At 47.4% G+C, this 71372-nt stretch overlaps 3 protein-coding genes and 1 pseudogene across 4 annotated transcripts; 1 reads left to right on the top strand and 3 right to left on the bottom strand.

The window, feature by feature from the left end:
• Positions 1-35985: 35985 nt before the first annotated feature.
• Positions 35986-41156, bottom strand: LOC123066552 (LEAF RUST 10 DISEASE-RESISTANCE LOCUS RECEPTOR-LIKE PROTEIN KINASE-like 1.2). The gene is made up of 3 exons (XM_044489609.1): positions 40226-41156; positions 38036-38074; positions 35986-37921 (listed from the first exon to the last, which is right to left on the bottom strand). Exons 1-3 carry the CDS (start codon positions 41064-41066, stop codon positions 36786-36788), a joined length of 2016 nt encoding a protein of 671 aa, XP_044345544.1. The 5' UTR covers positions 41067-41156; the 3' UTR covers positions 35986-36785.
• Positions 41157-41963: 807 nt separating this feature from the next.
• Positions 41964-43691, top strand: LOC123047279 (AAA-ATPase At2g46620-like; annotated as a pseudogene).
• A 931-nt stretch (positions 43692-44622) lies between these two features.
• On the bottom strand, positions 44623-47599 carry LOC123180646 (ATP-dependent DNA helicase DDM1). 2 transcript variants are annotated; one of them, XM_044592736.1, is made up of 5 exons: positions 47440-47599; positions 46736-47070; positions 46479-46665; positions 46215-46390; positions 44623-45516 (listed from the first exon to the last, which is right to left on the bottom strand). In XM_044592736.1, exons 2-5 carry the CDS (start codon positions 47068-47070, stop codon positions 44904-44906), a joined length of 1311 nt encoding a protein of 436 aa, XP_044448671.1. In that variant the 5' UTR covers positions 47440-47599; the 3' UTR covers positions 44623-44903. The 2 variants fall into 2 exon arrangements, with proteins under 2 accessions (XP_044448671.1, XP_044448675.1); XM_044592740.1 differs by lacking the exon at positions 47440-47599 and adding an exon at positions 47161-47428.
• Positions 47600-53534: 5935 nt separating this feature from the next.
• On the bottom strand, positions 53535-54238 carry LOC123180638 (non-specific lipid-transfer protein 2-like). Its single transcript, XM_044592726.1, has one exon. It carries the CDS (start codon positions 54148-54150, stop codon positions 53857-53859), a length of 294 nt encoding a protein of 97 aa, XP_044448661.1. The 5' UTR covers positions 54151-54238; the 3' UTR covers positions 53535-53856.
• Positions 54239-71372: the final 17134 nt, after the last annotated feature.

Raw genomic sequence — 71372 nt, 5'->3', positions numbered from 1 at the left:
TGGCTCAAGACCTTTGAAGTGAAGCCGAAGCTGGTCGAGGGGCAACATGCAGCGTGTGGAGGTGCCGCAATACGCAAGATGACGGGAGCTCCGTGGCCCAAAGGTTCCATCCCAGAGGTGACTGAATTGTGGCAACAGGAGTGGTTCTACATCACGGCTCCTAGAAGTGCCAAGTGGGTGGCCCCCCTGTTTTCCGCTCCGCCCCCCCCCCTCACCACAACTGATGTCATGGACCAGCAGAGGTCTGAGCTGGGGGCCAGCCAAGGATGTGCCTATACTGCAAGGCCGCATTCGAGATCTCTTCAATGGAGATTTCAGTTTGGTTGCGGTGATACAGGTCATGCTGGTTCGTCAAGTCCAGCCTTGCAAACGCCGGCCTCTTCGCCTGTGGGAGTTCAACCCCGAGGGACCGCGTGCCATTCAAAATTTTCTCAGTCTGACGCACGAGGAGATGTACAAGTCATTCTTCGGACCTCAGACGGAGTGTCCGAAAATCACCGAGGATGTGGGCGTGAGTAGTAACCGCACCGCCGAACAGGTAAGGCATCTTCCGGCCGAACATACTTTCTCTACTTTGTTACGAAGTTATTTACGAGAGTTTGCTTTTTGACCAGGACTGGCTAACAAGGGCAAAGTTGATTCGGTGTTCGGCCCCCTCCCTGAGGGTTTGGAAAATCCGGTATTGGAAAAAATGCTCCAGACCGCACCTTGCCCGGAGCCTTGAAGGAAGATACCGTGGAGGATAATGCGGGCGGACGCGGGCCCCCAACGTTGCCCATCCTAGCCGAGGGAGCGAGCGTCTCCATGAGGGAAGGCGACCAGAAGAGGAAAAGGACTGCGCCCGGGGATTCGGAAGCCGAAGCTTCCAAACGGGAGAAGAAGTCTCCCTCGGAGGGTCCTACCTCGGGGGGCGATGTTGCCGCACAAAGTCCGCGAGGGGATCAATTCTCCCACGACTCGTAAGTGACCCGAAATACCTTTAATAGTACATATATGCCATTTTTCGTCTGAGAAAATAACCACCACATATATTTTGCAGTTCGGGCCTTAGCCCCTCTCAAATGAGCTCATCTTCGGGGGATCTTCTTCCAGAGATGATGGAGAGCGAAACGCCTCCTCCGGACTCCTCCGCTCCAAAAGTGGGCGACCCTGAAGTGTCGTCGCGGAGGGCCTCTGCGAGCCCGGTGAGGCCAGAAGATAATCCCATTGACCCCCGAAGCTCCCAATGTCCGGCTCCCGAAGAGAGCAGACTAAAGAGTCCGGCACCGTCTAGTGTGCGATCGGATGTTCTGAGGGAGTTGGTGGGGCGAGCGGCCATCTCAGATAACCACTGTGTGCTGATGAACACGGTGATGGAGAGAATATCGTCTGCCGAAAGCGGATTGCATGAAGCTTTTATGAGTCTACTGACAGGCTTTGAGGTATGTAAAAGAATGCATGATAACCCTGCACATGTTAGGTGTGCCCTGTGTAGATAGTAGCCCCTAAGACTCTAGTTGTCGTCGGAAACGACGACGAACAGAGGATCATATTCCCAAGAAATAACCATATTGCCTTTATGTGCAGGTGATGGAAGCTCCGGTGGCTAGCCGGACTAGCGAGTTTGCCCATTTAGAACGGCAGTTGGATGCGGCAGACGCCGACATCGAACTTGTTAACAAAAGGCTTGACGAGGCATAGGGTAAGTACCAATATCTGGTAAACGCCACATAGGAAGAGCAGCATGATGCCAGTATCTTAAATATGTTGTGACTGCAGATGGAGCTGCCACTGTTGAAGCCTTGCGGGCAGAACTTGCCCGAGCCAAGGAACAAGCGAGGTTAGGTAATGCAGCTGCTGTGAAGGCGGCCGAAGAGTTGAAAGCCGAGAAGGCAGCGCATGGAGAGACCCGAGACAAGATGGCCAAGATGGCCGTGGAATTAAAAGCCGCCGCCGACCGGTGCCGGGTTCTTGAAAAGGAAAACCAAGCGAAGGCATCGGACCTTGATAAGGCTGCTGCGACGAAAAAGGATCTCCGCTCTGCTATGAGGGCAAAGAAGGAGGAGCTGCAAGAAGCCGAGGATATTGTAGCTGGGAAATCCTTTATGTTGCAGAGGAAATTCGGAGATCCACGGTATGCTCCTCTGGATCGGCTGTGGAGTTCAGAGGATGTGTATATGGATTTGGCGGCGAGCGCTGCCGATGCGGCCAAGTACTTCTAGGGTCAGACAGACCATGGAGTAGACCAGCTGTTTTGGAGACAATTCCATTCTCCTGAGCGTCCACTTTCATTGACTGACCAATTAGCCGAATGGGCCGAACTAAACAGGTTGTCCGGACTCTCTATGAGGTCTGTTGTGGATCAGCTGTGGCCAGGAAGGTCAAAACCGAACAACTATTTCAGCTTGGTGTAGCAGGTCCTTGATGTGGTGCCGCGCATTAGTGCGATGAGGAGGTCGGCGTGCATAGAGGGCACACGGATGACATTTGCCCGTGTTAAAGCATACTGGGCGGAGATGGATGCTACCACTGTTGCAGCGCGGGATTCGGCCATAGGTCGAAGGGCTGCTGAGCACTACTTTGAAGAAGTTCTTGAGGGTGCTCGTTTGATAGAGACCCAGTGCTCAAAAAATATTATGTTTGAGTGATATGTAATCTCATTGTAAGCGAAATGCTTTTATAAAATTTTTATAAGGCTATTTTTATACTTTTGCCTGAAAGTAATATGATGCCTCCTGGGCAGCCGTTTATGTATACGTGTGTATAACCTGAAAGATTGCAGCCGTCGGCTTCAACCCTCACGCATATAATGCGGAGGTGCTCGCAAAAGAACACATTCACACTTAACCCAACGTCTTGGTCCTATTAAGGAGGTGATAGAGGAGCGAGCGAGGCAACCGGACTATAATGCTTTAGCACTTTCACTTAGCCATAGGAGTTTGACAGTGGGGCTACTAGATAGCCCCTGGTGGCTCCACACTCTCCCGGTTCCGGGGTGCGTACATGCCTGGCCGGAAAACGGCCGTTCGTTAAGGCGGAGGAATTCTAACATTCCCACAGGTCATCGAGTGGTTGACCAGTCTCACGCTATATCATGACAGTCAGTTTTCGGCTTTCTCTACTGAGGTGCTCGTCCGGATGAACCAGGGCACGATCGCAGTAGTTCTCCTGGTGCTTCCTTAGCCGGTGTGACGCCCCCAATTCAATCGTACACAAATCATGCACGCAAACGTGTACGATCAAGATCAGGGACTCACGGGAAGATATCACAACACAACTCTAAAACATAAATAAGTCATGCAAGCATCATAATACAAGCCAGGGGCCTCGAGGGCTCGAATACAAGTGCTCGATCATAGACGAGTCAGCGGAAGCAACAATATCTGAGTACAGACATAAGTTAAACAAGTTTGCCTTAAGAAGGCTAGCACAAACTGGGATACAGATCGAAAGAGGCGCAGGCCTCCTGCCTGGGATCCTCCTAATCTACTCCAGGTCGTCGCCAGCGGCCTGCACGTAGTAGTAGGCACCTCCAGTGTAGTAGGAATCATCGTCGACGGTGGCGTCTGGCTCCAGGGCTCCAGCATCTGGTTGCGACAACCAGGTAGAAGGGAAAGGGGAAAAGAGGGAGAAAAGCAACCGTGAGTACTCATCCAAAGTACTCGCAAGCAAGGAGCTACACTACATATGCATGGGTATATGTGTAAAGGGCCATATCGGTGGACTGAACTGCAGAATGCCAGAATAAGAGGGGGATAGCTAATCCTGTCGAAGACTACGCTTCTGCCAGCCTCCGTCTTGCAGCATATAGAAGAGAGTAGATTGTAGTCCCCCAAGTAGCATCCTCAAGTAGCATCTCCAAGTAGCATCTCCAAGCAGCATTGCATAGCATAAACCTACCCGGCGATCCTCCCCTCGTCGCCCTGTGGAAAAGCGATCACCGGGTTGTCTGTGGAACTTGGAAGGGTGTGTTTTATTAAGTATCCGGTTCTAGTTGTCATAAGGTCAAGGTACAACTCCAAGTCGTCCTGTTACCGAAGATCACGGCTATTCGAATAGATTAACTTCCCTGCAGGGGTGCACCAACTTACCCAACACGCTTGATCCCATTTGGCCGGACACACTTTCCTGGGTCATGCCCGGCCGCGGAAGATCAACACGTCGCAGCCCCACCTAGGCTCAACAGAGAGGCCAGCACGCCGGTCTAAACCTAAGCGCACAGGGGTTTGGGCCCATCGCCCATAGCACACCTGCACGTTGCGTACGCGGCCGAAAGCAGACCTAGCCTAGTGGCGTTCCAGTCCAATTCGGCGCGCGCCGCTCCGTCGCTGACGTCTGAAGTGCTTCGGCTGATACCACGATGTCGGGATACCCATAACTACTCCCACGTAGATGGTTAGTGCGTATAGGCTCGTAGCCAACTCAGATCAAATACCAAGATCTCGTTAAGCGTGTTAAGTGTCCGCGAACGCCGAACAGGGCCAGGCCCACCTGTCTCCTAGGTGGTCTCAACCTGCCCTGCCGCTCCGCCACAAAGTAACAGTCGGGGGCCGTCGGGAACCCAGGCCCACCTCTACCGGGATGGAGCCACCTGCCCCTTCAGCCCCCAACTCCGAACAGTATCACAGGTAATGTAACAGTGTAAAGTATATAGTATATGCCCGTGATCACCTCCCGAAGTGATCACAGCCCAGTAGTATAGCATGGCAGACGGACAAGAGTGTAGGGTCACTGATGGAACACTAGCATCCTATACTAAGCATTTAGGATTGCGGGTAAGGTATCAATGACTGTAGCAGCAATGACAGGCTATGCATCAGAATAGGATTAACGGAAAGCAGTAACATGCTACACTACTCTAATGCAAGCAGTATAGAGAAGAGTAGGCGATATCTGGTGATCAAAGGGGGGGCTTGCCTGGTTGCTCTGGCAAGAGAGAGGAGTCGTCAACTCCGTAGTCGAACTGGTCAACAGCAGCGTCGGTCTCGTAGTCTACCGGAGAGAAGAGGGGGGAGAAACAGTAAATACATAGCAAGCAAGTGCACAACAGGATAACAGGCAGAGCTAGACGTGTTCTACGCGGTAGGAGGTGATACCGGTGAAGGGGGGAAGCATCCGGGAAGTATTCCCGGGGTTCCGTGTTTTCGGGCAGAGGAGCCAAAGGGGGGGAAAGTTGTGAGTTCGATAGGTTAGGGGGTGTGGCGGACGAACGGGTTGCGTATCCGGAATCGTCTCGTCGTTCTGAGCAACTTTCGTGTTGAAAATATTTTAATCCGAGTTACGGATTAAAAGATATGATTTTCTAAAGATTTTATTAATTTCTGGAATTTAATTAATTATTTAATTAATTCGAAAAACAGATTAATGACATCAGCATGATGTCATGCTGACATCAGCAGTCAACAGGGTTGACGTGGTCAACCTGACATGTGGGTCCAGTGGGACCCACCTGTCATTCTCTGTTTAGGTTAATTACAGATTAGTTAATTTAATTACTATTTAATTAACCTAACTAGTTAACTAAATTAATTAAACCGGATTAATTAACTTAATTAATTCATTAGATAATTAATTAATTAATAATTAATTTTATTAAATCATTTTATTTTTATTAATTTTATTAATTTTAATTTATTTTTATTATTATTATTATTATTATTATTATTATTTTTAATCCCTCTTTTTTTTTGTTCTGGGGCGTGGGCCCATGTGTCTGTGGCCCAGAGGGGCTAGCGGGCATGGGTGCGGGCGCTCACCCGAACGGCGTGGGCGCTGGGCGCGGGCGCACCCGAGCGGGCACTCGCCCGCAGGGTGGGACGAGGCCGCCGGGGCATCGACGATGGGGCACGCCGGCGCGGCCAGCCGGGGCCACGGCGGGCGGAGGCGAGGGGGGGTGGCGCCGGCGCGGACAGTGGCGCGCGGGGCTGGGGTGGACACGACCAGCGAGGAGGAGCGCCGACGGGTGCTGCGGGCGCCGTGGGGAGCAGCACAGGGCGAGGGGCAGGGGGCTCGCGGTGGCCGACGGCGATGCCAACAGTGGCGGTGGTCGCGAGCGCGTGCATACGGGGACAGAGGAAGAGAAGAGGCCGGGGGCCTCACCGGCGATCGTGGGGACTAGGCAGTGGGCTCGGGGAGGGTTGGGGACGACGTCGACGGAGTCGAGGCGGAGGAGCTCCGGGAGGAGGACGAGGACGCGAGGTGGTGACTCCGGCGACGGTGACGTGGTTCCGGCGAGGAGGCGGTCGAGGCGGCGAGGTGTGGTCCGGCGGGGGAGGTTCCTGGCGGCGGGACGGCGTCGAGCGGCGACGGCGGGCCATCCACGGGCGCTGGGGACGGCGGGTACGAGGCGCACGGCGTGCGGTTGAGGTGGCCGACGCGGTCCAGGCGGCATGGGGCGCAGGGGAGTGCGGGAGGGGCGGCGTCGGCGTCGGGCCCGATCCCGATTGGATCGGGGGGAGAGGGAGAAAGCGAGTGGGGGGGCGAGTGGGTGGCTGTCGGTTAGGGTTTGGGGGAGGGAGTGGATAAGGAGGGGGGTAGCGGGGTGGGCCGGCCGGCCGGGCCTGGGGGTGTTGGCCCAGTTGGGCCACGGCCCGGGGGGGTTTGCTCTTATTTTTGTTTTCTGTTTTCTCTTTTGTATTTTCTTTATTTTCCTCTTTTCTTTTCTGTTTTATTTTTGTTTCCTATTATTTTAGGTTCTGTAAAAATATATACTTTGCATCTAATTTGAACATTTCGATTTAGTCCACCGCCACAAAAGTCTAGACCCCAATTAATTTGGTTTGATACTTTATCAATCTATAAAGGCATTTAAATAACCAGGTTTGCTAATATTTAAATCATTTTAGGGCATTAAAACACATAATAAAAGTGTGGTTCCTTCACAAATATTTAGTAAGGATTATTTGCCACAAACCGAACATTTTGGTTTTAATGTTTCAAAAGTTTTGTTGTTTGCCTTTCTTTCAAATTTGAATTTGGATCGGTTCTGAACTAACGCGAGATTGACGACAGTAACTTTGATGGCTTGGCATCATTAACACGTGATTACTATAGCCTAATTATCCGGGCGTCACAGCCGGTAAAGCGGAACATAAGGCACCAAAACACAGGAGCCAGAAAAACCCAACATTTGACCAAAGACAATGATTCGGAGCTGATGCATATAGGGCCAAACTCGCGACGCCGAACACTCCCTAAGGTATTCGGTCTTTGTGGTATAAACCGGGCCTGAATAATGGCCTTTGTAAGAAGCCCCTTGTGTCCGGGTACGTGCATTGTTCTGGCGTGGCCACATGCCAAGACATCAGCATCCTTCTCAACGGTGGATATGTATCAACAAGAGACAGTAAAAAAGGTTTACGCAGGGTCTTAATCTAAAAAGAATCCTTGGAGCGGGTCGCTGCTACACGTCTGCGCCTGTGTCTCCGTTGTGCCGTATCCTGGACGGGTGTAGCATGATGATCGTTTGTAAAAGAGAGGAAGTTAAGTGAAAAAGTTGTCGTGCAAAAAGGATAGTTTATAAAGAAACCATGTGTAATTCAAGATGATAAGAAATTGCCACTTGTCTGCGCGCGTTGAGCCCCTTGTATTGAAAAATAGGGGTGTGACCACTTATTTCTGTATAAATAGCGGCGCCGGACTTGATTAGTTGTAGCTGAGGTCTTGACAACCTATTGGATGCTTTCGTTTGTCCGGGCGCCTTTAGTGTGCGGCGGCCAAGGCAGCCTCACTCTCTTCGGCGCGCAGAGATTGCTTGATATTTCCGTGCACTGTAATGATGCCACGTGGACCGGGCATCTTGAGTGTGAGGGAGGCGTAGTGCGGTATTGCATTAAAGCGAGCGAAAGCTTCGCGTCCGAGCAGTTCTTGATAGCCACTTTGAAACGGAGCGATGTGGAAAGTTAAATGCTCGCGATGGAAGTTATTGGGGGAGCCTAATATAACTTGTAGTAAGAGGGGGCCCGTACAAACGGGCTCCTGGGCCTAGCGTTACTCCTTTAAAGGTAGTATTGCTATGTCGAATTTGTGTTGGGTCTACCCCCATCCTGCGGATTGTATCCTGATATATTAGGTTTAGGCTACTGCCACCGTCCATCAAGACCCTTGTGAAGTGATATCCGCCAATTACTGGGTCTAATACCAGGGCAGCCCATCCTGCGTGTCGGATATTTGCTGAGTAATCGCGATGGTCGAAAGTGAACGGTTGAGATGACCAGTGGCAGGACTTCGTAGTGATAGGCACTTGGGTATACTTTCCTGGGAGTGTCGTATTGTTTTTCCCTTAATTATGTGTAACAGGCGTTTACTGTTTTGACTTCGGTGGAAATTTCTTTTGTTCCGCCGTGTCTTGCTTGGGAGGCTCATCCTCGTCTTCACTTGGTGTATCCTCCCCCTTATGTACGGCGTTGAGCTTGCCGGACTGCTTGAAGACCCAACATTCTCTGTGGGTATGATTAGCAGGTTTACCAGGGGTACTATGGATCTGACATATTTGGTCCAGAATTTTGTTGAGGCTGGACAGTTCATCCCTGATGCCTTTAGGCGGCTTTTGACCTGGCTGAGAGATTTTGAATCCGGCGTTTACTGTCGTGCCCTTCGTGCCGTCTTCTTTATTCCGGCGTTTGTTATTGCTGTTGCGCCGTGATTTCCCATTTCCATCTCTAACTTCAGATGTACTAGGGTCACTGGTGTTGCATCTGGCTAGCCAGCTGTCCTCCCCCGCGCAAAAGCGGGTCATGAGGTTTGTTAATGCGGCCATCGTTCGCGGCTTATTTTGGCCGAGGTGTCTGGTGAGCCATTCGTCACAGACGCTATGCTTGAAAGCTGCTAAGGCTTCGGCGTCCGGACAGTCGACAATCTGGTTCTTTTTAGTAAGAAACCTGTTCCAAAGCTTTCGGGCTGACTCTCCGGGCTGTTGAGTTATATGACACTAATCGTCCGCATCCGGAGGTCGGACATAAGTCCCTTGAAAATTTGCCCGAAAGGCGTCTTCGAGCTCTTCCCAGCTTCTGATGGAGCTTTTGGGGAGGCCTTTGAGCCAGTGACGAGCTGGCCCTTTGAGCTTGAGGGGTAGGTACTTGATGGCGTGGAGATCATCTCCTCGAGCCATATGGATATGAAGGATGTAGTCCTCAATCCAGACCCCAGGGTCTGTTGTTCCGTCGTGTGCCTCTATGTTTACGGGCTTGAATCCTTCTAGAAATTCGTGGTCCAGTACCTCATCGGTGAAACATAGGGGGTGTGCGGCACCCCTGTAGCTGGGTGTACTGTGTTGTTCGGATGTTTGTTGTATTGCATTGTATGCTGGGGCGCGCTTGCGTGGTCCATAGATGGATCTTGTTACACCGTCCTTTGGGTGCGAGCCCTCGCATTGGTTGCGTGTTGTATGGTGAGCGGCGTTGTATGCCGCTCTGTATTGGTAGAGGGGTCGTCTATCCGACCAGGTGGCTGCTTCGATATTTGGTTGTCGGGGTTCTAAGGCCTCCTCATCGAATTCGGGTAGGAGCTTCTGCTTTGGGTAGCTCTTGGAGGGGCGATTGTCGCCGTACCTTGCTGCAGTGCTGAGTATTTTACTCCATGTGAATTGGAGTGTGTCTTGCGCGGCCTTGAGCCTTTTCTTCTGCTTTTTTAGGCTCCTCGCGGTGGCAACAAGCCTTTTACGGGCAGTCTGCTGTTCCGGGTGCCTGTCCGGCGTTATGTCGTCCGGACCATGATCCTTGATAGGATTTGTTTGTTCGGTTTGATTATCCGGATTGCCGTTGTTCGGCAGCGGTTCGCCCTGTTCCAGCGCTAGGTCTGTGTGATCGCTATTTTTGTCGGGGCGGGGTTTGGGGCGGCGCTTGCGTTGCCGCTTTGACTGCTTTCCGAGGGAACAAGCCTTCGGTGCGTCCTTCCGCTCCCCGTCGTCATCTTTTGGTGCATCCACCATGTATACGTCATGTGACGAGGTGGCGTTCCAGGGCCCAATAGGCGCTGGTTCTTCATCGTCTCCTTCATCGGCATCCATACCATCGATGTCTTCGGAGTCGAGGTCGAGCATGTCGGTTAAGTCGTCGACAGTTGCTACAAAGTGGGTGGTGGGTGGGCTTTGAATTTCTTCATCGTCCGTACCCCAACCTTGCTGACCGTAGTCCGGCCAGGGCTCTCCTGATAAAGAGAGAAACTTCAGTGACTTCAAGATATCGCTGAAAGGCGAGTGCTGAAAGATGTCTGCGACAGTGAACTCCATGATCGGCGCCCAATCAGATTCGATCGGCAGGGGCGCGGAGGGTTCAGAGTCCGACTCCTTGGAGTCACAAGTCTTGCAGAGTACGGGGCTGGTGCTTGGCTCAATCGCCGTTGGGGTCGCAGCCCCTGAGGTGGCGTCCAACCGCCCATCCTCGATTGGCGCAGTTGGCTCCGAATTAAGGGTCGGAGCCGATGCGGGTGCGGCCTCCAGGGCACTGTTCAGCGGTAGATCTAGATCATGCTCGTCGTGACAGTGCGGCGTGCTCGGCAGTGGCTCGAATCCGTCGAAGATCAAGTCCCCGCGGATGTCAGCCGTGTAGTTAAAACTTCCAAATCTGACCTGACGGCCAGGGGCGTAGCTTTCGATCTGCTCCAGACGGCCAAGCGAATTGGCCCGCAGTGCGAAGCCGCCGAAGACGAAGATCTGTCCGGGAAGGAAGGTCTCACCCTGGACTGCATCGCTATCAATGATCGTAGGAGCCATCGAGACTGATGGCGACGACATAGAGGAACTCCCAATGAAATCACCAATGTCAGTGTCAAAACCGGCGGATCTCGGGTAGGGGATCCCAAACTGTGCGTCTAGGCCAGATGGTAACAGGAGGCAAGGGACATGAAGTTTTACCCAGGTTCGGGCCCTCTCGATGGAGGTAAAACCCTACGTCCTGCTTGATTAATATTGATGATATGGGTAGTACAAGAGTAGATCTACCACGAGATCGAGGAGGCTAAACCCTAGAAGCTAACCTATGGTATGATTGTTGATGTGTACGTTGTCCTACGGACTAAAACCCTCCGGTTTATATAGACACTGGGTAGGGTTAGGGTTACATAGAGTCGGTTACAATGGTAGGAGATCTGTATATCCTTATCGCCAAGCTTGCCTTCCACGCCAAGGAAAGTCCCTTCCGGACACGGGACGGAATCTTCAATCTTGTATCTTCATAGTCCAGGAGTCCGGCTGAAGGTATAGTCCGGCCATCCGGACACCCCCTAATCCAGGACTCCCTCAGGGAGAACATTGTATTGAGATCCAAAAAGAGAGAAGAAGCCATCTAGCTAATAACTATGGACCCGTAGGTCTGAGGTGAACTACTCATACTTCATCGGAGGGGCTATGGTGATGATGTAGAAGCTCTCCGTGATCGATGCCCCCTCCGGCGGAGCTCCGGAACAGGCCCTAAGATGGGATCTCGTGGATGCAGAAAGTTGCAGCGGTGGAATTAGGGTTTTGGCTCCATATCTTATCGTTTGGGGGTACGTAGGTATATATAGGAGAAAGGAGTACGTCAGTGGAGCAACAGGGGCCCCACGAGGGTGGAGGGCGCGCCTGGGGGGTAGGCGCGCCCCCTGCCTCGTGGCCTCCTGTCTTGTTTCTTGACGTAGGGTCCAAGTCTCCCGGGTCTTGTTCGTTGAGAAAATCACATTCCCGAAGGTTTCATTCCGTTTGGACTCTGTTTGATATTCCTTTTCTTCGAAACCCTAAAATAGGAAAAAAAACAGAAATTCTGGGCTGGGCCTTCTGTCAATACGTTAGTCCCAAAAATAATATAAAAGTGGATAATAAAGCCGAATAATGTCCAAAACAGTAGATAATATAGCATGGAGCAATCAAAAATTATAGATACGTTGGAGATGTATCAAGCATCCCCAAGCTTAATTCCTGCTCGTCCTCGAGTAGGTAAATGATAAAAACAGGATTTTTGATGCGGAGTGCTACTTTGCATAATTTTAATGTAATTCTTCTTAATTGTTGTATGAATATTCAGATCCGAAAGATTCAAGACAAAAGTTCATATTGACATAAAATAATAATACTTCAAGCATACTAACAAAGCAATCATGTCTTCTCAAAATAGCATGGCCAAAGAAAGTTATCCCTACAAAATCATATAGTCTGGCTATGCTCTATCTTCACCACACAAATATTTAAATCATGCACAACCCCGATGACAAGCCAAGCAATTGTTTCATACTTTTGGTGTTCTCAAACTTTTTCAATCTTCATGCAATACATGAGCGTGAGCCATGGATATAGCACTATAAGTGGAATAGAATGGTGGTTGTGGGGAAGACAAAAAAATGGAGAAGATAGTCTCACATCAACTAGGCGTATCAACGGGCTATGGAGATGCCCATCAATAGATATCAATGTGAGTGAGTAGGGATTGCCATGCAATGGATGCACTAGAGCTATAAGTATATGAAAGCTCAACAAAAGAAACTAAGTGGGTGTGCATCCAACTTGCTTGCTCATGAAGACCTAGGGCATTTTGAGGAAGCCCATCATTGGAATATACAAGCCAAGTTCTATAATGAAAAATTCCCACTAGTATATGAAAGTGATAACATAGGAGACTTTCTATCATGAATATCATGGTGCTACTTTGAAGCACAAGTGTGGTAAAAGGATAGTAACATTGTCCCTTCTCTCTATTTCTCTCATTTTTTTATTTGGGTCTTTTCTCTTTTTTATGGCCTATTTTCCCCTTTTTTTTTATTTTTCGTCCGGAGTCTCATCCCGACTTGTGGGGGAATCATAGTCTCCATCATCCTTTCCTCATCGGGACAATGCTCTAATAATGATGATTGTCGGTGTCAAAACCGACGGATCTCGGATAGGGGGTCCCGAACTGTGCGTCTAGGCCGAATGGTAACAGGAAGCAAGGGACATGAAGTTTTACCCAGGTTCGGGCCCTCTCGATGGAGGTAAAACCCTACGTCCTGCTTGATTAATATTGATGATATGGGTAGTACAAGAGTAGATCTACCACGAGATCGGAGAGGCTAAACCCTAGAAGCTAGCCTATGGTATGATTGTTGTTCGGTATGTTGTCCTATGGACTAAAACCCTCCGGTTTATATAGACACCGGAGAGGGTTAGGGTTACACAAAGTCGGTTAAAATGGTAGGAGATCTGCATATCCGTATCGCCAAGCTTGTCTTCCACGCTAAGAAAAGTCCCTTCTGGACACGGGACGAAGTCTTCAATCTTGTATCTTCATAGTCCAGGAGTCCGACTGAAGGTATAGTCCGGCCATCCGGACACCCCCTAATCCAGGACTCCCTCAGTAGCCCCTGAACCAGGCTTCAATGACGATGAGTCCGGCGCGCAGATTGTCTTCGGCACTGCAAGGCGGGTTCCTCCTCCAAGTACTTCATAGAAGATTTTGAACACAAAGATAGTGTCCGGCTATGCAAAATAAGTTTCCACATATTGCCATAGAGAGAATAACATTTACACAAATCTAATCTGCTGATGTATTCCGTAGTTTGACACACCACGGCCAAGCCTTTATCCGAGTCGTTTCATTATCCCATCTCAGCGCGTCATGCGAGGCGGTTTCCTTGGCACGTCTTGTTAAAGCAGAGATCGTGTCCCCTTATTCCGGGATTCTCATCAATACGGGCGTGGGTAACCCAACCGCTTCTAGGACTCCTAGATTATAGGCAAGTCCAAACGGACACGGAGAGGACGCTTGATATTCACCCTCTTTATAAAGGGACAAGGCTTTTATTTTTCCCTCCCGTGCTCAATCGAATCCTTCCCCCACCTCAAGCTCAAGCACCCAAAGTTCAGGTCAGGTGCTCCGAACCTTCAGTCATGTCTGGATCTAGCCTTCAAGGCCGATGGGTGCCTTCCTCCGTCACGGAAGAAGACATCAAAAAGTTGAGGGAGGCCAGATATCTGACCGCCGAGATTTTGCATCGGTTGCCTCCCCGAGGGCAGGCCGTCCCCACCCTCGAACCCAACGAGAGCGTCGTGTTCGTCTCCCACTTCCTCCGAGGTCTAGGCCTTGCTCTAGATCCTTTCGTCAGGGGTTTGATGTTTTACTACGGGCTAGACTTCCATGATCTAGCTCCGGACTCCTTTCTTCATATCACGACATTTATTGTCGTGTGTGAGGCCTTCCTCTGGGTTACCCCTCACTTTGGCCTATGGCTCAAGACCTTTGAAGTGAAGCCGAAGATGATCGATGGGCAACATGCAGCATGTGGAGGTGCCTCAATACGCAAGATGAAGGGAGCTCCGTGGCCCAAAGGTTCCATCCCAGAGGTGTCTGAATTGTGGCAACAGGAGTGGTTCTACGTCAAGGCTCCTAGAAGTGCCAAGTGGGCGGCCCCCCTGTTTTCCGCTCGGGCCCTCCACCACAGCTGATGTCATGGATCAGCAGAGGTCTGAGCTGGGGTCCAGCCAAGGACGTGCCTATACTGCAAAGCCGCATTCGAGATCTCTTCAATGGAGATTTCAGTTTGGTTGCGGTAATACAAGTTATGCTGGTTCGTCAAGTCCAGCCTTGCAAACGCCGGCCTCTTCGCCTGTGGGAGTTCAATCCCGAGGGACCGCGTGTCATTCAAAATTTTCTTGGCCTGACGCACAAGGAGATGTACAAGTCATTCTTCGGAACTCAGGTGGAGTGTCCGGAAATCACCGAGGACGTGGGCCTGAGTAGTAACCGCGTCGCCGAACAGGTAAGGCATCTTCCGGCCGAACATACTATCTCTCCTTTGTTACGAAGTTATTTCTCAGAGTTCACTTTTTGACCAGGACTGGCTAACAAAGGCGAAGTTGATTCGGTGTTCGGCCCCCCTCCCTGAGGGTTTGGAAAATTTGGTATTGGAAAAGATGCTCCAGACCGCACCTTTCCCGGAGCCCTTGAAGGAAGATACTGTGGAGGATAATGCGGGCGGACGCGGGCCCCCAACGCTGCCCATTCTAGCCGAGGGAGCGAGCGTCTCCATGAAGGAAGATGACCAGAAGAGGAAAAGGACTGCGCCCGGGGATTCGGAAGCCGAAGCTTCCAAACGGGAGAAGAAGTCTCCCACAGAGGGTCCTACCTTGGGGGCGCTGTTGCCGCACAAAGTCCGCGGGGGGATCAATTCTCCCGCGAGTCGTAAGTGACCCGAAATACTTTAATAGTACAAATATGTGAGAAAATAACCACCACATATATTTTTGCAGTTCGGGCCTTAGCCCCTCTCAAATGAGCTCGTCTTCAGGGGATCTTCTTCCAGAGTTGATAGAGAGCGAAACGCCTCCTCCAGACTCCTCCGCTCCGGAAGCGGGCGACCCTGAAGTGTCGTCGCGGAGGGCCTCTCCGAGTCCGGTGAGACCAGAAGATAATCCCATTGACCCCCGAAGCTCCCAGTGTCCGGCTCCCGAAGAGAGCAGACAAAAGAGTCCGGCACCGTATAGTGTGTGATCAGATGTTCTGAGGGAGTTGGTGGGGCGAGCGGCCATCTCAGATGAACACCGTGTGCTGATGAACACGGTGATGGAGAGAATATCGTCCGCCGAAAGCGGATTGCATGAAGCTTTTATGAGTCTACTAACAGGCTTTGAGGTACGTAAAAGAATGTATGATAGTCCTGCATATGCTAGGTGTGCCCTGTGTAGATAGTAGCCCCTGAGACTCTGGTTGTCGTCAGAAACGACGGCGAATAGCGGATCATATTCCCAGGTAATAACCATACTGCCTCTATGTGCAGGTGATGGAAGCTCCGGTGGCTAGCCGGACTAGCGAATTTTCCCATTTAGAATGGCAGTTGGATGCGGCAGACGCCGACATCGAGCTTGTTAACAAAAGGCTTGACGAGGCACAGGGTAAGTGTCATTATCTGGTAAAGGCCACATAGGAAGAGCAGCATGATGCCAGTATCTTTAATATGTTGTGACTGCAGATGGAGCTGCCACTGTTGAAGCCTTGCGGGCAGAACTTGCCCGAGCCAAGGAACAAGTGAGGTTGGGTAATGCGGCTGCTTTGAAGGCGCCCGAAGAGTTGCAAGCCGTGAAGGCCGCGCATGGCGAGAGCCGAGACAAGATGGCCAAGATGGCCATAGAATTAAAGGCCGCCGCTGACCGTTGCCGGGTTCTTGAAAAGGAAAACCAAGCGAAGGCATCGGACCTTGAGAAGGCTGCTGCGACGAAAAAGGACCTCCGCTCTGCTATGAGGGCAAAGAAGGAGGAGCTGCGAGAACCCGGGGATATTGTAGCTGGGAAATCCTTTATGTTGCGGAGGAAGTTCGGAGATCCACGGTATGCCCCTCTGGATCGGCTGTGGAGTTCAGAGGATGTATATATGGATTTGGCGGCGAGCGCTGCTGATGCGGCCAAGTATTTCCAGGGTCAGACGGACCGTGAAGTAGACAAGCTGTTTTGGAGACAATTCCATTCTCCCGAGCGTCCGCTTTCATTTACTGACCAATTAGCCGAATGGGCCAAACTAAATAGGTTGTCCGGACTTTCCATGAGGTCTGTTGTGGATCAGCTATGGTCGGAAAGGTCAAAACCGAACAGCTATTTCAGCTTGGTGCAGCAGTTCCTTAACATGGTGCCGCGCATTAATGCGATGAAGAGGTCGGCGTGCATAGAGGGCGCACGGATGGCATTTGCCCGTGTTAAAGCATACTGGGCGGAGATGGATGCTACCACTGTTGCAGCGCGGGATTCGGCCATAGGTCGAAGGGCTGCTGAGCACTACTTTGAAGAAGTTCTTGAGGGTGCTCGTTTGATAGAGACCCAGTGCTCAAAAAATATTATGTTTGAGTGATATGTAATCTCATTGTAAGCGAAATGCTTTTATAAATTTTTATAAGGCTATTTTTATACTTTTGCCTGAAAGTAATATGATGCCTCCTGGGCGGCCGTTTATGTATACACGTGTATAACCTGAAAGATTGCAGCCGTCGGCTTCAACCCTCACGCATATAATGCGGAGGTGCTCACAAAAACACGAATTCAGACTTAAGCCAACGTCTTGGTCCTATTAAGGAGGTGATAGCGGAGCGAGCGAGGCAACCGGACTATAATGCTTTAGCACTTTCACTTAGCCATAGGAGTTTGACAGTGGGGCTACTAGATAGCCCCTGGTGGCTCCGCACTCTCTCGATCTCAGGGTGCGTACATGCCTGGCCAAAAAATGGCCCTTCGTTAAGATGGAGGAATTCTAACATTCCCACAGGTCATCGAGTGGTTGACCAGTCTCACGCTATATCATGACAGTCAGTTTCTGGCTTTCTCTACTGAGGTGCTCGTCTAGATGAACCAGGGCACAATCGCAGTAGTTCTCCTGGTGCTACCTTAGCCGGTAAAGCGGAACGTAAGGCACCAAAACACAGGAGCCGGGCAAACCCAACATTTGACCAAAGACAATGATTCGAAGTTGATGCATATAGGGCCAAACTCGCGACGCCGAACACTCCTTAAGGAATTCGGTCTTTGTGGTATAAACTGGGCCTAAATAATGGCCTTTGTAAGAAGCCCCTTGTGTCCAGGTACGTGCATTGTTCTGGCGTGGCCACATGCCAAGACGTCAGCATCCTTCTCAACGGTGGATATGTATCAACAAGAGACAGTAAAAAAGGTTTACGTAGGGTCTTAATCTAAAAAGAATCCTTGGAGCGGGTCCCTGCTGCACGTCTGCGCCTGTGTCTCTGTTGTGCCGTATACTGGACGGGTGTAGCACGATGATCGTCTGTAAAAGAGAGGAATTTAGGTGAAAAAAGTTATCGTGCAAAAAGATAGTTTGTTAAAGAAACCATATATAATTCAAGGTGAGAAGAAATTGCCACTTGTCTGCGCGTTTTGAGCCCCTTGTATTGACAAATAGGGGTGTGACCGTTTATTCGGTACAAGTAGCGGCGCCAGACTCGATTAGTTGTGTCTGAGGTCTTGACGACCTATTGGATGCTTTCGCTGGTCCAGGCGCCTTTAGTGTGTGGCTGCCAAGGCAGCCTCACTCTCTTCGGCGCGCAGAGATCGCTTGATATTTCCGTGCACTGTAATGATGCCACGTGGACCGGGCATCTTGAGTGTGAGGGAGGCGTAGTGTGGTATTGCATTAAAGCGAGCGAAAGCTTCTCGTCCGAGCAGTGCTTGATAGCCGTTTTGAAACGGAGCGATGTGGAAAGTTAAATGCTCGCAACGGAAGTTGTCGGGGGAGCCGAATATAACTTGTAGTAGGAGGGAGCCTGTACAACGAGCCCCTGGGCCTGGCGTTAGTCCTTCAAAGGTAGTATTGCTATGGCGAATTTGTGTTGGGTTTAACCCCATCCCGCGGATTGTATCCTGATATATTAGGTTTAGGCTACTCCCGCCGTCCATCAAGACTCGTGTGAAGTGATATCCGCCAATTACTGGGTCTAATACTAGGGCAGCCCAACCTGCGTGTCGGATACTTGCTGAGTAATCGCGATGGTCAAAAGTGATCGGTTGAGACGACCAGTGGCAGGACTTCGCGGTGACAGGCACTTGGGTATATTTTCCTGGGGGTGCCGCGTTGTTTTTTCCCTTGATCACGTGTAACACGTTTACTGTTTTGACTTCTGGTGGAAATTTCTTTTGTTCCCCCGTGTCTTGCTTGGGGGCTCGTCCTTGTCTTCACTTGGTGTATCCTCCCCTTTGTGTACGGCGTTGAGCTTGCCGGACTGCTTGAAGACCCAACATTCTCTGTGGGTATGATTAGCAGGTTTACCAGGGGTACTATGGATCTGACATACTTGGTACAGAATTTTGTTGAGGCTGGACAGTTCATCCCTGGTGCCTTTAGGGGGCGGCTTTTGACCTGGCCGAGAGCTTTTGAATCCGGCGTTTACTGTCGTGCCCTTCGTGCTGTCTTCTTTATTCCGGCATTTGTTATTGCTGTTGCGCTGTGATTTCCCGTTTCCATCTCTAACTTCAGATGTACTGGGGTCGCTGGTGCTACATCTGACTAGCCAGTTGTCCTCATCCGCGCAAAATAGGGTCATGAGGTTTGTTAATGCGGCCATCATTCGTGGCTTATTTTGGCCGAGGTGTCTGGCGAGCCATTCGTCACGGACGCTATGCTTGAAAGCTGCCAAGGCTTCGGCGTCTGGACAGTCGACAATCTGGTTCTTTTTAGTAAGAAACCTATTCCAAAGCTTTCGGGCTGACTCTCCGGACTGTTGAGTTATATGACTCAAATCGTCCGCATCTGGAGGTCGAACATAAGTCCCTTGAAAATTTGCCCGAAAGGCGTCTTCGAGCTCTTGCCAGCTTCCGATGGAGCTTTCGGGGAGGCCTTTGAGCCAGTGACGAGCTGGCCCTTTGAGCTTGAGGGGTAAGTACTTGATGGTGTGGAGATCATCTCCTCGAGCCATATGGATGTGAAGGATGTACTCCTCAATCCAGACCCCAGGGTCTGTTATTCCGTCGTATGCCTCTATGTTTACGGGCTTGAATCCCTCTGGAAATTCATGGTCCAGCACCTCATCGGTGAAACATAGGGGGTGTGTGGCACCCCTGTAGCTGGGTGTACCGCGTTGTTCGGATGTTTGTTGTGTTGCATTGTATGCTGGGGCGCGCTTGCGTGGTCCATAGATGGATCTTGTTGCGCCGTCCTTTGGGTGCGAGCCCTCGCATGGGTCGCGTATTGTATTGTGAGCGGCGTTGTGTGCCGCTCTGTGTTGGTAGAGGGGTCGTCTATCCGACCAGGTGGCTGCTTTGATATTTGGTTGTGGGGGGTCTGAGGCCTCCTCATCGAATTCGGGTAGCAGCTTCTGCTTTGGGTAGCTCTTGGAGGGGCGATTGTCGGCGTACCTTGCTGCAGTGTTGAGTATTTTACTCCATCTGATTTGGAGTATGTCTTGCGCGGCCTTGAGCCTTTGCTTCTTCTTTTTAAGACTCCTCGTGGTGGCGACAAGCCTTTAACGGGCATTCTGCTGCTCCGGGTGCCTGTCCGGCGTTATGTCGTCCGTACCATTATCCTTCATAGAATATGTTTGTTCGGTTTGATTATCCGGATTGCCGTTGTCCGGCAGCGGTTCGCCCTGCTCCAGCGCTGGGTCTATGTGATCGCTATTTCTGTCGAGGCAGGATTTGGGGCGGCGCTTGCATTGCCGCTTTGACTGCCTTTTGAGGGAACAAGCCTTCGGTGCGTCCTTTCGCTCCTCGTCGTCATCTTTTGGTGCGTCCACAATGTATACGTCATATGACGAGGTGGCGTTCCAGGGCCCGATAGGCGCTGGTTCTTTATCGTCTCCTTCATCGGTGTCCATACCGTCGATGTCTTTGGAGTCGAAGTCGAGCATGTCGGTTAAATCATCGACAGTGGCTACAAAGTGGGTGGTGAGTGGGCTTTGAATTTCTTCATCTTCCGAATCCCAACCTTGCTGACCGTAGTCCGGCCAGGGCTCTCCTGATAAAGAGAGAGACTTCAGTGTCTTCAGAATATCGCCGAAAGGCGAGTGCTGAAAGATGTCCGCGGCAGTAAACTCCATAATCGGTGCCCAATCAGATTCGATCGGCAGGGGAGCGGAGGGTTTGGAGTCTGGAGAGGAGTCCGGCTCCTTGGAGTCACGAGTCTCGCACAGTGCGGGGCTGGTGTTCGGCTCGAGCGCCGTTGGGATCGCAGCCCCTGAGGCGGCGTCCAACCACCCATCCTCGATCGGCGTAGTTGGCTCCGAATTAAGGGTCGAAGCCGATGAGGGTGCGGCCTCCAAGGCACTGTTCGGCGGCAGAGCTAGATCATGCTCGTCGTGACAGTGCGGCACGCTCGGCAGTGGCTCGAATCTGTCGAAGATCAAGTCCCCGCGGATGTCAGCCATGTAGTTTAAGCTTCCAAATCTGACCTGACGGCCAGGGGCATAGCTTTCGATCTGCTCCAGATGGCCAAGTGAATTGGCCTGCAGTGCGAAGCCGCCGAAGACGAAGATTTGTCCGGGGAGGAAGGTCTCACCCTGGACTGCATCGCTGTTGATGATCGTAGGAGCCATCAAGCCTGACAGCAACGACACAGAGGAACTCTCAATGAAAGCACCAATGTCGGTGTCAAAACCGGCGGATCTCGGGTAGGGGGTCCCGAACTGTGCGTCTAGGCCGGATGGTAACAAGAGGCAAGGGACACGAAGTTTTACCCAGGTTCGGGCCCTCTCGATGGAGGTAAAACCCTACGTCCTGCTTGATTAATATTGATGATATGGGTAGTACAAGAGTAGATCTACCATGAGATCGGAGAGGCTAAACCCTAGAAGCGAGCCTATGGTATGATTGTTGTTCTGTATGTTGTCCTACGGACTAAAACCCTCCGGTTTATATAGACACCGGAGAGGGTTAGGGTTACACAAAGTCGGTTACAATGGTAGGAGATCTGCATATCCGTATCGCCAAGCTTGCCTTCCACGCCAAGAAAAGTCCCTTCCGGACATGGGACGAAGTCTTCAATCTTGTATCTTCATAGTCCAGGAGTCCGGCTGAAGGTATAGTCCGGCCATCCGGACACCCCCTAATCTAGGACTCCCTCAATGATCATCACACTTTTATTTTTCTTACAACTCAACAATTACAACTCGATACTTAGAACAAAATATGACTCTATATGAATGCCTCTGGCGGTGTACCGGGATATGCAATGAATCAAGAGTGAGACGTATGAAAGAATTATGAATGGTGGCTTTGCCACAAATACGATGTCAACTACATGATCATGCTAAGCAATATGACAATGATGGAGTGTGTCATAATAAACGGAACGGTGGAAAGTTGCATGGCAATATATCTCAGAATTGCTATGGAAATGCCATAATAGGTAGGTATGGTGACTGTTTCGAGGAAGGTATATGGTGGGTGTATGATACCGGCGAAAGGTGCGCGGTATTAGAGAGGCTAGCAAAGGTGGAAGGGTGAGAAAAGTGCGTATAATCCATGGACTCAACATTAGTCATAAAGAACTCATATACTTATTGCAAAAATCTACAATTTATCAAAGCAAAGTATTACGCGCATGCTCCTAGGGGGATAGATTGGTAGGAAAAGACCATCGCTCGTCCCCGACCGCCACTCATAAGGAAGATAATCAAAAAAATAAATCATGCTCCGACTTCATCACATAACGGTTCACCATATGTGCATGCTACGGGAATCACAAACCTTAACACAAGTATTTATCAAATTCACAACTACTCAACTAGCATAACTTTAATATCACCATCTTCATATCTCAAAACAATTATCAAGCATCAAACTTCTCATAGGATTCAACACACTCATAAGAAAGTTTTTACTATTCTTGAATACCAAGCATATTAGGATTATTTAAGCAAATTACCATGCTATTTAAGACTGTCAAAATAATCTAAGTGAAGCATGAGAGATCAATAGTTTCTATAAAACAAATCCACCACCGTGCTCTAAAAGATATAAGTGAAGTACTAGAGCAAAATTATATAACTCAAATGATATAAGTGAAGCACATAGAGTATTCTAACAAATTCCAAATCATGTATGGCTCTCTAAAAAGGTGTGTACAGCAAGGATGATTGTGGTAAACTAAACAATAAAGACTCAAATCATACAAGACACTCCAAGCAAAACACATATCATGTGGTAAATAAAAATATAGCTCCAAGTAAAGTTACCGATAGAAGTAGACGAAGAGAGGGGATGCCTTCCGGGGCATCCCCAAGCTTTGGATTTTGGGTGTCCTTAGATTATCTTGGGGGTGCCATGGGCATCCCCAAGCTTAGGCTCTTGCCACTCCTTGTTCCATAATCCATCAAATCTTTACCCAAAACTTGAAAACTTCACAACACAAAACTTAAAGTAGAAAACTCGTGAGCTCCGTTAGCGAAAGAAAACAAAAGACCACTTCAAGGTACTGCAATGAACTCATTCTTTATTTATATTGGTGTTAAAACTAATGTATTCCAACTTCTCTATGGTCTATAAACTATTTTACTAACCATAGATTCATCAAAATAAGCAAACAACACACGAAAAACAGAATCTGTCAAAAACAGAACAGTCTGTAGTAATCTGTAGCTAGCGCAAGATCTGGCACCCCAAAAATTATAAAATAAATTGTTGGACGTGAGGAATTTATATATTAATTATCTTCAAAAAGAATTAACTAAATATCACTATCCAAATAAAAATGGCAGGAGTTCTCGTGAGCGCTAAAGTTTCTGTTTTTTACAGCAAGATTAACAAGACTTTCCCCAAGTCTTCCCAACGGTTCTACTTGGCACAAACACTAATTAAACACAAAAAACACAACCAAAACAGAGGCTAGATAAATTATTTATTACTAAACAGGAGCAAAAAGCAAGGAATAAAAATAAAATTTGGTTGCCTCCCAACAAGCGCTATCGTTTAATGCCCGTAGCTAGGCATAACAAGCAAGGATAGATCTAGGTATTGCCATCTTTTGGTAGGCAATTCTTCAATGAGGCATCTATTTAGGAATTTATTTATTTTTATTGATTATCAAACTTTTAGGCACAAGATTGAAAAATTCATTTGTAACAAATGGTTCCTTAATGATAGCAAAAAGATTGGGATGAATACTTATAGATTTGAGATCCGCATTTTCCTTACTAGAGGATTCACCCTTATTTTTAAGAACACACATAAGCTTGGCAATTTTAGTGGGAGGACTTGGAGTATTCTTTACAGAAGAAAAAGCGGTTCCCAAGTTGGTAATAAAATCCTCAAGTTTATCGATCCTAGTGGAATCGTGATTTAATTTCTCATTAACTATGGGTTCCTTCTCTTTAATATTTTTCAAAGTGACTCCTACTTTAGATCCATATTGAGAGATTTGAGTGTGGATCTTTTTATCCAAATTTTCAATTAACTCTATGGTAGTAACCTTATTTTCAATAATTTCGAGCCTTTGCATTACATGCTCCAAAGTTAATACAGTTCCATTAACCAAAAGAGGGGGTGAGCCAAACAAATCTATCATAGCATTATAAGAATCAAAAGTATGGCTACCCAAGAAGTTCCCTCCGGTAATAGTATCATGGATATATCTGTGCCAAGAAGTTACACCTACATAAAAATTGCGAAGAAGAACGGAAGTAGATTGCTTCCTGGTAGATCTATTTTGAGCATTGCAAATTCTATATCAATCATCTTTTAGATTTTCTCCCTCCCTTTGCTTAAAATTTAGAATTTCATTCCCGGGGGACAACGGAGAAGATAAGGGACTAGCCATAACGACAAGCAAACAAAAAGCAAGCGGGCAAAAAGAAGCAAATAGAGAAAGAGAGGGAGGATAGAGAGAGAGAGAGAGCGAATAAAACGGCAAGGGTGAAGTGGGGGAGCGGAAAACGAGAGGCAAGTGGCAAATAATGTAATGCAGGAGATAGGGATTGTGATGGGTACTTGGTATATTGGCTTTTGCATAGACTCCCCGGCAACGGCGCCAGAAATCCTTCTTGCTACCTCTTGAGCACTATGTTGGTTTTCCCCGAAGAGGAAGGGATGATGCAGCAAAGTAGCGTAAGTATTTTCCTCAATTTTTGAGAACCAAGGTATCAATCCAGTAGGAGGCTACGCGTGAGTCCCTCGTACCTGCACAAAACAAATAAATCCTCGCAACCAACGCGATAAGGGGTTGTCAATCCCTACACGTCCACTTACGGGAGTGAGATCTGATAGATATGATAAGATAATATTTTTGGTATTTTTATGATAAACATGCAAAGTAAAATAAAAGCAAAGGAAATAACTAAGTAATGTAAGATTAATATGATGAAGATAGACCCGGGGGCCATAGGTTTCACTAGTGGCTTCTCTCAAGAGCATAAGTATTCTACGCTGGGTGAACGAATTACTGTTGAGCAATTGACAGAATTGAGCATAGTTATGAGAATATCTAGGTATGATCATGTATATAGGCATCACGTCTGAGACAAGTAGACCGACTCCCGCCTGCATCTACTACTATTACTCCACTCATCGACCGCTATCCAGCATGCATCTAGAGTATTAAGTTAATGAAAACAGAGTAACGCCTTAAGCAAGATGACATGATGTAGAGGGATAAACTCATGCAATATGATGAAAACCCCATCTTGTTATCCTCGATGGCAACAATACAATACGTGCCTTGCTGCCCCTACTGTCACTGGGAAAGGACACCGCAAGATTGAACCCAAAGCTAAGCACTTCTCCCATTGCAAGAAAGATCAATCTAGTAGGCCAAACCAAACTGATAATTTGAAGAGACTTGCAAAGATAACCAATCATACATAAAAGAATTCAGAGAAGATTCAAATATTATTCATAGATAGACTTGATCATAAACCCACAATTCAACGGTCTCAACAAACAAACCGCAAAAAGAAGATTACATCAAATAGATCTCCACGAGAGAGGGGGAGAACATTGTATTGAGATCCAAAAAGAGAGAAGAAGCCATCTAGCTAATAACTATGGACCCGTAGGTCTGAGGTGAACTACTCACACTTCATCGGAGGGGCTATGGTGATGATGTAGAAGCCCTCCGTGATCGATGCCCCCTCCGGAGGAGCTCTGGAAGAGGCCCCAAGATGGGATCTCGTGGATACAGAAAGTTTCGGCGGTGGAATTAGGGTTTTGGCTCCGTATCTGATCGTTTGGGGGTACGTAGTTATATATAGGAGGAAGGAGTGTGTCGGTGGAGCAACAGGGGGCGCACGAGGGTGGAGGGCGCGCCTGGGGGGGTAGGCGCGCCCCCTACCTCGTGGCCTCCTCTCTTGTTTCTTGACATAGGGTCCAAGTCTCCCGGGTCTTGTTCGTTGAGAAAATCATGTTCCCGAAGGTTTCATTCCGTTTGGACTCCTTTGATATTCCTTTTCTTCGAAACCCTAAAATAGGCAAAAAAAACAGCAATTCTGGGTTGGGCCTCCGGTTAATAGGTTAGTCCCAAAAATAATATAAAAGTGGATAATAAAGCCCAATAATGTCCAAAACAGTGGATAATATAGCATGGAGCAATCAAAAATTATAGATACGATGGAGACGTATCACACACTACCATGCAAAAGCCACGGCGGCTGCAGCCAGCCGGCGATGGATAACGTTGGCCCGGAGTTCTTGTTGGACGCGATCGACACATACGGATATCTTACCCTTGGTGGGAGATCTATCAATTTTTTGGTAGTGCCGGGGGACATTCGTCAGCGGCTGGCCAATTTGAACACCAGGGCTGGCAGATTTCCCCTATGAGAAAAATTCGCGGACAACTTGGACCACCCAGATCCGGTAACGCTGGTGGTCTTCCCACAGATTGATGGCACATGCGTTGAGATGACGGATTCGAACGCTAGGTCAAGATGCAGACAGCGCGTTGCTGGGGCTAGCCAGGGGCGGCCGAAAAGCAATGGGCGACGTCGTCGGGAGGCTTTGCCGACGAGGTCCGCATCCTGTGGCTCCAGGATGGACAAAAATGATCGCCCTGAAACAATTGAGTGTCTTTGTTTCTGAATTTTTTTTGTTCAGTGCTGCTCTATTTTTCATACTACACATCTGGCCGACCTGCTAATTGTATTCTTGCACGTGGGTTATTTCTCCTTCCCGCTTGCTTTCTATATTTTCTTGCTAAGTTGTGGGATTTCTTGTCATTTTATGGAATCTGCTCATATGTAATTAGAATACAATATGGGAAGTAAATGTGATGTTCCAGTGCACAGTTATAGGGGTACAAAAAGTGTACCCCTCTTTTTGTACACCGACAGGAGCCCCCGGACCTGGGCCACACATAAGCGCAACGCGTTGTTGGGCTAGGCCAAAAAACGGTGCGCAGCGTCACCTCCTCTCTACGTGGAACACCATCTTTAATGGATCGGGGTTCTGGTTCCACCCTTGGCTTGGATTTCTCCAACGGGCTGGTTTTTGCAAATGATATCTATAGATCTCTTGGCGTCTCGGTTCATCCTACTGATGGCATGGATCCTTTCATCATGCTGGTATCATTCAGTAGGCATGATTTCCGCCTCTGAGAGGATTCAGTTGCTGCAGCGCTTGAGGCCGCGATTGGTGGATCAGCGATTGAGCTCATGATTTCCAATGTACGTGACAAGGTATTCTCCTTTCATGTTTCATGCAAAAAAGTTGGTCTCTACATTCTTGCCCTTCGGTCTTTTGTTTGTGAGCATTTTAAATGCTTCTTCCACCTTTGGGGCCATGGTGGTCCGAATTGGAGACGTGAGGTCTTGATTTGGAGGAAAGAGTGTGATGCTGAATGGATTTTCGTTAGCCCTACAAAACGTGGGGCTACAATGGGCATGCTGGCCATGCATAAACCTCCTGTTAAATCTTCGCTCAAATCTGCCCCTAGTTGCAGGAAGAAACTTTCTTTTGCTACATTTCAAAACTATCCTGTATGCAAGGGATATCAGTACCCTGCCACGCAAAATTGCATTGACGATGTACAAGATGCGGGTTATGTTCTTAATCAACATGAGCGTGTCATTATTCATTCCCCTCCGGCGCCGGAGCTCCGGTGGACGGTGGCCACTCCACCGATCTGTTTTGGCACGGTTCCCCCACCGCTCGCTTGATCTGCGTCAATCTCGCACGGGCTGATTCCTCAATCTTCGGAGCAATTGTTGGGCGGGTCTGCGATTTTTTCAAATCCTCCTGAATTACCAGCAATTGTTGGGCCCATTGTGTCATCAAGTACGAGCCCTGCCCAGCCCAACAGCCCGCCTCCTGCGTCATGCGCCATATCTACGGGCCCAGTCAATGCCGAATCTCCCAATGCATGGCAAGCCAATGACGAATCTCCCACCCGAAATATGGGACGGTCTGTTGAGGATTTGGATGGATTTTCTTCTATGGTTGATGAAATGGCGTTTAATGTTTGGAAATGCCACAACTTCTTTTCTATGGCACATATCACCTCCAGTTGCACCAATCAAACGCGTTGTCGCTGTTGTTTTCGGCCAGGCCACAGGGCAAAATCTTGCATAGGATCTGCACCGGCTGGAGGTTTTAGATGGGTCCCGCGTGGCATTGAGAGTCCATCTGACAGCCCACCACCACCTATACGGCTTGACGCCTCGTGTTCCCTCTAACCTGCCGCTGCCGCCTGCCCATTGCTACATCCCGTCGACGAGTTACATCTAGCATCATCATCAGAGCCTCTCCCATTACCATCATCCCCTGCAGCTCCGCCTTCGCCACCACCCCCTCTGTCACCATCTCCACCAGCCCCACCCTCCGCCCCGAGACCAGATACACCGCCACCTCCAACCACAACACCACCACCATTGCCGTGCTCACTGCCATCGACTTCTCCACAGATGGCCAACTTCAAGCTCGACCCCCTGCCATATGGGCCGCCGGGTTTCAAGATCATCGATGGAGGGCCGCTCCGCCTCCCTCGCACGTTCTTTGCTCCAGCTGCTGCACCTGACAGAAGGCACGAGGAGTATGCGATTGGCATCGTCGAGCCAGCGCCGCTGCCTGAGGAGATTCAACTCTACCGCAATATGGTTAGTGATTTTGTTGTTAATCAGTTGGAAAGAGAAGTTCTAGATGTTCAGCCATGGATTCAAGGTGTCGGATTGTTCCGTTTCCGTAGTGTCATCTCTACACAAATCATGGTAGATCATCCTCCCTTTGATTTGGGCAATGATCGCTTCGTTCGCTTTATTCCACATGATGAGGGGATCAACTACAGAGTTGTCCAGGGTTTTCGTCGTGGCTGGGTCATGCTTCTAGGGATTCCTATGGATTATCGTCGACCGCAGTACATTGCAGACGTGATTAGCACTTTTGGTCGCTTTCACTATTGGCATCAGGGCGATCCCTTGCTGGTGAGGACTCTGGCATACGTGTCCTTCCCCGCCCCATCTTTGGTGCCTCGAGGTGTCATTTATCGAGAGTTTGGTGACTTTGGTGGCACTAGGGTTTCATGGTCTGCTCCTGTCTATGTTCTGTCCGCGGATTTTGCAGATGTGTTGCCTGCAGATGAAGATCCGATGCCATTTGATGGAAACCCACACCCCCTGCCTAGCAATCTGCACTTTAACAACCACAACTGGGTTCTGCCGGAGTTTCCTGAGATTGGGTGGAATGACGTGCCTCCACCTGTGGATGACAATGCTAATGAACAGCATGATGCCGCCCCTGACAATGCGGCTTTTCCTGAGGAACCTGTTGAAGTTCAGTCTCAAGAGTCTATGGTGTTGCAAGTGTCTGATGATTCAGTGAATAATGTCAATGACCCGAATGATGCTCACAATGCTGATATTGCTCCCTTTCTTCCTGTGGCTCATCCAGCTCAGCAAGTTCTTCATATTGGTCGAGTGTTAACGGTTTTGGCCCAATCATGCCCCCTCAGATGCAGTGGACCCGTACTTTCTGTAAGTACATGCAGCAGTTTGATTCAGCAGTCATCCCACGGCCCTTGCAGATGCCTTTGTTCAACTTCATCAAGCAATCCTGGAGTCACAACCTTTCTATTGGGAGCGTGGATCTCAGTTCGTTGCCACCGCCGACTGTTCCTGAGCCTTTCTGTCAGCTTTCACCAGTCAAGCGCCATGTTGCTCAGGCACTCTGCTTCGATGAGCCTGCTGAGTTGTCTGAACCTGTCACTGAGAAGTTTCAGTTCTCTGCTATGCCTGTAATCAACAATAAGAGATCTCGCAAATCTGCTTTTGTTGGGCCGATTCTCCTGGAGTCACAAGTTCGACGTAGTGCACGGCTCCGCACCCTGCGTGATGGTTTTTGTCAGGTGCCCCCAGGAACAGACACCCCGCAATCTGTCAAGCGTACCAAGAAGCGCAAAACTAGTGCCCGGCCTGCTCAGTCTGCACCCGCTCCTGACGAGACGGTTGTGCCTCCTCCAACTGCAATTGCTGACCTGCAACGCATTGGTGCACGCATGCGGATTGCCCCTGAGAAGATCACGGCGGAGAAGCTTGTAGCTGATCCTTCTGAAGCCACTACCTCCAAGGATGCGGATGATGAATGAAGTCTGTCACATCAAGGGTTGCTGGCGAACCCCTTTAATCCCCACTTATCTTTACTTGCTTTACTTGCTGATAAACTTTATGATGTTGTTCGATGGATGTTGTAGGTCATTGCGTGATCTAATTTTGCTTTACTATCCGTTAGTTTGTAATGAATCAGACAAACTTTAGAGACTGTAAAATATTGTGTTGGAATGTGCGTGGTCTTAACTCTGAAGCGCGGCAACTTGCAGTTAAACAGAAGATAGACGAAAGTGGGTGCTCTATAGTCTGTTTGCAAGAAACTAAATGCATGCATATTGATCAGTGTTTTCTTAGAAAATTTTGTCCTCGACGCTTTGATAATTTCGTGTATATACCATCAGCTGGGGCTTCTGGTGGTATCCTGGTTATTTGGAATTCAGCTTTCCTCACTGGCAAATTAATTCAAGCGCGCTCCTATGGCATCATTGTGGAATTTACATCTGCACACACTTCTGAAGTTTGGACTTTAGTGTCAGTTTATGGTCCTTGTCAGAACCCAGCAAGAGATGAATTTGTTCAATGGTTATATAACCTCAACATTCAAATGGATGATAATTGGCTGCTTCTTGGTGATTTTAATTTCATGCGATCCTTGGACAACCGTAACCTACCAGGGGGTGATGTTAATGATATTTTCCTTTTTAATGAAATCATTGGACATCTAGGTTTGCTTGAACTACCAATTAAAGGTCGACAGTTTACCTGGTCTAATATGCAAACATGTCCTCTCCTTGAACAGATTGACTAGTTTTTTACCATAGTATCTTGGACTTCTGATCACCCTAACACCATGGTCTTGCCCCTGGCGCGGACTACATCGGACCATGTACCTTGTGTGGTTTCTGTTGCCACTTCTATCCCAAAAACCAAGGTCTTCCGTTTTGAAAACTATTGGGTAAATCTACCCGGTTTTGCTGAATGTGTTTCTGAAGTTTGGAACAGGCCAGTTCAGAGGTCCTCTGCCGCTGCTACAATCTCAACCAAGTTTAAAGCTCTACGGTATGCTCTTAAGAGGTGGCAGGTTAGCCTTTCAAAGGTTAAAACCCTAATTGCTGACTGCAACAAGGTGATCCTGCACTTTGACGGCTTGGAGGAACTTCGGATGCTCACTTGGCCAGAGATGAACTTTCTTAAAATTGTTAAACTACATCTTGAGGATATTCTTTGTTTGCAATTTATATACTGGAAGCAACGCTGCACCATCAGATTCATCAAAGTGGGCGAGGAGAACACGAAGTTTTTCCACGCCATGGCTACTGAGCGCTACCGAAGGAATACCATCACCTCCATTAGAAATGTTGCAGGTGAGGTGGTGACTGATCACCACCAGTTAGCTTCCATGTTTTGGTCGGATTTCAAGCAACGTATGGGCCAAGCCAAGGGTATTCGCATGACCTTTGACCTTGACAACCTGCTGTCTAGAGTTGAGGGACTTGATGGGTTAACCAGGCCTTTCTCTAATGATGAAGTAGAGGAGGTCATTAAACATTTACCGTCGAACCGCGCCCCTGGCCCGGATGGATTTACTGGCCTTTTTCTCAGGAAATGTTGGAGTGTTCTTAAGCCAGATTTTATGAAACTAGTTACTGAGTTCTATGAGGGAAAATGCAGCCTGGAGTGTTTAAACACGTCTCTCATTACCCTCATTCCTAAGAAGTTAAGCCCGGAGTTTGTTGGTGACTTTCGGCCAATATCTTTAACTAATACATGTTTAAAATTCCTGACCAAGCTCCTGGCGAATCGGTTGCAGAAAGTAATCCTCAAATGCATCCACCGTAACCAATATGGTTTCCTCAAGTGTCGCTCTATCCAGGATTGTCTTGCATGGTGTTTTGAATATATACACCAGTGCAAAGCTTCAAAGAGGCCCATTGTTCTATTGAAACTGGATTTCACAAAAGCGTTTGACACGATTGAGCATGATGCCATCCTCACAATTCTTAAACACAAGGGCTTTGATGATTGTTGGAATGGCTGGGTGAGTAACCTCCTATCGTCTGGTTCTTCTGCGGTATTGTTAAATGGAGTTCCTGGCCAACATTTTCAGTGTAAATGTGGTGTTCGACAAGGCGATCCTCTATCGCCTCTTCTCTTGGTCATTGCGGTGGATCTTCTGCAATCTGTGGTAAATGATATGTGCGCCCGAAATATCCTCAGCTTGCCAATCCCAACGAGATCTAATGACTATCCGATCGTCCAATATGCGGATGATACTCTCATAGTTTTGCCAGCGGTTGACAGCCAACTGATTGCTCCCAAGGATATGCTACACAACTTTGCTGCATCCACGGGTCTGCGCGTCAACTTTAGTAAATCCTCTCTCATCCCGATGAACATGTCTGAGGAAGAAGGTGCTCGTATTGCTGCTTTACTGGGATGCTCTATTGGATCAATGCCATTTACTTACCTTGGTCTGCCCATGGGTACTTCTAGGCCGACCATTTATGATCTGCTGCCTCTTGTTGATCGCATTGAGAGAAGACTGTCGGCTACTTCCTGTCTCCTCAACCAAGGCAGTCGGCTTCAACTTCTGCAGTCTGCCCTCACGTCCATGCCCATTTACTTTCTCTGCTCCTTATCGATACCATAGGGTATCCTAAAGCAGATTGAAAGGATTGAACGGCAGTGTCTGTGGAGGGGGAATTCTGAAGCACCAAGACAATCTCTAGCTGCATGGGAACTGGTATGCAGACCAAAAAAGTATGGAGGGCTAGGAGTCACTCATTTGGGCGTGCAAAATGAAGCTCTTCTGCTCAAGCATCTGTTCAAGTTCTTCAACAAGAAAGATGTTCCATGGGTGAATCTCATTTGGGATTCCTACTATCATTTCCTCACCTCCACAAGTTACTCAACTCTGTGGCTCCTTTTGGTGGCGCGATGTGCTCAAGTTGTATGAAAAGTTTGTTTTGCTGGCCACACCACAAGTACATGCTGGAGATACTGTGGTTTTTTGGCTTGATCGTTGGCAAATTGACAACAGAATGATTTCTCTTAAGGATCGATTCCCTAGACTTCATTCATTTGCCATTGATGACACAATAACAGTCAAAGACTTTTTTTCTTATCAGACGGCTGTAGAAGGTTTTCACCTACCTTTCTCTTCGGAGGCACATTTGGAACTAACACAACTACAGAACTTGTTACAGCCCATAAGACTTCAGTCAGAGGAGAATGATGTTTGGAAATGGCCATCCAAATCTGGAGAATATCAATCTAAACTCTATTATGAGTTCACCTTCTCCCATTTGAGGATTGACCCTATGTTCAGGTATATTTGGAATAGTTCCTGTACCCTCAAGATCAAGGTTTTTGGATGGCTTTTATTGATGGATCGCCTCAACACACGAGACATGATGCAGAGAAGACACTGGAATATCCAGGATGATACTTGTGTGCTATGCCAATCTTCACTTCATGAAGATAGAGTCCACCTTTTTTTCTCTTGCAACTTTAGTCAAAGAGTTTGGAATTATCTTGGGATTTCCTGGTCAGCGACACCCACTCAATCTACTTACATAATGGCTGCGGATTCTAGGAGAGATTTCAACAAACCTTTCTTTTCTGAGGTGGTCTTTACTGCCACTTGGAACATTTGGACGCAGAGAAATGGCAAGATCTTCAGAAATGAGAATCCAAGTTTTAGAGCTTGGAGGAGGAATTTTGTGCATGATATCTCCTTACTAGCTCATAGAATCAAATGTACATATAGAGACAGTTTAATAGCTTGGATAGCCTCCCTTCCCTAGCTCTCTTTGTAAGTATGATAGCTCTCCTTTGTTTTTTTCCTTTGCTCTTTTTTTGTACAGAGAACCTCTTGTTTTTGTTTTGAATAAAGAGCTGTGAGGCTGTTGCCTTGCAGTACATAGTCAAAAAAAAATGTGATGTTCCATTTGATATAGCCATTTAGTGATCCGCTAGGCTCGTATTTTGTTGGTTCTTCATTCAAGGAAATGGGAACTTCTTCTTGAAGCCTCATATATTTTTTATTTTCACTTGTGCTTCTCAATCAACCCTGAATATACAAAAAAAAATTAAATGGTGGTGTCTCACAAGCACATGACAGCGAGGTAATTACTAAATGGCAGTATCTTAACTCTGTGTGACAGGCAGGCAATTTCATTACCAGTGATGTTTACTTTGCACATTAATCTTATTATTTCAGGTTCGCCTGCTATAGTCACGTGAAAGGATGTACTCTGTTAGCTATATATTATAGACCAGGTTTTCTACTTGATTTTTTCATGGCTCTTTTCGTTTTGTTTAATGAGCTTCTTCTGTTAGTATGGTTGAATGTTACAAATCTATAAAAATAGCTCTGTTCATATACGTCTGACATATATGCTTAGTGTGGTTTATTGTGCAGTTTTGACTTCCTAAGAAATCATCAACCAGGGTGTCCACTTATTTGGAGATGTTGGTAGCCTGTTATGGATGTACTACGAATAGTTACGCAAAAAGAATCACAATGATATTTTTCTGTGCTATAAGCAATTGTTGTGAGTACTCCGGCTGTGCAAGTTGGTGGATTAGCCGATTAGGTGTCTTGCTACCATGAGCTAATCTGGAAGTTTATTGATTTACATCCATGCTAGCCTATCCTATCCTATCCTACAAGATCTCCCTAATTTGAACATTTGAAGGACATGCTAAGCTACAATTTGAAGTAACATCTGTATCTCAAATCCAGTTTGAGTCGCTACCTGAGTTGTGGTCTTCTCCTGTGGTATTAGATGTTTTGTTTTGTTAAAATAACATGTAGACATATCTAGGAATAATTGGGAATCTATTATAATCTGTCAAACTTTGGTAATGTCTGGACTACAAATATGCCTTACTGCTCCCCCCTCTACCCATATGTTTATTGATGGGTGCTGCCATCATCAAGTTTATCGGTTTCATGGAGTCCAAAGGGAGTAGTTCAATATCTACCTATGCGTGAATTAAAGCACTCAACATATTATTTTGCATCAATGCAATATCATATGCAGGCCGTGCATCTTTAAGACAATCCATCTATGTTCGTTGAAGTTCTGTCTGATTTGAAGCAGTTGATGTCTCAAGATGAATCAAAGTGTTGTGATTTATAGACTGGTTTTTCTTACATTTTGTTTTTTAACATACATCATGTCATGTTTCAGGATGTCGTAAAGCTCATGGTTGTCATGAACCTAGAGGCGTACAGATTGTCCACCTCTTGGTCAAGGCAATTTTACATAGTGAACCATCAAAGCTACATGTGCACCGAGGTATTGACCTCTGGGCCTACACTTTTCATAATATAATGCTCCTGGGGATTTTTTTTCATATTAATTAATTCAGCTCATTCAAGAACAGTTAGTCATCAGTTGCAGATTTGACTTCAAGTTGTAGTTCTTCCTCTCAAAGATTAGAATTTGAACTTCTTATCATGTTATACTTATGAAGTTATTACAACTTTGCTATACCAAAATGCCTTTACCATTGACCTATGCCAAAATCATTTGGATGCATTTTTTCTGTTTCTCTCCTACTTCAGTTGTGAGATAATGTTGTAAGTACTACGACACACTAGCATTTTTTTCATTTTGCCTTTATATAGTTAGATTAATTATGATGCGGTACCTAGCAACTTTTCATAGATTTAGAATTTTTGGGAGAAATTTGAGGAAACTAGTTTTATTTAGTTTTTTTGTTAACATACATTCATGCAATACTTAGTTTGGATCAAGAAACCACATTTACAAAACTCTGTTTGGGTTAAGTCCTTTGAAGAACCACTTTAATTATTAGATGCCTGATCCTCACTCAAGCGTATGGGCAGCGTCATGGTTCTATCTGCCGTGGTCAAGCTCAGTGTAGGGCGCTGCGCATCGCCTCCATGTCATGCAACATCGTGTCGCTACAGTTGGTGTTCTAGCTAGTGTCGCGAGCTGTGGTGTTGTGCCTCTCGAAGGGTGTTCTGGTACAAATTGTTCCCGTGGAACATGCCCAATGTTGCCGGCTCACTACTGTTCTGCGGCCAGGCGCTGTCAAAACTACGAAAGCGGGCTCCTGTGCACTGGCTTGGTTTACTTGTATTTTGGTTTATCTTCTTTTGCTTTGTAGTTCGAACAAAAAACTCTGAATATATAATTTAATTATGAGAGAGACGCTCAAAAAGATCCATCGACAAGGGTCCCAAGATGATATCGTTGGAAGGCGATGCAACCAGAAAACGAGTTCGAAAGCCCGTGGCAACGCACGGGCATTCTACTAGTTAGTGTTGGACCCGAGTGCTTAGCGAACTCAACGTCGTTGGTGTTTAACATTGAAAGGTTTTGAACCTTTAGATCTTGTAATCAGACGGTTCAGGTGATGCTTTTGATCTGCCTTGTGCTTTTATAGGGGACAAATGCAAACTGAAACAACACACTAGGACGAGTTACAAGTTTTCGCTCCTAGTATAACACAACCGACATTTCTATTTACATTCATCTTTGCTGAGGAGGGGAGGTGACATTTTGAAGATCCGTCCATACGCGCTACACGCTAATGCTCGGCGTAGTGCTCATGCTGTCCCAAGGAGCGTGCACGGTGTTCGGGGTGTTTGAAACAAACTTTAGGGATAAACGTGACAGGATCTTAATTCTAGCATTAGACCACCTAAACGATTAACAGAGAGGAGTATGTGAGAACTTACAGGTATGAAATCGAATGTCTGCTCAATTGATCCCCTGTATAGCCCATGGCTGCACCTTGCGGTCTCCACTCCAATAACGGCAACAGGGAGATCGTCGGGAAAGTATGGCAGGAGCAGGGCGACGTAGTTGGCAGCAGCAGCACCAACGTGGGATTGGACTCCCTTTTTTATCTCGGTCTATAACAACCTGAGATCAATTCCAACACGGGGAGCGGGGGACGACGACGACGTCGTATTTCTTCGCCTTGGCGCCGCCCTCTTGTATGCCTCTGAGACCGTCGAGCACCTCCCTGATCGGCGGCCGCATCTCGCTGTTCTGCTGGAGGCACCGGAACGCCAGCTCCGCCACCATCGTGATCGCCCTCGTCGTGGCCTCGTCGGAGCCATACCCAAGCTCGGCGTCCACCAGCTGGTCCAGCTCCGACCGCTGGATCCTGCCCACGGCCATGGAGGCCAGGTTGATCTCGTCGCGGTCCCGGGTGACGTCGACGGCGGGCTTGGACGAGATGAGCTCGGCGAGCACGACGCCGAAGCTGTAGACGTCGCTGCGGTCGGTGAGCTGGTAGCACTGGTGGTACTCCGGGTCGACGTACCCCGGGGTGCCCTGCGGCGCGGTGGACACGTGCGTGGCGCCGTCGAGCGGGAAGAGCCGGGAGAGGCCGAAGTCGGCGACCTTGACGTGGAAGTCGGCGTCGAGGAGGATGTTGGTGGTCTTGACGTCGCGGTGCACCACGGGCGGGTCGATGGCGTGGAGGTAGGCTAGCGCGGCGGCGGCCTCGACGGCGACGTTGAGGCGGAGCGGCCACGGCAGCGCCCGCTCCGCGGCGCGGTGGCCCTGCAGGTGGTCGGCCACGGTGCCGTTGGGCACGTACTCGTACACCAGCAGCAGCTCCCGGCTGCGGCTGGACGTGCAGCCGTAGAAGGTGACGAGGTTCGGGTGGCGCAGCCGCGACAGGATGGCTGCCTCGTTCAGGAACTGCTCCACGTGCCGGGAGCCGTTGTTGTACAGCCGCTTCACCGCCACCATGCGGCCGTCCCGGAGTTGGCCTTTGTACACGGTGCCGAAGCCGCCGTCGCCGAGCTCGCGGGTGTCGCTGAAGCCGCCGGTGGCCTCCTCCAGCTCCTCGTAGGCGAAGTGGTGGGTCTGCAGGTTGTGGACGCCGCCGGAATCCAGGTCGCTGCCGCCTCTGGAGCGGGGCGTCCCGCCGGAGTTGCTGTACTTGAGGAGCCTGGACGAGGAGGTCATCTTGTACTGCCTCCTCTTGCGGACGTACAGGAAGGACACCACGAGGAGAAGCACGAATAGAACCAGAGCTGCTGCGGAGCATCCTGGGGTTGCAATTGCAAATGCCGATTAGAACGTGCACATTGATGCTTGAATTTGTGACAGACTGGGAAAAATGCTTGAATTGGTCGGTGTGGACGATGGATTTTGGTACTTACCTACTGCTATTATTGCATTTTTGCTCGTTTTCTTTGGTCCTGCAAAATCAAGAATCAATGTTAAAGTTCTTTCAATGACAAAAGGAAATGTATCAAGGAAGAAGGAGTAGACAAGTTCTAAGTTCTAACTCTAGTCAGACACGGCTTAGATTTAAAGGAAAACTATTTTTTGACCAAACATATGGAGTAGAGAACATGCTAAATGTGGAGGATTTCAGGACATGATCTAGTTCATAGTACTACCTCGTTTGTGCCTATGTCATCATCCTACCTACTTCGTCCTGATTTACTATAGTCAAAGATTCACACATACTTATCGGTGAAGTGTCAGCGTCGAAGAAGAGAAGTCTTCCAGACTGGTCGTAATGGTAGTATCATAAGCAGTATTATGCATGACATTTAAACTTTTTTATGATATAGCACACAATTAATATTTAAAGAGAGGATGTGGTATCATATTAAATGTTGTACTATTTTGTGTTATGCATGTCAATTAATAAGGTAATTTAAGATACTAACTTATAATATTATGCATTAAGGAAGTAGTATTATATACTAGTATAGTATCATATATATGATACTAATAGTATATGATATTCCCATTATGGGCAGCTGACCAGTGACCAGTTAATAGATTAGTCAGGAATTAGGACATCTCAAGGTTGCTTAGATTTGCGCAAGTAATCGTAAACCAATACCACATGTGATCCAAAACCATGTCCCTGAGTTTGGCTGACCGGAACATTTTGGATGAATCGAACATCGTTGACCAACCAGTGGACACGGGGTACCTGAACCTGACGAAGGACACGACCCGATAGCCTGACCGCCGGGGCAGAAGCACGTGTGATCGTCCGGCGCTCTGCTATCATGCCCGCAGCGCCCTCCGGAGGCCTGGCAATCGCCGCACCACCCAGCGCCAGCCTTCCACCTCACCGAGAATCCGGCCCTGACAGCGTCCCCGAGGGTGGCGTTCCCGGCGGTCAGCGCATCCGCAATGGCCGAGTCGCACGGGACGACCAAAGTCGAGGTGCACACCACCCCCAGGCCCAGCACGTCCTCCGGCGCGGACGTGCTGTTGTCTAGCCTGTAGTACGACCGCCCCCCGGCGACGCAGGCGAAGGCGTCGTACACCAGTGGCAGCGACGATCTGGCGCTGCTGCAGTTCACGTAGGCTGTCAGGAACCGATCCCGGTCCGTGTACTCGAACGCGGCGGCGTCGATGGTGGTGCTGCGGTACACATGCGGGCAGGCTGACTCGTGGGCTATGGTCTGGTCGATCACGGTGAGCACCTGGTTGCCGTAATCGATGCCCGTGACCTGGAATGACCCGCCGGAGTTCATGTAGATCGTCAACGAGGTGTTCACGCACAAGAGGCGATGGCCCGGGGAGGAGCAGTAGTCCGGCCGGGCCACACCATCGACTGCCAAGGGGTAGTCCACGTCGAACTTGAGTGTCCCGCACTGGTAGGGCGTTGGGGTGCAGTTGGTGTACCGGAAGTAGGCACCGGGGTCGGGCGGTGGCTGCGGCACGGCTCGCGGCGCCGACAAGAGGACCAGCATGGCGACGAGGAGCGGCACGGAATGCAGGCTACGCATTTGGTCGAGTGCTTCCCGCGCTAGACGCAACATCGCAACGTGGAGAGGACGAGCAATGTGTGTGCATAAACGGAATGTATGTGCCAGCAGAGTTTGTAGTGTTTTGGTGCTTAAGACAGGGCATGCATTCCTCTGCAACGGTCATGGTGCATGGTGACAGGTCAAGGGAGGATGGCCGGGCATAGTGACTGGTGTTCTGGAAACAAGGACGTGGCGGTGTCGGGAGTCACCTGGACGAGTTATTTTATCGTCTTCCTCCCGCCTTGACGGCTCGACCAGAGGAAATCCATGGTGGAGCCGAGGTTCAAGTCAAACGTTTCGGGCGCATCTCGTGGAGGCAGCGGACTTGTTCGCCCGGCGTCACCCGACGTTATCCAGTTTTGGTCCCGTGGCACGCGTCAAGACTGGGTCTAGAAGGGAAAGAAACTGGTGACGGCCACCGCCCGCCAACGATGACCGGCGGTCAGCTCCGCCGCCGGAGGGGTTGTGTTCCATTCCACCAGATAGTACCGAAATGCAAGCAAATTGTTCTGCTGCTGAAAGTAACCACGACTAGTGCAGGACAAAAACACAGAGAGTTCTGAATCTTACCGCAGTCCATGCTGCGCACGCGGCCGTCGGAGCAGAGGCAGCCGAGGAACCCGCCGGGCTGGTCGTAGCTGCACCGGCCCCCGGACAGCTCGCACTTGAAGCACGGCCCGGCGCTCGGGTCCCAGCTGAGCCGGAACCCGCGTCGCAGCACCTCGCGGTACCCGCCGCTCCCGAGCCGCCCGCGGGACTCCGGGCTCGTCAGCCACTCGCCGGTCTGCACGGGCGCCACGTACACCTCTTTGCACGCCCGTGCCCAGTTCCCGTCCGGCGCGCCGAGCTGCGTGGCGAGGAACGACCTCCCGCGCCCGAAGCCGCCGGTGCAGTTGATCGGGACGAGCTCAGGCGGCGGTAGAGGGGCGACGGTGACGTATGTGGTGAAGCTGCAGTCGAGGAAGAAGGAGATGGTGCTGTTGCCGGTGGGCGTGAAGTTGAGCCACGCCTCGCGAGGGATGTTGACGTTGTGGCGGACCATGGGGCAGACGCCGTTGGAGACGTCGGCGTCGGCGAGCGTGATGGTGTGGTTGTCGTAGTCGATGCCGAGGACGGTGTAGTTGGTGCCCCCGGCGAGCCGGAGCGTGGCGGTGGCGTTGGCGCGGCTGTCGTCGCAGCGCACGGCCATGCCGGGGTAGCCACAGTAGGACTGGGACACGCCGTCGACGACCATGGACTCGTTGGAGAGGTAAAACGGGTAGTGGATGTTAAGCCCCCCGCACGCGAAGGACCCCTGGCACATGCTCGAGTTGTACGCGCGGGCGTCGCCGGCGCCGGCCGTCGGGTAGCCGCGGGCGAGCTCGAGCCCGGCGGCCAGTAGCAGGACACAGAGGAGGATGAGGAGCGGCATGGCGATACCGATTGGTCGAGGAAGCTAGCAGCCTAGCAGCACGCTGGCACGGCACGCAGGTAGCGGTAGGTACACGCTCGATCGGCTGGATACATTTGTTCTGCTCTGTCGTTTGGATTGGTGGCGGCCGCTCGCGCGCGCGCGAGAGAGACTTTGACCTGCGGGGACGATGGGCTAGTTCGCCGAAGGTTGGTGGAGGCCGGGAAATGGTGGGTACGTGGCGAGGCTTGATTGGTTACATGGGGCGGGTGGGTCTCCGGTAGCCTTTTCTCGTCTAAAGTTGTTACGTATCACATTTTTAACATTGTCGAACACCTTTAATAAGCACGTTTTCCCTGTCTAATAATCAAAGAACAGAATGTTCTTTCTTTGTTCAGGGAGAGAAACAAAAATGAACACGTTGGATCGTCAGTGAAAACAAACAAAAGTTAACGCCATTTCCTTGCACACGTTTACATCCGGCATACGCCATCGCCCGGCGACTAGCAACGCCCACGGATAGACGACGTGAACTTTGGAGTAGCTATTTAGTTAATTATTAAGCTGTCGATTCCACAACCACGAGAGTCCATTGTTAGGGTCTCAGGTTGTGCTCCTAGCTAAGGAAAACACAGGGGTTCGCGAGTTTCGGCCGGTCAAGTCCTAGAGTCCACGTCCTGGAGAAGCGCCAAATGAAACATCAACAAAGTAGGAAATAACCTGCATACTCCACCCTCATTTCTGAAAACTTGCAGGTGGAGTTCATTCACCTCTCTGATCCACACGGGGTGGAAGAAACGATCAACCGACCCATGACGTGAGTATTGTGACTTCACATGCACGCTCGTTGGAGAAAGAATGTGAGAAAAACTATCAAGTGTAAAATATGAGGAAATATACGGTGAAAATCATGTTACCATGGTGACCAATGAAAATCAAGTGAAAGAACTGAGCTTAGTTGAGGTGGTTAGGTTTCTTGTGGTGGAACGAGCCCACCAGGGTTCAAGTCTTTTGCACCGGTGCTCGCAATTCTTTAAATTTATTTCAACGTTTTCAGTGATGCTCATTCATTGAGAGAAGACGTTCTCATCGACTATGAAGATGTCTATGGTGGTTTCGTCAATCTCAAGCTATTACGAAAATCATGCTAATATCAAATTTCATCTGCTTATATGACATCATGTTTTATAACAAAACATATTTTTGTGAGAAATTTTTAAAGCTTTTAAACGTGTTTTCCATGGACTTTTCATTGTAAGTACTACAATATTTCTGAAGCCGGCGAGGTTTTGGAACCCCGCCTAGGTTGTCTCTGGAGTCTCTTTTCACCCTAACTTTAAGCAGGGTTGACTCTAAGTGTCTAGCTAGCTGTGGGAGTAATTGATAAAAAACTACCACATTTCACGTTACCGTCCCATAAAACTACCACATTTTGAAACTGACCAAAAACTGCAGATTAGTACTGATTTCGTGACAAAAAACTACCGAATCGAGTCGAAGACAGATTTAATCGGTTTAAACGCCTTTCTGACAGAGCTGGCCCACTGGTCAGGACGGCGGCCGCGCTAACGGCTAACGGCGCTCGCCTGCCGCCCGTTAGCCGTCGGTCGGACCCGGTCGTACAAGTCGGCGGCGCACGCGGCCCGCCGGCTGTGGCGGTGGGCGGACGAGTGGGCGCAGGCGTACCAGTACTACGAGGTGCCGCGCTTCGTCGCCGGCGGCGGCGACGGGGCCGCGAACCCGCTCTTCCGCAAGGCAGCGGCCTACGTGGCGTCGCTGCCGTCGCTCGAGGACGCGGACGCCGCCTGCGTGCTCTCCTCCGCCAGCAAGAGCAACGACTTCTCTCTCCAGCTCGGCCCGGGCCACACCACGCACGACGCCTTCCTCGGCGCGCGCCTCGCGTGGACCAACGGCGGGGAGCGCCTGGCCCTCCGTGTGCGCCGCCATGAGCGCACACGCGTGTTGCGCCCCTACCTGCAGCACATCAAGTCCATCGCCGACGAGATGGAGTTGCGCCGCCGCGAGCTGCGGCTCTACGCCAACACCAGCGCCCTCGCGCCGCGCTGGCATCGGCCCCCTTCACCCACCCGGCCACGCTTGACACGGTCGCCATGGACCCGGAGCTCAAGACCCGCCGACCTGGAGAGCTTCCTCAAGGGTCGCTCCTACTACCACCGCCTGGGCCGTGTCTAGCGCCGGAGCTACCTGCTCTACGGTCCGCCCGGCACGGGCAAGTCCACGTTCGTCGCTGCGATGGCGAGGTTCCTCGGGTACGACGTCTACGACATCAACCTCTCCCACACCGGCACCGACGACCTCCGCGCGCTGCTCCTGGATACCGCCCCGCGGTCGCTAACGGGCGGCAGGCGAGCGCTGTTAGCCGTTAGCGTGGTTGCCGTCCTGACCGGTGGGCCAAATCTGTTAGAATCGCGTTTAAACCGGTTAAATCTGTCTTTAACTCGGCCTGGTAGTTTTTTTTCACGAAATTAGCACTAATTTAAAGTTTTTGGTCAGTTTTCAAAATGTGGTAGTTCTGTGAGATAGTAACGTGAAATGTGGTAGTTTTTTGTCAATTACTCTAGCTGTGGTGAGACGATGACGCCATCAACAACAAGGGTCATGTCCTCGTTCCTGGATCCTTTTTGACATTGGCACAAGGTGTGTGGAGGTTCAATTAGGATAAAATCTTGGGCCTCATTTTTGTCTAAGGTGATTGCTATCGCCCTACGGAGGGAATGATGTTGCGGCCTGTTTTTCTTCTTTGATTTCTTCTTCATCCGATGAAGCTCGACCAGATGGGGCTTCATTGGGAAACTTGCGAGGTTTGTGCCCCCGCTTCTGTTTGGCCATAGTTAGGTTTATCTTCTGGCCATCCTCGTTACCAACTCTTTAGGATAGCGATCTTTCTCGATCGTGACTGCCGACATCTTGTGGTCTACATTAACGACTTCTTGGCCATTGCTTTTTCAAGCTTATGGGTTGCAATAAAATTGCTGCGTTGAGATGGAAGCCCATAGACCAAACAAGCTTTACTAACGGCGCACCACTAAGGAAAGAATCCCTGTCAGGTAGGCCCACGATGTCATATGACCCAATTAAAGGCCAAAGGTGACGGCTGCCTGTCCATGTCCATTTCCCTTTCGACAGTTGTTGACATCATCGAACGACTTTCATGGAAATACTAAGCACGTTTCCTCGTCTAATCTAAGAAGGGAAGACGATTCTTTTCTTTGCCAAGTGGAGCGGGACATTCAGATCCCCGGATCCTATGTGCAGATGATGCATATGGATCACCAGACTGACTTTGCCACCTATCGACTAGCTACGCCCGCGGATATTCGTCGGTGAACCTCGAGTAATTAAATTCACGAGTCCACGGTAGACCATCATTCTAGTGTTTCAGATTGTGCTCCTAGCTAAGGAAACACTGTAGATTCGCGAGTTTCGTCAGTGTTAAGCCCGAGAGTCCGAGTCTTGGAGAAGCGCCAAAACTAAAGTTCAACAAAGTAGGAGCAGGAAATAACCTGCATGGTTCACCTATACTAGCAGAAACAAGTAAATGCATCTGATTTAATTCTTTGCGACAATTTAACACTCAGTATCAAATGCATGTTCTCAGGAGTCACAAGTAAATGGCACTGCAGTTGAGAAAGGAGACTTCATACTAGTACTAGTTAAGGATATCATATGAATAACTGCATATATACAGCATTGCTCCTGGGCCATGGCAGGCATCACATGGTTCCAACACTAAGTGAGACTTAACTAATCAGGGAGGGAGCATCAGGAGCATGAATTCCATCAGATAACATCTAAACATGCAGGCGCATTCATACTGCTGGAGCGACAGAGCAAGCACTAGTTGTTTCCAATCTCCATGAGCAGCCAATCCTTTCTCATGTCCATCGGGAGTGCCATGAGAGACTCAAATCGGCGATCATCACGGGTAAGAGCACTGTAGGCTCTCAGAATATCGCTACGGGCTAAGTCAGGTATGTTTTTGAGTGCCTCGAAGATTATTTCAGGGGAACTTGAATTTGGCACTTGCACATGCACAGCTGGATTGCTTTCGCCTACTGGTGAGATAGGTGCATCGTTTGTTCTCGGCCTCTTAATGACCTTATTAACTTCCACTTCCAGGCCCAATTGACCGATTTGCGTGTTAGGACTACCTTCACCATCAGTTTCACCAACAACCTCTGCTGATACTTCTTGACAACTCTCACCATCAGTCTTTGCGCCTTCTTTTGTCGCGTTGTCACCGGAGCATGTGATGCTAATTGCATCCGAGTTCTGAACAACTTTAGTCTTGTAGCATGTGGCACCTTTGTTTTGTGGAACCCTGTTTTGGACAGCCCCCTTCATGTCCCTTAGAAGGAATGGGCGCAAAATGGCATGAAGCTTCGAAAGAAGGGCCCTTCTTTCCTCTTCAATTTGTTGTTCCTCACCTTCTTTCCCAGATTTATCAAACCTTTAAAGTAGGTGGTTGTCAGCCGAGGCCAAAAAAAGTAATACACAGAATATTTAACAAGTAGCTTAATTGTTAGAAATATATGAATCTTACTTGATTTGTAAGTATGTTTCTCAGCAAACATAACATAAAAATATATAATACAGTTAAACAAAATACAAAGTATTAAATATATGATAATATTTGATAGACAATTTAGTAGCAGCACTGTAGTTTTTACATACAACTGCAGAAGAATATGTTCCAAGAGTAGTATTTAAATAGAAAAATCACTGCAATTATGAGCTTATGGCAGATAACTGATAGTAAGAAAATTTGTTTTCCCCTAGTTTAACAGATACGTTTACAATGTTCTGATCACATTATGTGCTTCTTAGGACCATTCTACCTTTACAAATCCTGATAGATGTTTGGGCTGGAACAACAATCGGCATGTCAATTCTATTAAATTCATATACCAATATAACAGTTATAAGGCCAATGCCATGCGCAGTAAACGATTCTGGAAGATAGGTAACATTCCATCAGAAAATTCAGGTAACTGTAAGTATAATCAAGAAATGCAGTTTAGCATCACAACAGCAATTTGGGCACAGGGAGTGCTTCTAGCTCATGAAGAACATGAATGAGATATAGAATAGCATATATAGACTGTTCATAACTTTGAAGGACTTTGAGTGTTAAATAGCAAATCATACCACGAATCAAATTCCTCACGAGATGAGAATGCATTAAGCAGAGCAAAGTTCAATAGCGACCACAGCTCTGCTAGGTTATTTTGGAAAGGCTCCCTTATCAAAAGGAGCTTATGATCCATTGGCTGGCGCTTTACCGCCTCCAATACTTCGTGTTCTCTTTTCTTGAGTTGATAGCCCTGGAAAAAGAAGCATGGAAATGACATGTAAATACAAAAGGGATAAGGGATAAAATGATTATTATTGATATAAGTGTTTTTCCATCACCTCGTCGACAACAACATATTTCCAGTCATACTGAGCAAGCCATTGCTTTTCTACCATGACCATATTATATGTGGTCAGTATGATCGGGAAATCAGGGCCAACAGCTTTGCGCGCAAACTGTTTCCTCATTGTTGCGCGACCCTGTTGGTTTCCAAAGTAAAGCAGTTCCTTCATAGATGGAAAAAGCCTGAAACCATGTAATCCCCATGTAAGATATGAACTAACAGTGAAATGCAGTGTAAACTTAGAAACTTTACCTTATCTGTCTCAACCAGTCTCCAATGCCGTTGTCCTTGTCCAGAGAAGAAACTATCAGGTATGGACCATGCTGGCCATTCTCTTTGAGACGGTCAAGAAACACAAGTGTTGGGATTACACCCCCAGCTCCCATTTGATCCCCTAGTATAACATTTAGCCGATGCGGCCACATCGATGTTAGCCACTCGAGACACTCGTCCCATATCTCTTCTTCTGTCAGGGTAGCGTAGTCAGCGGTAGATCTTGTAGGGATTTGCTCTGTCAGTGCCAGGATCCCATCCAACTTTCTGATTAGCCTCTTAGGATCAGAAGCAAGTGCTGCAGATTCTGCCATCTTCACAGACAAAAAGGGGATAAAAATTGTCAGAGGAATTCAAGAAGCTACAAAAATACAACAAATCGCACCAAGAAAAGGCGAAATAACCTCGTCCGTCTAGAGATCTAACCACGGGCCTTTTCCCCCCAATAAATCAGCTCATGAATCAGCGACCATCCCCATACCATACCACAGAAGAACTGAAGAAGGGCTAAAAATTGTATACCCGACGAGCACACTAGCAGATCTGAACACGTTGGGTACAGGAAAGGAAATCTAGCACAAATTGAACTGGATGGGCAAGGATCTACACATGGTTTCTTCAACAAAGATCCCGACGAAATTTCTGGTATCTATTCCGATAAATCCAGGCTGCGAAGACCATACCTTGAATTTTGATGTCCGTTTGCGGTGAGCGAAATAATCGCTGGAGAAACTACGAGACGGAAAAAAGAGGGGCGGCCGATGGGGAATCGGTGGGTGGTCGAAAAAAGAGAGGGAGTTTCAGGCGGGAGAACGAGAGAATTTGCGCGCCTTCCCCCCTCGCTCGCTCTCCAGCCAATGCTTTGGGCCTTTCCCATTAACTGGAGCATAGGCCCGTGCGTACTATAACTGACCCTTAAATTTGAGCCCATGACAGTCCATGAAAAAAACAAGTATTTTTTTTACAAGTCGTCCAGATGTGGTGCTTCAGTTGGACAATTCTATGTTTCCCCCTTAAGGGAGACCGAATTCTGTTTTCCCTTAGACTCTCCGAGTTCGAAGACATCGATCAGGGAATTCCTCGATAAGAGCAACTCTAGCAGACCCTGTATAATATCGACCCGCATAACGCATTTATAGTTCGAGGAAGATCTATTTTGCGGGGCAAAATCGTGCGCTGCAGAATAGACCCTGTATATGAAATTGTATAATTTTAAAAAAGCTTTCGCGGGAGAAATTGCAACCACATTGATTATTCATAGTTCATCACAACATACTACATAGATCATACATACTACATATATACTATTCTCTCCGTCCCATAATATAAGAGCGTTTTGTTTTACACTGGCGTAGTGTAAAAAACGCTGTTATATTGTGGGACAGAGGGAGTACATTCTACTACTAGAAGAGGGGGGGGGGGTCTGCGGGCTCGCGGCGGCTACCAAAATGGACAAGCCCGCGGCGACGAGGCCAACGCAGTGGAGGGGCTCAGTCGTCGGCCAGTCCTCCTCGTCGGAGTTGACGAGGTCGATGTACTTCTTCTTCTGCTACTCGTGGACGCGCCGCCACTCATCGTCCTTGTCCTTCGCGAGGGAGCTCAGCTTATCAAATGCAATTTGAAGTGGCCGTGCCAGCTGGTATGAAATCTTTGATCTGGAAGGCTCTTGGGCGCCAGGTAAAATCAAAATTTCCACCTGGCTTTTGCACCATGAGCGGCTATGGTGCAATGACCGGCTTCAGAGGAGAGGTTCCCCCAATGGTTATTTCTGGTCAGCGTGCCTTGGAAACTTCGAGTGCTCGATGCACTTGCTATGGAGCCATCCCTTCTCCTTGAGGATTTGGCAGGAGGTTGCGACCTGTATTGGCTGCTCTTCTCTGCTCCCATCTGGAAGGGATCACTCTAGCCCCACAAAAGCTTCGATATCCATTGTCAGAAGGGCCTCTCACTCGGACAATAAGGGCATTAGGACCATGATCCTGATGATCGCCTGGGAAATACGGAAGGAAAGAAATGAGTGTGTTTTCAGGGAAAAGATCCCAAACATGTTGGTTGTCATTTCAGCAATTAGAAGAAACATTGAGCAGTGGAAGCTCGCGGGTGCAAAGAATTTAGAGCCGCTTTTTGGGGATCTGCCTACGAGATAGAGGCTTAGTAGTTGTTTTTTTCTTTTCCTCTTTCATTTTTTCCATGTACTATCCATGATCACTTGATCATCACTTGTTTTCGGCATGCTTTCTGCTAAATCAGTGAAACCGGCAAAAGCTAGATCTTTCAAAAAACGACAAATAAAATCAGGTGAAATCCAAGTTACGATGGAGACCAACTAAAATCAAGTGAAAAGTATGTTACCAAGAATATTAAAATTTTGGAAAAAAAAATACGGTATGTTGAAGAGATGGTGTTTTACAAACTTGTAAAGTTTCATGTTCAAAATCAAATTCGTTGGGAGGCATAAAAATGCAAATAAATATGGGTCTCAATATCAAATTTCACATATTTTATATAACCTCACGTTTCCAACATAACATATTTTTGTTAGAATTTTGAAAAACCTTCAAATGAGGTTTTCATCCTGTTTCATTAGTGCAGCAACATGCTACAAATTTCGCAAAAAAAGCCACAAGCTACAATATGTCAAAATAGCTCTTGCAAGGAGGGGCGTGTCAGGCGTGCGCGAGGCGCCACCGGCCCGATCTCCTCCCTCCGGCCTCGACTACCTCCATACAGCCTGGATCCGGAAGCCCCGCGGTGTCTTCTCTCCATCCCTCCCAACTGGACTCTCGATCACTCCGAGTTTCTGCGAGGTTACCTCCGCTCATTCAGCCTCCCACGGCCGATGAGGTCCTCGGCGGTTCCTTGAGCAACCAATAGCAAGAGGATGTCCTCGCGCAGGTAAGCATGAGGCTCTCCTGACCTCGCAAGTGATGCGTGGGCGCTCACCACCATCGCTCAGCTTCCCCTCCCCCCATACATTGTTGCCGCCATCCCGGCTGGAATGATCCTGTTGGGGAACGTAGCATGCAATTTTAAAAAAATTCCTAACCTCACACAAGATCTATCTAGGAGATGCATAGCAACGAGAGGGGAGAGTGTGTCCACGTACCCTCATAGACCGAAAGCGGAAGCGTTAGGTTAACGCGGTTGATGTAGTCGAACGTCTTCACGATCCAACCGATCCAAGTACCGATCGTACGGCACCTCCGTGTTCAGCACACGTTCAGCTCGATGACATCCCTCGAACTCTTGATCCAGCAGAGGGTCGAGGAAGAGTTCCGTCAGCACGATGGCGTGGTGACGGAGTTGGTGATGTGATCCGCGCAGGGCTTTGCCTAAGCACTACGACACTATGACCGGAGGAGTAAACTGTGGAGGGGGCACCGCACATGGCTAAGAGAACAATTGATGTGCCTTTGGGGTGCCCCCCGCCCCCGTATATAAAGGAGAGGGGGAGGAGGTGGCCGGCCAGGAGGAGGCGCACCAAGGGGGGGAGTCCTACTAGGACTCCATTCCTAGTAGGATTCGGCCCCCTTCCTTCCAACGGAGAGGGGAAAGGGGAAAGAGGGGAGAGGGAGAAGGAAAGGGGGGGCCGTGCCCCCACCCCTTTTCTAATTCGGATTGGGCAGGGGGGGAGGCATGCGCCACCTATTGTGGCCTTCCTCCCTCTCTCCACTATGGCCCATGAGGCCCATTAACTTTCCCGGGGGGTTCCGGTAACCTCCCGGTACTCCGAAAAATCCTCGAACCTCTTCGGAACCATTCCGGTGTCAGTATATAACCTTCCAATATATCAATCTTTACCTCTCGACCATTTCGAGACTCCTCGTCATGTCCGTGATCTCATCCGGGACTCTGAACAAACTTCGGTCACCAAAACACAACTCATAATACAAATAGTCATCGAACGTTAAGTGTGCGGACCCTACGGGTTTGAGAACTATGTAGACATGACCGAGACACATCTCCGTTCAATAACCAATAGCGGAACCTGGACGCTCATATTGGTTCCTACATATTTTACGAAGATCTTCATCGGTCAAACCGCATAACAACATACGTCATTCCCTTTGTCATCGGTATGTTACTTGCCCGAGATTCGATCGTCGGTATCATCATACCTAGTTCAATCTTGTTACCGGCAAGTCTCTTTACTCGTTCCGTAATGCATCATTCCACAACTAACTCAATAGTCACATTGCTTGCAAGGCTTATAGTGATGTGCATTACCGAGAGGGCCCAGAGATACCTCTCCGTTACACGGAGTGACAAATCCTAATCTTGATCTATGCCAACTCAACAAACACCTTCGGAGACACGTGTAGAGCATTTTTATAATCACCCAGTTATGTTGTGACGTTTGATAGCACACAAGGTGTTCTTCCAGTATTCGGGAGTTACATAATCTCATAGTCAGAGGAATATGTATAAGTCATGAAGAAAGCAATAGCAATAAAACTAAACGATCATAATGCTAAGCTAACCAATGGGTCTTGTCCATCACATCATTCTCTAATGATGTGATCCCGTTCATCAAATGACAACACATGTCTATGGTCAGGAAACTTAACCATCTTTGATTAACGAGCTAGTCAAGTAGAGGCATACTAGGGACACTCAGTTTTGTTTATGTATTCACACATGTAAGTTTCCGGTTAATACAATTGTAGCATGAATAATAAACATTTATCATGATATAAGGAAATATAAATAACAACTTTATTATTGCCTCTAAGGCATATTTCCTTCAGATCTTCCCCGCCCCGACATCTCCTGGTCTCCCTAGCTGTTGTCATGGACTCCTCTCCGACTTTGTCATCCCTTAATGTCATAGTTGTTCTTCTTGTCGAAGCCTCCTCAGGCTGGGTCCTCAAGCCGCGAGCATCGTCCGCCCGCGATTTGGCCCCCGTGGTCGTCACCCCGCCTCCCCATGCCCAGATCAGAATGGCGCCGCTTCCCCTTCGTCGATGGCTACCCTTTGGCTTGCGCTCACGGTGGGTCTGGGCTAGGGGCAGGATGAGTCATTGGCTTATGGGCCTCGCTCGCTGCCGACGGCATCAACGATCATGATGAAGTGGTGTTGGCCCCTATGATGCCGATTTTTGCCAAGGACTCGGCCCGGGCCTTCACTCAGCCGGGCATGGGGTGTTTGGCGGCGGCGAGTGGGGGTGGCAAGAGGTGTTGCCCCAGTGGAGTCCATGCCTCTCGACGTGGCTAGCCCCGACGATGGCTCCCTGGTCCCATCCCTTGCTTGGTTACACGGTACATGATGCAGATGCCTCACTCCTGGGCACCATGAGACTTACTAAGAGATTTGCTTCGATGCTCCCGTTGCTTGGAGAATGGTCACCATGCGTGCGGTTGCCGCAATCCATGGCATCCTCCAAGCGCATTGGCATGCCTTGCCATGCCCGCAATGTCTCGCCTCGGTACCATGCATTATCCTGCTCTAGCTTCATGTGAGGGCCCGATGAAATATGGCGCTTATTGGTGCCTGCAATCCAAACGGGGTTATGTGGCACTTTCGTGGAAGTATCTCAATTAGTTATCGTCCCAACGAAGAGTAGATGAAAGTATTTATAGTGGCGCTTCTGTCACACACAAGGTGTCATAGTTCTTGTGTGAAGTAACTGCTTGAGCTTCTGTAAATATTGTTACTGTCCTAGTTTTTCAATAAAGTGTTACTGTCCTAGTAGACGAATAAACCAGAGTAACAAGGGTAAGAGGTTTACAGTAGCGAAGGTAAAAACTCTTATAAGTAAATGACGTAAATGAAATTGAGAGCGGTGTTTTCTGCAATGAAGAGATTAGGCGCAGAGAGAATTCAGTTCATGGTAAGAATATATCAAGTGTGCCAGTGCGATGGTATACCAGTTACCTTGCATTATACTCATAGTATTTGATATGTGTGTTCTCTAGGCGGATCACCCTAAGGTTATGAAACTCCTTTACGCGGGATTATATTTCATTCTATGGTCCTGCTTCACCGTTGCCACAGAGTGGTCCTTTCCATAATTAAGGTTCTTGGACCGGAACCAAGCATTAGGTGTAACGGATCACCGTCATCTCATATTGTCTTCGGTCCTCATAGATATCTCCACTTGTCACGTCAGAGGTCACAGATTTCCCAAACAATATGTGTTACCTGCGTAGGTCTTGAGATCGTGTTGCCTGGGCCCTTAAATTGAACACACATATAGGGTTCACCACAGTATAACAACATACTAGACAGATCATACTACTACAAATACAAATGACGACATATAGAATAGGCATAGATGAATCTTACCACTCACCTACATCTCCCACGCCTATGGGGGATTACTCACGCATCATAAGAGAGAAATCAATCACTCCAGAGATAGAACCCTTGAAATCCATATAGACAATACCGTGAAGATCCACAAGAAGATGAAATGGACAATTCAAATAGTTTTGATATCCAAATGAGATTGAATAGAGTACAATTGTTCTCGCAACTTGAAATTCCTCTTACAAAGGTGAAGGGGGCGATGATGATGAAGATGAAATGATCAAAACTAAGAAGATCTCCGATGGTTCTTTGGATCCCTTCTTCTGTTCTGAACGTGGTGGTGGCTGCTAGGGTTCTCTTCCCCCTGGGTTTCTTCTGTTCTGGCCCGTGTTGCCCAAACGAGGGACACGGGAGCATTATATTATCTGACAGCTCGATTTGTTCGTCACTCATTTTCTCCAGATTCATTTTCCATTTTGACGAAAACGACGACGAATGGATCGGCTGCCACCCAGCTTGGCTAAAGTATGCAAGACATTAGAACAGGATATTTATAGCTGGTACAACCATATGGTGCCACACAGAGTACATGATCGTCACACTCACACTGACATAACACAAGTCGAGGCAACTCGGTCCATACCACAGAGAGTACATGACCGATCGATCGATCAGCGTGATTTATTTCCACTCTCTCTTTATACGTAATATAACACTCTCGTACGATTTATTATTACCTCACGCCCTCAAGTGACATCACAAAGCCATGCCATGCCACACTCCCACACCGCACGTAGCGTACGTGCAAAACGAGATGGAGATGGATGCATGGAGCTCACGGGTCGATCGCTCAGCAGCTTGGCAGGCGCAGCTTGCACGCGGTGAAGACCTTCTTGCCGCTGGGGGAGTTTACGTAGCGCTGCAGGTTGGGGTCCTTCTTGTACTTGCACAGGCAGCTCGCCGGGTGCGCCTTGAGCTTCCCGCAGCACGCCGCGCTCGGCGCCGCGTTCCCGATGATGGCCGGCGCGCACGGGGTCAGCTGCGTCGGGCTGCACGTCGCCGCCTCCACCGCGCCCGGCGCCGCCAGCAGCGCTGCCGCGAGGGCCATGACCATGAAGCAGACGAGGGTCGCCTTGGCAGCCATACCTGCTTGGGTTCTTCAGAAGCAAAGAGGAAGCAGCTAGTAGATGACAGACTGAGCTCCTAGGATATGCAAAGTGTTCGTGCGAGTGTGCTGCGGAAAATGGAGAGCGATCGAAGGTGTATATATAGGCCCCGTGCAGCACGTAGTAGGTGAAGCGCGCGACACGGTGTGCGATGCGGGAGCGTCAAGCATGCGTGCTCTACGCCATGCGCGGCGCCGCGGACACACGGTTCCTTCCGGTAGCGATCAATGATCGAGACGGCGGGTGCCGGCCGGCGCATCCAACGGTACGAAAGGGCGACGTGTTGCGATTCGGACGTGTGAACGGGGGACAAGCCTTTTCTTTTTTCAAGATCTCAGGGCCTGTTCGGGAGCTCGCCAGCTTCCAGCTTCCGCGAATCCGCGAGCAGAGCTGGCCCGAACGGCCCGGCTCCAGGAAGCTGACTTCCCGGATCAAAGCAGCGTCTACGTACAAAAAACCGGAGCGGCGGTTTCGGCGATCCCAGAATCGGAAATCCTGGAGTTGACTTTATTTACAGAGAGCTGCCACCGCGAAGTGGAAGAAAACGGTTCGTGCGATGAAAGAAACGAAACGGTTCGTCCCTACCAGGCCAGAAATGAGCTTAATGGGCTAGGCCGCTAGAAGCCCAACACGAGCGACTGGATCGGGGAGTTCTAGTGCCGAACGGTTTTCCTGATCCTTAATTTTCGTCTGGAAGCTGGAAGCCAGATCGGGAAGCCAGATTTAAGGATTTCTTGGCGCTGGGGAGTTGCCGAACAGGCCCTCAGTGGGTGATAGTAAGAGAAAGTCTCGGCTATGTGCAGGGATGAGTTACACGTAGTCGGCGCATGCGCGTCGGTGCTCCCGGTGATCATTTGGGGCGGCGATTAACCAGGAAAACTTTGGTGAGTCATGGAGGGTCATAGAGGCAGCATGGCTGGCGTGATCATGGGTCATCATCTCTACTTTTAATGGATGAGTTGGTTGAATAGTTCCATCATTTTCGTCTGGTTTTTTTTTGTCTGGCTTTTTTTCGTCCGGTTTTACTTCGTCCCACCTTCTCTCATTGGTTTTTCTTCCTCCCATTAAAAAACCAAACCCCATTAAGGAGAGATCTTGTTTCATGGTTCCTTTGATAGGTGTTGATTCAATTCAATTATGTAAACAATAAGTAATTCAGAATTCAGAAATTACACCATATATGTGGGATCACCTTCCTAAAATACAGACACGACATTTTCTCGATAATCTTCCATAATAAAATAATATATATTTCTTCATAACAAATCACTAATCACGCGTGCCATGCTTGACAATCACAAGTTTCATATGGGATCACCTTCCTAAAAACCTCACGCTTTGGATCCCGCCTCCCATCGATCGAATGAAACCCCACCCCTTCGTCCGCCTATCCCGTAAATCTTGCTTCCTTCCTCCGCAGCCTCCTCAAATCCTCCTCGTCTCTCCCCCAAGCTGTTTTGGACGAGGCAGACGCGGCGGCGGCGGAGAATGTGCACATGGTCGGGTGAGTTTTGAACGTGCACATGGTAGGGCAAGCAGAGCAGAACTCGTTGGTGCACCTACTGCCGGCCACGGGCGCGTAGCGCTGCCTCGTGCAGCCATCGTGGACGCGCCGGATCGCCTTGCCAGCGCGTTCCTTCCATTCGACAGTCGGGTCCGATCGTGACAGCACCGTGCCATTCTCGTCGATGCCGGCCACCTCCGACCAGCTACTCGCCAGCCGACAAAACCGCATCCTGGGCAGACGTGTCGTCCCCGCCATGCCCTACCCGGCCGTGCACTACCATGGTCATCCTCTTCGACGCGACACGAGATCGTAATTTGCCAAGGTGCCATGTGGGACTCGGAGATCAGCTCTGCCGGGGGCAAGCTCCACTGCGCCGCGCGCTGGCACCAACGTTGCCAGTTCACTGGAGCTCGGAGGAGGCTGTCGCGAAGCTGCTGCTAGCCTGCCACCTCGGCAGACTATACCTAGGCAGAACGAAAACGGGGCCGGCCGGTGCTCTGGACTTAGAGGAGAAGGAGGAGCATGGTGGAGGACGCGCAAGGCTTGTGCTTCACCCAGATTGTGTACCATTGGTATTATTCCAGTCATCTACTTAGTTGAGGAGCATGCGAGCTCTAAAACAACTTTTCTCTTAGGTATTGATTCTCGTTTTTGTACTTAATTAACAAGCTACAGGACTGCAACGTATGGTGGGCATCCTCATGGGAGGGCTGGGAGTGTTGGACTGGAGCCTCGCTCCATGACGTACGCTCTCGCCAGAGTACTCTCCTTGGCCTCTTCTACATACACAGATATACTTGATGAAGCTTTTCGTCAATTGCAAACTATGTGTAGTTCAGTACTCAATAGTGATCACTCTGTATTGTTGATTCTGATTCAGAAAGGTAGGTTTCAGAAAAATAGTGAACACTCTGTATTGTAAGAGCCATGCTAATTCAAGTCAAAGGTGTGTTGACAAGTTAATTTTAGCTTGTATAAGATGGAAGTATCTCGAAGATAAATTTCATAGCTGATGCTCCTCTCATACATAGCAGGATGTGGATCCACCTCCTTTGTCAACGACTCCCATTATGTCTAGGCAAGTAGTTATTAGTAAAATTATGGCGCATGTATGTTTGTTACTTTCAGTTGTTATGCATCTATGCTAGATTTAGAGGATACCCTTTTTTAGTTAATTTTTTTGGAAGCTTCTATGTTCAATATAGTCCTTGCAACTTATGTCGTTATGGGTACAAACTTATTTTTTTTCTCTGAAACTCGAATATATGCTTCTTTTGTGGGCTTACAACACTAGAGAGAGTTCATGGATTCCAATTCGGTGACAGCACATATGAATTTAATAAGAAGATATGGGATGGTTTCACAGAAAGATTATCTAAGGTGGGTATTTCCATTTGTATGTGGAACAGTGTCGCTCCAGCAAGGTTCTGTTTCACGTAATCTTCAGAATATTATAAATCACACATCCGTTCTTGAGCAATGTTTTACTTGTTGAACTCTAGCAGCGGTTTTTCTTGATACATAGAGCAAACAGGTTTTTAATCTATTGTCCAGAATTGAATGTATCATTTTTCCTCATTGTGAACTTGTGTAGAGGGTGGTCAGAGAATATGTAATTATATTGGGGTGTTTCTTTTTCATCTTAGGTATTGAAGGATACAATGAGTTGACCAATTATGATTCCCTTCAATCCGTCAAATACATATTTCAATACATCACTATTTTTTTTCTAGAAGAGCCATGGCTTTAATTCTTGATGATGCGTTGGCGGCTTTATTTATAGTTCCGTTCGATGGAGGATCACAACCAGCCAACAGGTTTTTTATTTTGTTTTTGGCCTCTAACAAGTTAGCCTAACCAATCAATCATAAACAACATCCTGCATCCATAGTACATTGTCGCTGTCAAGTTTGTATCTTGCATAGTAACATCACTCTTATTCTTAAGAATTCGTACAGTAGACAATGGCGTTTACAGTTTGCACTTCTCAGATATTAGAATAGCTACAATAAGCTTATATTAAGTTGTCATGTGAGCTTGATTCGTTCATTGGGTGTGCGCTTTAGATTTTCTCTTTGTATAGATTTTTGTTTATTACGTTTTAGCTGGTTTTCCCTGATAACTCCGAACATTTTGAATGTTGTATTTAGCTGGCGGGTCCAACTTGTGTTGAAGGGAAACTCAAGGTTCCAACATGATATGCCCTCTCTTTCATTGGGTTTATTGGAGCGTAGAATTGGTAAATTTTGTGACATCAAGGCAGTTTTTGGTGTAGGAGATAGAAAGTGAGGGGATTTTTTCTTGCTCTTCTCACGGGTACATAAATTTGTATCACAAATCAGGCATGTGCGCGCGAGGGAGGAAAGAGGAGAGAAACATTGACATTTTTCATGCTTTGGAAGAACATTTCTATTCATAGTTTTCTTTTTCCCTGGCCACACATGAGTGTCGTGCCATCATGGTAGAGCCCGGATGAAGGGTAAGTCCAATATAGAACCAGGAGGTAGTAGCACTAAGACAAGAGGATGATTGTCGCCCTTGTCCCATGTTGCAAGCATGCCACAATGTTGCCGGTCATTGGCTCACTTAGAACATGAGTTAATGTACTTTATGATAAGAGTGAGGGTTGAGAGTGAGCCGAATGTGGATTGGGATTGGTCGAATCAATTACGACTGTCTAAGTGGAATAATATCCCTACTTTAAAAAATGTGGCAAATTGCATTTCATTAGAGATGCCATCTGTAGCAAACTGCATGAGCGGGCGGTTCATATTTTTTTCATCAACACGTACAATTGATTGGTTAGGATAGAAGGGTAAATGCATTGGTTTGGTTGCTTCAAGAGTTAATAACGGGCAGGGTATGTATCAATTGCATGCCCAACAACAAACACCATTTTTTTTCGTCGCAATGCATGACATTGTACGTTATGGTACAATGTGACAATGATTCAAGAGACATCAGATCCTTCTTCTTAGCTTGGGGGCGTCATGAGCAGCAGCACCCCTCCCCCCTGATGGCGGTGGTGAATAGACACAAACACATGGAGAGGTGATCATGGTGGAAAGCAAGGCGGTTGGCGGGGGACTCATCCTTGGCGTTCCGCGGGTAAGTACGGTTTGAAGGAGAGAAGGCGCCATGGTGAAGATGAGCTGGGTCACATCAGGTTTTAGAGGAGAGGGCTCCAACGAGAAATGCCCCACTGCATCAGGAAATGAGTGAGAAGGGGAGGGTCCGGCAGGAAAAAGGAAGAGTGCGTCATGGGATGGGGTTTTTGTGTTGGGACTACGTGTTCAAGATAACATGACATATAGTCCGGGCAATCACATTTATCCCCATATGGGCTGGATTTGGGGGAACCCGGACTATCCAGTTGGTTATTGAGAGCCTGCATGGCGCCCGTTTAATGCCCGAATACGCCCGGACATTTGAGAAAGAAATGAGCTTTGACCTTGAAGACGACCTTAATTTGTTTTATTTATTTATATGTATTATAGCCCGTAGCAACGCACGGGCATTCTACTAGTTTTTACAATTTCTCGGCATTGTCCGTGGATCAGTCGTTCATAATAACAAGCCGCACTCGCTCAAAAAATCAAAGTAACAAGTCGTATAAACCATGCACATGCCCACTGAAAAGAGATTTCCAAAAAAAATAGCTTCGAGACATATTGCGGCCGGTTCGTTGTATTTGTAGCTTTTTTACGCGATATTTTAAGTCTTTTCGGTACAACCTCCCCTAAACACGTTGACGGACCAAATCTGCCGATACCCTTTTATAAAAAAGCATAGGATGGTCCTTTTATAAAATACATCACCCCGACCGTACACAACGCAGTAAATTGGGCCGGCCCATCAACGATCTATCTCTAAAGTGGTTTTGTAGTGAAAGAGTGAAAAATACTACTACAAAAAATTTGCCTACGGCAGGATTCGACCATGGACCTCCAGCAAACAGACAAACGAGCCGAACCACTATGATGAACTAGCTTTCTTGGCTAACTAACTGCGCGGTATTTTAAGAACTATGTGATTTTATAATTCCAAATTTCTTTTGAAAACACAAACAATTTTGACACTCTGAAGGTTTTTGAAACGCCACCATTTTTTGATATTTTTGAACTTTCTTCAAAAATACGAATAAAAAATAAATATGTTGAACTTCTTTGAGCTTTGCGATTTTGAAAATGAAGAAAAAAACAATTCATGGACCTTCTTAAACGCTCCCAAACTGGTAAAAACCGGCCTGGAACTATCTAGAGGTTCCCAAAACCGGCATCTGCAGAGGCAACAAACAGATTAAAATGGGCTGACCCATGTTCACTCGTAACGATTGCATATGTGGGAAATAATAAGCGTCATAGGGTTTTCCCCCGATTGACACCGTCACCTAGTTAGGCCAACCCCTAAATAGTTTTTCTCTATTTTTATTTTTATTCTCTTTTCTTGATAATTCATTTTTACTTTTCAAACTTTATTGTTATTTTTTAAACTTGTTCTAAAAACTGATCTTTTGGAATACCCTAAATGTTCTTGTTTTCAAATATTTTTAGAATTTTAAAGATATTCTGGAATTTCAAAAGAAATCACGTTTTCGAATATATTGTTCATAGATTTAAGAAATATTTGTGCGAAAAGTTGATAATTTCTTAAAATAGTACATTGTTTCCAATTTTTGTTCAAAATTTTCATCAATTGTTGGAAATTTGTTACCAATTTTGGAAAAGGTGTTCAAACTTGTCAAAAATTCATGCGCAATTTATCGGCCTTTTTTCACTGAGAAAACAACAGAAAATGCAAAATCTGTCGGAAGCTCAAACAACTTGGCATGGTGCCTTGAATTGACCATATAAGCTCACGGAATAAATTTGGGTCATGTGACAGATGCCGAAAACAATGTGGTCTCAAACGGACCCTTCTCGCCTACCCAAACACTCTCCGTTGAATATGGTCTATTTTTGGACAGGCATAAAATGACCTAACTTTTGCCAGTAGGCGAGCATACCCATGGTAGGCACCCATGCCAAGTTTGAATGAATTCCGACACCGTATGCAAGTTTGTGTGACGTCCGACCATCTTTTCACCGAGAAAACTCTAGAAAATGCAAGAATTGCCGGAAACTCAAACAACTTGGCATGGTACTTTGAATTGGTCATACAAGGCCATGAACAAAGCAGACTCTCAAATAGACCATTTTGGCCTACTCGAACTTCCTCCATTGAACATGGTCTATTTTTCTACATGCTTGAACTGACCCTAACTTTCGCAAGCAGGTGGGCATGCCCATGGTGAAGGAAATATGCCCTAGAGGCAATAATAAAGTTATTATTTATTTCCTTATATCATGATAAATGTTTATTATTCATGCTAGAATTGTATTAACCGGAAACATAATACATGTGTGAATACATGGACAAACAGAGTGTCACTAGTATGCCTCTACTTGACTAGCTCGTTGATCAAAGATGGTTATGTTTCCTAGCCATAGACATGAGTTGTCATTTGATTAACAGGATCACATCATTAGAAGAATGATGTGATTGACATGACCCATTCCATTAGCTTAGCACCCGATCATTTAGTATGTTGCTATTGCTTTCTTCATGACTTATACATGTTCCTATGACTATGAGATTATGCAACTCCCGTTTACCGGAGGAACACTTTGTGTGCTACCAAACGTCACAACGTAACTGGGTGATTATAAAGGTGCTCTACAGGTGTCTCAAAGGTACATGATGGGTTGGCGTATTTCGAGATTAGGATTTGTCACTCCGATTGTCGGAGAGGTATCTCTGGGCCCTCTCGGTAATGCACATCACTTAAGCCTTGCAAGAAATGCAACTAATAAGTTAGTTGCAAGATGATGTATTACAGAACGAGTAAAGAGACTTGCCGGTAACGAGATTGAACTAGGTATTGAGATATCGACGATCGAATCTCGGGCAAGTAACATACCGATGACAAAGGGAACAAACGTATGTTGTTATGCGGTCTGACCGATAAAGATCTTCGTAGAATATGTAGGAGCCAATATGGGCATCCAGGTTCCGCTATTGGTTATTGACCGGGGACGTGTCTCGGTCATGTCTACATTGTTCTCGAACCCGTAGGGTCCGCACGCTTAACGTTACGATGACAGTTTCATTATGAGTTTATATATTTTGATGTACCGAAGGTTGTTCGGAGTCCTGGATGTGATCATGGACTTGACGAGGAGTCTCGAAATGGTCGAGACATAAAGATCGATATATTGGACGATTATATTTGGACACCGGAAAGGTTCCGGGTGAGATTGGGACAATACCGGATCACCGGGATGTTATCAGAACCCCCCGGGAGGTATATGGGCCTTATTAGGCCTTAGTGGAAAGGAGGGGAAAGGAGCAAGGGAGAGGGCGCCCCCCCAAGCCCAATCCGAATTGGGAAGGGGGCCGGCCCCCCTTTCCTTCCTCTTCCTTCCCTCTCCTACTCCTAATAGGAAAAAGGGGAGTCCTACTCCCTGTGAGAGTTGGACTCCCCCCTAGGGCGCGCCACCCTCCTTGGCCGGCCCCTCCTCCACTCCTTTATATACGGGGGCAGGGGGCACCCCATAGACACAACAATTGATCATTGATCTCTTAGCCGCGTGCGGTGCCCCCCTCCACCACAGTCCTCGATAATATTGTAGCGGTGCTTAGGTGAAGCCCTGCGACGGTAAAACATCAAGATCGTCACCACGCTGTCGTGCTGACGGAACTCATCCCCGAGACTTTGCTGGATCGGAGTTCGGGGATCGTCATCGAGCTGAACGTGTGCTAGAACTCGGAGGTGCCGTAGTTTCGGTGCTTGATCGGTCGGGCCGTGAAGACGTACGACTACATCAACCGCGTTGTGCTAACGCTTCCGCTTCTGGTCTACGAGGGTACATAGACAACACTCTCCCCTCTCGTTGCTATGCATCACCATGATCTTGCGTGTGCGTAGGAATTTTTTTGAAATTACTCTGTTCCCCAACAGTGGCATCCGAGCCTAGGTTTTATGCGTAGATGTCATATGCACGAGTAGAACACAAGTGAGTTGTGGGCGATATAAGTCATACTGCTTACCAGCATGTCATACTTTGGTTCGGCAGTATTGTTGGATGAAGCGGCACAGACCGACATTACGCGTACGCTTACGCGAGACTGGTTTTACCGCCGTGCTATGCACACAGGTGACTAGCGGGTGTGAAAGGACATGCGGTGCCCCCATGTGTGGTTTTGGTAATTGATGACATTCTCTATGGACTAATGGTTGCATTGAGTTATATTTGAAGGATTTTTCCATAGACATTTCTTGAAGTCCATGTGTTGGTTTCAAGGAGTTTATGGGTCGACCAAGGTGCTATTAAGGAACTATCCAAAGATTGGTCATGTGAGTGTTGAGCTTATTGCAAGCATGTCTTGAAGAAGAAGATTGTGTGATCATTCATGTTTACCTTCAAGACATCATCCAAACGAAGAGAGTTGGAAAGATTCAAGGTTGATCAAGACTAAGTCAAGAGTGAATCAAGTTGATCAACTCACAAAGAGTAGAAGATGTACCGAGAGGGATCAAGTGATCCCATGGTATGGTAAGCATTGTCCGTTGCACTTTGTGTACTAACCCATGGTCTATGTGAGAGTCTATGTGGGGTTAGGTACATGTCCATGGGCTTGCGTCAAGAGGATGATATCATACAACCCATGGGAAGGATGACATCAAGTGGTGATCTTCATCAAGATTGTCGTGTGCAAGTTCAAGTGGAGAATCACGAAGAGATCAAGTGCTTGAATCTTTCCATCCATTATGGTGTCAATGGACTTGTGAAGATGTGCCGAAGAGTGGCTCACTCATAGTGGAGTATGGGGGAGCAATCATCTAGTCTCCATCGACCCAACGCAATCAAGAAAGGTGGTCCATCTTGAGGAGGACAAGATCGTCATCATCTAGCTCAAGTGGATCATGTGCAAGGCAAAGGTTTGCCCCTGATAGGTTTTCTATTTTACCGGTCTCATGGTGGTAGTTGGGAGACCGGGTTATAGGATCGATAGCCGTACTATCAAGGGGGGCTCTCAAGTGAGTACCTTGATCGTATCGTTCGTCGAGAGCTCAAACCATTGCATCCTTGCATCATGTTTCTTGGTTCTTATTTGGTTCTCTTTGTGAGTCTTAGAGCTTATGGTCATCTTAATTACAAGCTTGAGTTCATCGAAAACGGAGTTTGCATGCGTCTTCTATGATGTTTTCGGTGTTGGAGGTTTTTCCGGTCTTTTTCGAGGAAGGGTTCTCACCATTTTATTTTGGGCCTTTTCTCATTTGCTTCTTATTGGTATTAATATCAAGATTGTGTTAGCCCTTGTCGCTAGCTTTCCAACAAACTTGGTTTCGTCGAATTCGGAGTCCGTTTGCAGAAGTTATGGCTGTTTTTTGTAAAGGTTGCAGCGGTATTACCGTGGCTAGAGCGGATGTAATTTTTTACTACCGCTCCAGAGCAGTACTACCGCGGCTCCTAAGCGGTAGTACCGCTCCGGACCAAAATCTCGTGTTTTGCTCAGCAGAAGTAGGCACGGAAGTATTTTTTTTGTACCGCTCGCAAGCAGTAGTACCGCTACCATTTGCGGTAGTACCGTGAGGTCGAGCGGTAATACCGTGAGGACGAGCGGTAGTACCGCTCCGGTGGTTCTACTGGCCTTTTGCCTCCTCGCTGTTGTTTTTCAAAGGGGTACTTCCGCCCTAGTGGTAGTACCGCTCCTTGGAGCGGTAGTACCGCTTTGTGCGGGCTGTGAGCATAACGGTTGGATTTTTCCCCACCTATAAAAGGGGGTCTTCTTCCCCAATGAACCTTATCCTTTGAGCTCGCGTTCTTCCCCCATTGTTGACCTTCTTCGAGCTTGCTAACTCTCAATCCCTCCATGGATTCTTGCTAGTTTTTGAGGGAAAAGAGAGAAGAGATCTAGATCCACGTTTCCACCAATCACTTTCTCCTCTAGGTGAGGGGAACCCCTTGGATCTAGATCTTGGAGTTCTTGGTGTTCTCCTTCTTGTTCTTCCTCTCATTTTCCTCCCTACCATTAGTTGCTTCGGTGGGATTTGAGAGAGAAGGACTTGGGCACTCTATGTGCCCTTGCCATTGCATTTGGTGCATCGGTTTGAGTTCTCCATGGTGATACGTGGAAGTTAAGTTTGAGAAGCTTATTACTCTTGGGTGTTTGGGCACCCTAGAGCTTGTTCCTCTTGGGTGCCTTGGCACCCTAGACGGTTGGTGTTGTTCGGAGCTCAATCATTATGGTGTAAAGCTCCGGGCAAGCGTCGGGGTCTCCAATTAGGTTGTGGAGATCGCCCCGAGCAATTTGACGGGTACCGGTGACCGCCCCCAAGGGTTGCCAAAGTGTACGGGTTCGGTGTCCGCCCCCAAGGGTTGCCATTTGTACGGGTTCGGTGACCGCCCTCAAGGGTCCCTTAGTGGAATCACGGCATCTTGCATTGTGCAAGGGCGTGAGGAGATTACGGTGGCCCTAGTGGCTTCTTGGGGAGCATTGTGCCTCCACACCGCTCCAAACGGAGATTAGCATCCGCAAGGGTGTGAACTTCGGGATACATCGTCGTCTCCGCGTGCCTCGGTTATCTCTTACCCGAGCTCTTTACTTATGCACTTTACTTTGTGATAGCCATATTGTTTCTTATCATATATATTGCTATCACCTAGTAGTTTATCTTGCTTAGCATAAGTTGTTGGTGCACATAGGTGAGCCTAGTTGTTTTAGGTTTTGTACTTGACAAATTAACCGCTAGGTTTATTCCGCATTTGTTCAAGCCTAAACCGTAATTATTTTAAAAGCGCCTATTCACCCCCCCCCCCTCTAGGCGACATCCACGATCTTTCAGGGTGTCAGTTTCTCCAACTTTAGTTGAATCGAGCGTGGCTACGTCCAGTCCTTGCGAAGGTTAAAACAACACCAACTTGACAAACTATCATTGTGGTTTTGATGCGTAGGTAAGAACGGTTCTTGCTAAGCCCGTAGCAGCCACGTAAAACTTGTAACAACAAAGTAGAGGACGTCTAACTTGTTTTTGCAAGGCATTTTGTGATGTGATATGGTCAAGACGTGATGAGATATAAGTTTTTGTATGAGATGATCATGTTTTGTTGAAGTTATCGGCAACTGGCAAAAGCCTTATCATTGTCTCTCTATTGCATAAGATGCAAGCGCCAAATAATTGCTTTACTGTATCGCTATGCGATAGCAATAGTTGGCGAGACGACCATGTGACGACACATTGATATAGATCAAGATGATGGAGATCATGGTGTCATGCCGGTGAAGATGGAGATCATGACGATGCTTTGGAGATAGAGATCAAAGGCACAAGATGATGATGGCCATATCATATCACATATTTTGATTGCATGAGATGCTTATCTTTTATACATCTTACTTTGCTTAGTTATGACGATAGCATTATAAGATGATCTCTCACTAAATTTCAAGATAAAAGTGTTCTCCCTGAGTATGCACCGTTGCCAAAGTTCGTCGTGCCCAGACACCACATGATGATCGGGTGTGATAAGCTCTACGTCCATCTACAACGGGTGCAAGCCAGTTTTGCACACGCAGAATACTCAGGTTAAACTTGACGAGCCTAGCATATGCAGATATGGCCTCGGAACACTAAGACCGAAAGGTCGAACGTGAATCATATAGTAGATATGATCAACATAGTGATGTTCACCATTGAAAACTACTCCATTTCACGTGATGATCGGTTATGGTTTAGTTGATTTGGATCACATGATCACTTAGAAGATTAGAGGGATGTCTTTCTAAGTGGGAGTTCTTAAGTAATATGATTAATTGAACTTTAATTTATCATGAACTTAGTCCTGATAGTATTTGCATATCTATGTTGTAGATCAATAGCTCGCGTTATTGCTTCCCTATGTTTTATATGTATTCCTAGAGAAAACTAAGTTGAAAGATGATAGTAGCAATGATGCGGACTGGGTCCGAGATCTGAGGTTTATCCTCATTGCTGCACAGAAGAATTATGTCCTTGATGCACCGTTAGGTGACTGACCTATTGCAGGAGAAGATGCAAACGTTATGAACGTTTGGCTAGCTCAATATGATGACTACTTGATAGTTTAGTGCACCATGCTTAACAACTTAGAGTCGGGACTTCAAAGACGTTTTGAACGTCATGGACCATATGAGATGTTCCAGGAGTTGAAGTTAATATTTCAAGTAAATACCCGAGTTGAGAGATATGAAGTCTCCAACAAGTTCTATAGCTAAAAGATGGAGGAGAATAGCTCAAGCAGTGAGCATGTGCTCAGATTGTCTGGGTACTACAATCGCTTGAATCAAGTGGGAGTTAATCTTCCAGATAAAATAGTGATTGACAGAATTCTCTAGTCACCATCACCAAGTGAGTAGAACTTCGTGATGAACTATAATATGCAAGGGATAACGGAAACGATTCCCAAGCTCTTCGTGATGAAAAAATCGGCGAAGGTAGAAATCAAGAAAAACATCAAGTGTTGATGGTTGACAAGACCACTAGTTTCAAGAGAAAGGGCAAAGGGAAGAAGGGGAACTTCAAGAAGAACGGCAAACAAGTTGCTGCTCTAATGAATAAACCCAAGTCTGGACCTAAGCCTGAGACTAAGTGCTTCTACTGCAAAGGGACTGGTCACTAGAAGCGGAACTACCCCAAGTGTTTGGTGGATAAGAAGGATGGCAAAGTGAACAAAGCTATATTTGATATACATGTTATTGATGTGTACTTTACTAGTGTTTATAGCAACCCCTCGGTTTTTTATACTGGTTCAGTTGCTAAGAGTAGTAACTCGAAATGGGAGTTGCAAAATAAACAGAGACTAGTTAAGGGTGAAGTGACGATGTGTGTTGGAAGTGGTTCCAAGATTGATATGATCATCATCGCACACTCCCTATACTTTCGGGATTAGGGTTGAACCTAAATAAATGTTATTTGGTGTTTGCGTTGAGCATAAATATGATTGGATCATGTTTATTGCAATACGGTTATTCATGTAAGTTAGAGAATAATTGTTGTTCTGTTTACATGAATAAAACCTTCTATGGTCATACACCCAATGAAAATGGTTTGTTGGATCTCGATCGTGGTGATACACATTTTCATAATATTGAAACCAAAAGATGCAAAGTTAATAATGATAGTGCAACTTATTTGTGGCACTGCCGTTTAGGTCATATTGGTGTAAAGCGCATGAAGAAAATCCATGTTGATGTGCTTTTGGAATCACTTGATTATGAATCAGTTGATGCTTGCGAACCATGCCTCATGGGCAAGATGACTAAGACTCCGTTCTCCGGAATAATGGAGCGAGCAACAGATTTGTTGGAAATCATACATATTGATGTATGTGGTCCGATGAATATTGAGGCTCACGGCAGGTATCATTATTTTCTGATCTTCACAGATGATTTGAGCAGATATGAGTCTATCTACTTGATGAAACACAAGTCTGAAATATTTGAAAAGTTCAAAGAATTTCAGAGTGAATTGGAGAATCATCGTAACAAAAATAAAAGTTTCTACGATATGATCGCAGAAGTAAAATATTTGAGTTACGAGTTTGGCCTTCAGTTAAAACAATGTGAAATAGTTTCACTACTCATGCCACCTGGAACACCACAGTGTAATGGTGTATCTGAACGTCGTAACCGTGCTTTATTAGATATGCTGCGATCTATGATGTCTCTTACCGATTACCACTATCGTTTTGGGGTTATGCATTAGAGACAGCTACATTCACATTAAATAGGGCACCATCTAAATCCGTTGACACGACACCGTATGAACTGTGGTTTGGTGAGAAACCTAAGTTGTCGTTTCTTAAAGTTTGGGACTGCGATACTTATGTGAAAAAGTTTCAACATGATAAGCTCGAACCCAAATCGGAGAAGTAAATCTTCATAGGATACCCAAAAGAAAATGTTGGGTACACCTTCTATCACAGATCCGAAGGCAAGATATTCATTGCTGAGAATGGATCCTTTCTAGAGAAGGAGTTTCTCTCGAAAGAAGTGAGTGGGAGGAAAGTAGAACGTGATGAGGTAACTGTACCTGCTCCCTTATTAGAAAGTAGTTCATCACAGAAATCTGTTCCTGTGACTACTACACCAATTAGTGAGGAAGCTAATGATGATGATCATGTAACTTCAGATCAAGTTACTACCGAACCTCATAGGTAAACCAGAGTGAGATCCGCATCAGAGTGGTATGATAATCCTATTCTGGAGATCATGTTACTTGACCATGACTAGCTTACGAACTATGAGGAAGCGATGATGAGCCCAGATTCCGCGAAATGGCTTGAGGCCATAAATGAGATCCATGTATGAGAACAAAGTATGGACTTTGATTGACTTGCCCATTGATCGGCGAGCCATTGAGATTAAATGGATCTTCAAGAGGAAGATAGACGCTGATAGTAGTGTTACTATCTACAAAGCTAGAATTGTCGCAAAAAGGTTTTCGACAAGTTCAAGGTGTTGACTATGATGAGAGTTTCTCACTCGTATCTATGCTTAAGTCTGTTCGAATCATTTAGCAATTGCCGCATTTTATGAAATCTGGCAAATGGATAAACAAAATTGCATTCCTTAATGGATTTATTAAAGAAGAGTTGTATATGATGCAACCAGAAGGTTTTGTCAATCCTAAAGGTACTAACAAAATATGCAAGCTCCAGCGATCCATCTATGGACTGGTGCAAGCATCTCGGAGTTGGAATATACACTTTGATAAGTTGATCAAAGCATATAGTTTTATACAAACTTGCGGTGAAGCCTGTATTTACAAGAAAGTGAGTGGGAGCATTACAACATTTCTGATAAGTATATGTGAATGACATATTGTTGATCGGAGATAATGTAGAATTATTCTGCAAAGCATAAAGGAATGTTTGAAAGAAGTTTTTCAAAGAAAGACCTCGGTGAAGCTGCTTACATATTGAGCATCAAGATCTATAGAGATAGATCAAGATGCTTGATAAGTTTTTCAATGAGTACATACCTTGACAAGATTTTGAAGTAGTTCAAAATAGAACAGTCAAAAAGGAGTTCTTGCCTGTGTTACAAGGTGTGAAGTTGAGTAAGACTCAAAACCCGACCATGGCAGAAGATAGAGAGAGAATGAAAGTCATTCCCTATGCCTTAGCCATAGGTTCTATAAAGTATGCCATACTGTGTACCAGACCTATTGCATACCCTGCCCTGAGTTTGGCAAAGGAGTACAATAGTGATCTAGGAGTAGATCACTGGACATTGGTCAAAATTATCCTTAGTGGAATAAGGATATGTTTCTCGATTATGGAGGTGACAAAAGGTTCGTCGTAAAGGGTTACGTTGATGCAAGTTTTGACACTGATCCAGATGACTCTAAGTCTCAATCTGGATACATATTGAAAGTGGGAGCAATTAGCTAGAGCAGCTCCATGCAGAGCATTGTTGACATAGAAATTTGCAAAATACTTACGGATCTGAATGTGGCAGACCCGTTGACTAAACTTCTCTCACAAGCAAAACATGATCACACTTCAGTACTCTTTGGGAGTTAATCACATAGCGATGTGAACTAGATTATTGACTCTAGTAAACCCTTTGGGTGTTGGTCACATGTTGATGTGAACTATGGGTGTTAATCACATGGTGATGTGAACTATTGGTGTTAAATCACATGGCGATGTGAACTAGATTATTGACTCTAGTGCAAGTGGGAGACTGAAGGAAATATGCCCTAGAGGCAATAATAAAGTTATTATTTATTTCCTTATATCATGATAAATGTTTATTATTCATGCTAGAATTGTATTAACCGGAAACATAATACATGTGTGAATACATGGACAAACAGAGTGTCACTAGTATGCCTCTACTTGACTAGCTCGTTGATCAAAGATGGCTATGTTTCCTAGCCATAGACATGAGTTGTCATTTGATTAACAGGATCACATCATTAGAAGAATGATGTGATTGACATGACCCATTCCATTAGCTTAGCACCCGATCATTTAGTATGTTGCTATTGCTTTCTTCATGACTTATACATGTTCCTATGACTATGAGATTATGCAACTCCCGTTTACCGGAGGAACACTTTGTGTGCTACCAAACGTCACAACGTAACTGGGTGATTATAAAGGTGCTCTACAGGTGTCTCCAAAGGTACATGATGGGTTGGCGTATTTCGAGATTAGGATTTGTCACTCCGATTGTCGGAGAGGTATCTCTGGGCCCTCTCGGTAATGCACATCACTTAAGCCTTGCAAGAAATGCAACTAATAAGTTAGTTGCAAGATGATGTATTACAGGACGAGTAAAGAGACTTGCCGGTAACGAGATTGAACTAGGTATTGAGATACCGATGATCGAATCTCGGGCAAGTAACATACCGATGACAAAGGGAACAAACGTATGTTGTTATGCGGTCTGACCGATAAAGATCTTCATAGAATATGTAGGAGCCAATATGAGCATCCAGGTTCCGCTATTGGTTATTGACCGGAGACGTGTCTCGGTCATGTCTATATTGTTCTCGAACCCGTAGGGTCCGCACGCTTAACGTTACGATGACAGTTTCATTATGAGTTTATATATTTTGATGTACCGAAGGTTGTTCGGAGTCCTGGATGTGATCATGGA

The sequence above is a fragment of the Triticum aestivum genome, chromosome 1A (genome assembly GCF_018294505.1).
Source record: "Triticum aestivum cultivar Chinese Spring chromosome 1A, IWGSC CS RefSeq v2.1, whole genome shotgun sequence".
NCBI lineage: Eukaryota > Viridiplantae > Streptophyta > Magnoliopsida > Poales > Poaceae > Triticum > Triticum aestivum.
This window is presented reverse-complemented; position numbering and strand designations above follow the sequence as displayed.

Coding starts and splice junctions, on each gene's coding strand:
- LOC123066552 (XM_044489609.1), bottom strand. CDS start 41,066: ATGCCGCTCCTCATCCTCCTCTGTGTCCTGCTACTGGCCGCCGGGCTC. Junction 38,075..40,225: donor CGTGCGCAGCATGGACTGCG/GTAAGATTCAGA, acceptor TTGATTTTGCAG/GACCAAAGAAAACGAGCAAA. Junction 37,922..38,035: donor AAATGCAATAATAGCAGTAG/GTAAGTACCAAA, acceptor TTGCAACCCCAG/GATGCTCCGCAGCAGCTCTG.
- LOC123180646 (XM_044592736.1), bottom strand. CDS start 47,070: ATGGCAGAATCTGCAGCACTTGCTTCTGATCCTAAGAGGCTAATCAGA. Junction 46,666..46,735: donor GACTGGTTGAGACAGATAAG/GTAAAGTTTCTA, acceptor ACATGGTTTCAG/GCTTTTTCCATCTATGAAGG. Junction 46,391..46,478: donor AATATGTTGTTGTCGACGAG/GTGATGGAAAAA, acceptor TTCTTTTTCCAG/GGCTATCAACTCAAGAAAAG.
- LOC123180638 (XM_044592726.1), bottom strand. CDS start 54,150: ATGGCTGCCAAGGCGACCCTCGTCTGCTTCATGGTCATGGCCCTCGCG.